The sequence below is a fragment of the Maylandia zebra genome, linkage group LG12, assembly GCF_041146795.1.
Source record: "Maylandia zebra isolate NMK-2024a linkage group LG12, Mzebra_GT3a, whole genome shotgun sequence".
Lineage (NCBI taxonomy): Eukaryota > Metazoa > Chordata > Actinopteri > Cichliformes > Cichlidae > Maylandia > Maylandia zebra.
The window spans coordinates 31,670,198-31,742,286 of NC_135178.1; the positions used below are offsets into that span (position 1 = coordinate 31,670,198).

At 39.4% G+C, this 72,089-nt stretch overlaps 1 long non-coding RNA gene across 3 annotated transcripts; it reads left to right on the forward strand.

The window, feature by feature from the left end:
• The first annotated feature begins 13,827 nt into the window (after positions 1-13,827).
• Positions 13,828-43,635, forward strand: LOC143421366 (uncharacterized). 3 transcript variants are annotated; one of them, XR_013101008.1, is made up of 4 exons: positions 13,828-13,906; positions 42,193-42,462; positions 42,617-42,652; positions 42,920-43,635. It is a non-coding gene; the product is annotated as an uncharacterized LOC143421366 (long non-coding RNA). The 3 variants fall into 3 exon arrangements; XR_013101007.1 differs by having other exon boundaries at positions 42,193-42,652; XR_013101006.1 differs by having other exon boundaries at positions 42,617-43,635.
• Positions 43,636-72,089: the final 28,454 nt, after the last annotated feature.

Below are 72,089 nucleotides of genomic sequence, written 5' to 3' on the forward strand. Positions count from 1 at the left end.
CCTTCTAAAACAACACGTTGAAGTTTCCACTTTAAAATGATTTCTTTTCAAACACACTCTATTCACAACATCAAACAGTTGGAGTTAGAAAGCTCCATTTTAAAGTTATCATGCCGCCGACTTTCATCACATTCTTCACACCACATTAGGCCACTGTTACAACTATATACTATAACAATATACGCTGTTTTTACATGGATAAGAAAACTGAGCAGTGTTATGGTTTCTGTTTAAGATAATGGCTCTACACATCATAGAGTCCTCGTTGTCACTTCTTCGTAAAATTGAACTGAAGTGAAAGCATTTATTGTAAATAGCCCAACCTTTTATAGATTGTAAGCTGCATTGGTGAGGCTCGGTAAGCTTCCCCAGACAGTGTGAATGCTAATGTGCAATCTTCAAGTTAAAAGACATCACACTGAGGCTCAGCTTTACTGCGTGTGGGCCAGCCAAGATTCATTTTCGAGGGGAAGGAAGACAAGATGATTGCATTGTAGTGCAGGTACAAACCAATTCTGTGCTTTGAAAACAAAATTCTGTCACTGACTTTTATTACTATGCAGGAATTCAGCCAGATCCCTGCACCTGTGGCAGTATTATTGCCTTGACTCAATATTGCCCCTCCGTCTCAACACATTCTCCTGCTTTTTCATATAGCGGAAGAACATTTGCAGTCACCAGCAAATAATAATTTGTAAGGCTTTGCTTTCTAAGCAAACAAAAGAAGCAACAGTCGCCTCTTCGCTTTTGCTGCTGATATCTCCCATAATGATGACTCTTTTCGCTCCATGCATCCTACCAAGTTCAACAACGAGCTAACCTTTTTCTACTGCAGCTGTTTCTATGACAACGCAAGCCCCTGCTGCAACTTTAAAGCGTGATAAACACAAAAGCCAGATAATGGATTTGATCGATCTCGTTACTCTCCATGGGAGTGATATCAAGACTGATAGGGATATTTCTGCTAACAGGCAAGATCAAAAGGTGATGTTTTGCTCTACTTACCAATTTGCTGCAGTTGATTATTTATGAACAGCCTGTTAGGGTTATCGCAGGATTTCTTTAAACTGTCATTTTGTTTTGAGTGTGAATACATCACGACGTTTAGCAGAATGTTTACAATAATATGCTAATATCCAAGTAGATTTATTTCTCGGGCAGAGATGCAGCCCTGCCTGTCCACGGTAGGAAAACATAACTGCATTAGTGCCAGCAGCAGTTATTGAATTGTGTGCTATATGAAGCTCTGGTCACTGGAAGAAAACCTTGGGCTTTTCACTGACTTGCTTTCTTCATTGCATTTGACAGGACAGTGTCCACATAAATCAATCCTGTTGCCAGCTCAAATACCTTTGAGAAAGTATTGTGTCATTGACCCTTGGGCTTCAGTGCCCCTTCGGTTAAAAACTGAAGAATATGTTGTCCACTTTACTGGTGCCGTAAGCTGTAAAATACGGATTGCTGTTGTAATCCAGACTCTGGGAAAAAAAAGTGCAACACGTGATGATGTGTGGCACAACGATGATGCACGCTCCTCAGTTTGAGTCTCTTGCCAATCACCCGAGTGGAGTGAAATTAATCACTCTCAGGGCTGTCAGTTGGCGTCAGCCAGGAGACATTTATCTTTGAACCCATGTCAGTAATTTGGCAATAACGGTTCCTTTGATTAATTCACTGCCTGAATCTCTGCCAGGAGAGCAGGAGTTCACAGACAGTGACAGATTGATGATGCTTGTATCCTGTAATTCTGTGGCCCTCAAACTTTACAGTGATTAGGCTTGCGTAAAAAAAAAAAAGACAATACAGATAAATGTCGTATACTAAACTACACTTATCATGATTTACTGTATATGAAACACTGCCTGAGTGCAGACACATCTTCTAAGGTGGGTTGTCAGTGTTGTTAGACAGTTTCAGCTGATTTCAGGCTAGTTATAGAGCAGTGCTGTGGATTGCTTTCCAGCACTGGCTGACTGTGTCCCCAGATCAGCTTTAGTCATGCTGCTTAAGCAAAAGTGTTGACACATCTCAAGCTAACAAAGTTCATTTGAGCATGCACCGAAAAAATTCCTCTAGGAAGGGAAGACACAATACTTTGTCAAACCTGAAAGAGAAAGTGCTCATTCAGCAGGTGTCGTTGCACATATTGCCACCATCTCTTGATTTGTCATTTGGACAAACTTGATGTTCACTTCAATGGCTCTCAAGGGGTTTGCCTGAGAGGTAAACAACGCTCTAAGGATATCTTATTCTTTTTCATTTGACAGCTCAGAATGCAATCCCAGGTTTCCCAGGCATTATTTATTTATTTATTTTCAGATTTCCACACAACCTTTCTTTAACAGGCTAAATGGAAATTAATGACTGTTATCTTCCACACTGTTAAATCTATTAGTGGGAAACACTGAGCATCACGTGTGTTATTATTTTAATTCATCTAAATGTCAAGATGAAAAATTGCCATCTTTACTGAATTTAATTGGTATTCTGAATTTAAAAAATGTTTTTAGTGTCAAATTGGAATTATTCATAAGAAAATAATACATAAAATACATAAAAAGTAAACCCTCCATGGACCACTTGTCAAAATGACTAATGCAATAAAGCCAGTGTTTTAGAACAAAACAGCTCTCAAAGAACAATGAGCCAAAGTTGTTTGGTAACTGGACAGACACATACCGATGAATGGAAGTCTTGTGGCAAAGACTGCAGGAAATAAAGCAGGTCTCGATTTAACAAGTACAGTAGCCGGCTATATCTGACTTGTTTGTCAGATAGAGACAGCTACTGTTTCCAAAGTGAGTTCATAGCTGCATTTTTGACAGTGTAGGTCGTGGGAAATTGTTACTTTGCCAGCTGGTGGTCTCATCTGGCTTATCAATTTCTCCCCTCTCCATGGATCTTTCTTCATCTCTCGCTTCTTGCAGTCATCTTTCCTCCAGAACATCTCAATAAAATGTGTGCTTATTTCTTTTGTCTCACCTGTTCATTTTCTGCTTGACTGTTTAGACAAATATAATCTTCTACCTATCCATCATTTACACGAACTCCTGCTGCGGGGTTGACTAGTGTGACTCCGTGTGTTTTCTAGGCCTGACAAATACTTGCCAGTTGATGGGGGGGGGGGGGGATTTTTTGAAGTCTTGAAACTATATAGTGTGTGGGTGATATATTTCACTCTATATTTCATTCAAGTGTAGGTTTCTGGCTGTAGCCATGGAAAGACAACCGCACTGTGACCCCTCCCTTGGTAATACCTTATTAAAGTTAAATTCTGTAATTTAATGTAATGGAATAGCTGTAATTGGATTAGTATACTTTACAGCCATTATGCTTATCTTCACAGCTTTCCCTGAAATCTCTTAAATGTTCTTCTTACTGATGTACGTTCTTACACTGGTTAGTCCCCTGGCAGAGCGATTGCAAGAGGTCTAGCAAGCATATCATCCTCACATTCAAGTGTAGATATGCAGTAACCATTAAAATCACAGATAGTGACCTTATATACTGTTCTGGAAAGGGAACCCTTTATAAAAAAGAAATGACAAAAAAAGAGGTTCTATTTCAAGACTGGTGACTTTTTCAAAATACATAAAGAGCTCTGAATGGCTGCACAGCTGCTAACTACTACTCCATCTTTGGCATGCCCCCTTGGCTGATTCCAGCTGCCTGCTGAAGGAATTAAGGAGATTTGGAGAGCCTGGGCAGATGTAACAGCTGAGTTGACGTTAGCCTGCATGGGACAACATACTGCTCAGATAGAGAGAAATGCTCTGCACTAGTAACCAGGAGGCTTAAGGATGTCGCTCGCTTCATTATGTCCCAGACAAGCTTTCTGACTTGCAAGCCAAAGTGTATTTTCTGCCCGCTGCCCACGTGGATTTTAAGGCATGGAGATAGAGGACTGGCGTGTGCAGGTGCGAAAACCCGCTAGACCTGCAAAATTTGACCACCTGAGATGACCTCAGGGAAACTAGCTGCCAGCTTAGCAGCATGTAAGTAGGATGCAAATTAGGTGAAGCTCTGGAAAAACAACTTCTCTTTCATGTTACTCATCCCAGAAATAAGCAACAAATTTAAACTGAAGAATTTAATCAACTGTTGGCAGGTTTCAGAACCAGGTTTTACGTTCTATTCACATGTGCTGCCTATCAGGATGCTGTGCAAATGGAATGACTATTTGGTCTCTGTAAGATATGTGATGGGCCCCTAGGCCTCAAGACCCATTTCCTGTTAGGTTGCTTGGCTTTGGGAATGATGCTGAACCCTGGATTGGTGTGACAGCTCACCTACATATAGTCTCTCTTTCTCCCTCTCTCAGTGTGATTGGTTGCTTGCTTTATTTTCTGTTTACTTATACACTGAGTGCATATCTAAATTTGTTTCATTTTTAATAACTAGACTTAATGAAAACGCTATATGCGGTATCCAAATTTTGTCCTGTCCTTTGATCTGTCTTGCTCTTTTATGGACAATTGTTCGATATTCCACGTACCGCACCCTACAAAGTTACTACAAATGCCATAGTAAGTAATTTATTGTGCCCAAAAGTTTTGCAACAAAGTCATAATAGGAAATGATAAATGAAGTCATCTCTCTTAGCAGTCTGTTTTTTTTGGTTTTTTTTTACCCATGACAGATTTGTTTATTTTCCTTCATTTGTGGCTGTGTGAGAACAACTTGTACTGCATCAGTATATGTGAACAGGAATATTAAATATTAATCAAGGTTAAGGGGCCCTATGTCTGAATGTGAGAATGCAAGAGAATTAAATTTGTTCCAGTTTATGAACTCAAAGTGTTTGCTCTCTGCTCTTTCAGCTCTTCTGGGATAGTGAACAAAATGATGCAAGCTCTCACCTGCTCTCCATAAAAATTTCAGTGATCAAGCACATCTTTAATAATTTCATCCCTGTGGACTTTCATATGTATGGAAAGCATACAAATTAGGAATGTTTCAAGGCTGGCTGGGAGCATAATTTTTATCACACAATTACACATATTCACTTAACCCCCTGTATCCCAAAGCAGTGATGTTTCCATGTGTCTTCTATTTGTATTATCTTTACTTATGATGCTAAATACACTATAATCAACAGGATTTATGAAGAGTTTATTGACTCTTCTGTATCTACATTATGTTCAATCCAGTTTATTTTCGCCACTTACAACTTTGTTATAGAACTGTAATGTTACATTTGTTGGAATTTCTGCTTTCATGTTGGTCAGATCTCTTTACCTTGATAAATAACATATAAATTAAAGTCACTTTGCCAAAAACTAATTGCAGCTTCTGCCTTGGGATAAAAATGATCTAACTGGCTTAGAGAGACTTGATAACATTCATGACAGATATGTTTGAGATATTCAACAAGTCATATTAAACAGTTCAAACACCTACAATTATTTTTTGGCATATAACGGAAATCACTTCATCACACAAAACTGGAATCTTCTGTTTCACCACAATGACCACAGCTAAAAATCACAAATAAAAAAACATATGTAACAATTAAATATATTGCAATATTTTATGTTTTTACGCGAGTCGCCTGTAGGCTTTCAGATCACTGGTATTATGATGCATTCAATGAGTCAGTGAAGCTCATCCTCGTTATTGAGGATTTCCAAAACTTTTCCATGGGTGTTAATGAAACACGGGTTAGAAAGACATGATGAAAACATAAATCTTAAATTGTCTTATATAATTTTAAACACATATTTGCAATATTTTAATTAAAAATGCTTTATCATTGACACTTTACAGGTGTTTTTAAACTATACGTTTGAGCTATTTAGAGTGTTTATCAGATTTTCCATTTCTTTCAGAGTTCTCAGAAATCTGAATGTTTGATCTTGTGTTCTATAGCAATTAACATTATAGACTGCAACAGCTGCAGTAGCCTGACTAATGACTGACCAGCAGATCTGTACGTCTCTTGTTCAAGTGGTTGTTTTTAAAAGTGAAATTACAAAAACAGTTGGTATAAAGATCTGCAGGTGGTGATGAATTCAACATTTTGTCACACAACAGTTAATGAGCTCTCTGCAAAAAGGATTGCATGTATAACAAACTATTTCCATCTGTGCTCGCTGTGCTACTGTTACTGATACTGATTGCATCTTGATTAAGCATTGATTGGCTTATTTCCCTGTTCCATACATGATTCAAATTCATCAGACCTCCAAAGCTGCTTAATGTTGCATCTAGCAGTAGATAACTTAAATCCACCTCTGAAGAAGGAATTACAACATCACTGACAAATCTCTTTACTACACCGCACCCTAAACCCGTCTCAAACTCTACAGGGATTGCCGACTCAAAAAGTCAAATGATGCGGTTTTCGCATTAGAGATATATAATCAAGTAATTAAAACAAAAATTGACTATATGATCATATGAATGTGATCATATAAATTTAATTAAAAATGCTTTAATAACAAATAAAAATATTCCTAGTTTAGCCTTCTGTATAGTAAACCTCATGAGAGGGATGCCTTCAAATATAGATGCTAGAATTTCTATTTTTATTTTAAAACAAAGTTTCAAGCAGTAAAAGAGAGTTTTTAAAGCATAGTCCTCTGCAGATATATTATGGTTGTTTTCTGCTATAGTAGCAGTAAAGACATACTTATTGCTACCTTCAAGGGATAGTTCGGGTCTCTAATAAGTTTGTTTGTTTTGCTGTGGACTGGAAGTCTTTTCTCTTGCTCTAAAACTCAGCTCAGTATTAATAACTCATTGTTAATAAATAAAATTAACGTATTAGGGCTATTTTCACAGTTTCTAGTTTCACTTGCCTTTCTAACAAGAACTTGAAGCACTTTAATATTCAGAAACTTAAGTGCTATTGAGCTGGAATCCAAGGACTTTTGCGATTGATCAGAATAGTGCTCTTAATTTTTGTTATCCGCCTAAAATTACCCATCAATTCCTTTGATGCACAAATTAAACAAACAGAACTGCAAAAGCTAATTAAAAATCAAATGCTGCATTTCAACATGAGACCTTGTATGATGAGATAAAGGCAAAAAAAAATCTGAGACTGCAGTTGTTGCATAATTATTGCTGGTGAGATCCCTGCAGGCTGAAATGTTTAATCATACAAACAAAACATCTGCTTTCCTTTCACATTCTTCTCTCGGCTCTAACACCTCTTGCTCTAACACTGTTTTATTTCATATATTCACAATTATTTTAGCCCACTTCACGGACCAGGCGATTACCACGGTATCGTGCCGGTGTCCCTGGATGCAGTGCTGACCTTAACTTCCATGTCTGGTGGATTAATCTGCCAGCAGGTCATGTTTCTGCCTTCCCTTTTGCTCCAGCTACACAGTGTTAACAGTGCATCAGACTGGGCAGCACTGTCACCATTTCTTTAGGCTATATTGTGATGATTCACATGAGTGAGCCATTGGGAAATGGCTCATGTTCCATGACCCTGTGAGGAGAAGAGCGAGTGGGTTGAAAGTGCAGGCTTTCTGAAAGACAGGTGCCCTAAAAGCCCACATAGCATCTCTAGATGTGTGAGGCAGATAAGTTTTAAAAACGATTTGACAGAGCCATCTTTATAATTGTCTTTAGGCTCCGCGTGTCTATAGTATGACTTGTAAAAATAGAATCTACTTAATATAAATAAAACAACAAGAGCTGTTAGGCTGTGTTTTCATGAGTAAAACCTCCAACAATGATCCAGTTCTCCATCTCTTGTTTGGATAGCCCTGTTAGGCATTCAGGTTGTTAAGAGCACTGTGAAAACATGAGAAACACTTAGTCCTTGTGAGCAAGGATATGCTGTTTACAAAATGCCTGTGCTTTTAAGGATGCTACGTGTTTTTCTTCCTTTGACTTAGAAAAGCTTTGGGGAAAAAAGGTCCAAGGAGCCAAGAGCAACACGCTGATCTTCTGCATTTAAATCCTTAAAAGGGCACCTTTGCTCAATGTGTTTATTACGCCTCTTTTTATGTTTGACTTTATGAACATATTCAACTCTTTTCTCCTGCTATGGCTCTAGTTGGCTGGGCAGGCAGCCACAACACAGCCAACGAATTCACAGTCAGGACCACATCACTAGGCTGGTATCCCTCCCACTGAGAGCCTGAGGTTTGCCATGAGCCTGACCCATCACACACTCAAGAAGAAGCGGCAGTGCCAAAGAGTTTATAGAAGTCCACATGGGAGATGCCTGAGGAGAAATTACCAGTCCTACTCCTCCTCTGTGCGTTTGTACATGCTGCCTATCTTCTCTTTCCCTGCACTCTCCTACACTGTACAGGCGTGGCTGGGGCCCCCACAGGGACCCATTTGCCTTCTATAAAGCCTATTGCTATGGAAATTGTGTGTAATTTCAGGGGCCGTTAACAGTGTGAGTGCGGGCGTGCATATAGAGCACTACTATCATCACACTGGAGCCGAAGATCACCCAGGGCAGAATCTCATATTTGTTGCTCCTTTGCTAGTCTTTGCCCCAGCCAACATGACATGCATCGCTTGATGCTAGCAGAATAAGGAATGGATAGACTGGGGAGTGGGCAGCTGGGGAAGGGAGATGAGAGGTGGATTGACTGAGAGGGAAATTTGAGGAAGAGACGGCAGTTCTGAGCATCTGTGTCACAGAGAAAAAGAGAGTGTTTAGAAACAGAGAAGATTGGAATATTATATGAGAGATGGAAGAATCAAAAGAAAGAGTGAAAGGGATAGTGGAATGGGATTTGAAGAGAGAGGAGCCTAAATCAATATTTATACTGTGAGGCGAGACAATTCTGAAGCAGTAATTAAATTGGCGTGTCATATTTCATTTCATTACTAGGCAAGCTTGCATGCAAATGATCCAAAAGGCCTCGTTTTCAAGTGGATTTCATTTCTTTTATGACAGCAAATAGAATTGTGCAGCCAGAGAAAAATAAAATACTAAAATACTACTTCAGTATTCATGAGCCTATTGTTGGGAACTTGGGGACCATTCAGCTGCAATTCAGTAGGGGGTGGGGGTGCAGTCACTGTAAAGCGTTTACACTAAAACGAGGGACTAGGTGGGGGAAGCAAATCAATTTGAATGATGATTAGTGAAATGAGGCAATGCTGTCGGTGATTGGAAACACGGTCTGATTCCCAACATCGCCTCCCCTCCTCCCTTCTCTGGAGTCAGGAAAAATGAATAAAACATATCAAAGTAAATGTTGCACTGAGGCACTGCTTGTGCAGATATTTTGGGTCAGACGCAGCCTCCTTTAATCATTCAGTAGCTACATACCCCTTGTCAATTAGACAAATATGATAGTTTACAATTTGAATTATCTACTTCCTGACTGAATTAGCTAGTTATCTTATCCGGGAAATTGGAAGCATGACTGCTGAAGGTGACCAGACTTCTATAAACCCCGGTACCAGTATTTACAGTATGTATTAGTTTCAGGTGCCTGCCTCCCTATTGCAGTGCTCTGCACTTTTGACAAATGGAATTTTGGGGGCAACAACAAAACACAGCTGTGCTCTGTGTAGCCAATTAAAAGTTTCCCTTCCACCTCTTTGCCTCTCAGTATTGGCTATTCTTTTTCAGTTTCAACTCTATGGTGCAAGAAAAGGGATCAAAAGATAGAAGAGGACATCCAAAGCACAGCATCAGTGATTTTTTTTAACTAACCAAAATTGCTTTTCTGTACCTTTTTCAATTCTTACCCCAGTCTATTCAGCCTCCCGTGAGGGGGGAAAAACAAAATCACCCTGACCTATGTGTACTTGCAGAGGCACTAAATGGCAAGGGATGGAAAGCCTCTGGAGTGGTGCCATGTTCAGAGCACAGGTTCTGCCAATGGCATCTGAAGTGCTGCCAATGGGAAACACAACATTAACGTCTATAGCGGTGGAAAGAGCAACAGCTGCTTATGTTGTGTATTCCTTTGCCAGCGCCCATAGGGGAAAAAAAGGATGGCAGATATGAAGGTGCTTGTGAAAACTTCTGGAATTTTTGTGTTTGTGTCTGCTCCCTTACATGCAAGAGGTGCATGTAGGAAACACAGTATTAACAGTCACAGAAAATAAAAATCCATAAGGCAGTGGTAGAGAATTTATTTACAATTTTGGAATAAGGACAAGCAAAAGACATGCATTTATGCATTTTTTTAAATCTTGAAATTAAATTTATTGGAGTATTACTGACAAACGGAATACTCTTTAAAACTATTACATGGTCATATTACTCCATGTGTTATATTAGTGGACTGTTATTACATTTAAAATATAATGAAACTTTTTGTACTGTATCTTGTCAAAGTACAGAAAAAAACTATATGGTTTAGTGATAGAAATACACACTATTCTAATACTAGATATTTCAATACAATACAATAATATTTAATCTGAAAACTTAATTAGATAACATTTTAAGAACAAGAAGATAGATGATAGACAATTTAGACACGTTTTTCGGCAGACAAGTTTAGAGAGCTAGAAAGTAACAGGAACCCTAATAACCAAGGCCAGTTGATGCTGGTGGAAGTTAACATACTCGAAAAATGAGGGAAAAAAGTTAATCCTTGTAACAACACCAATACCCTGAGGGATAATCACTCTGCTGGTGTTTCGACAAGCTGATAACACTTCATGCATGGCTTGTTGCTTTGTCAGGAGTGGCCAGCCGGAAGAATGACACATCTTCTCATTAATGTGAAGAACATATGTGAAAGCACACAGCTGCTAGACACGAGGTCAGGTGCGTGGTCGCCCTCGGCAAAACGCTCCGCTGTTTGTTAGTACAGCTGAGACTGAGCAAGAAGCTTGAGCACTCACTGTGACACTGCAGGGTGAAACACAGAAGTCTTAATTTCTCCATAAAAAGCTGTAAAGACATGCAGAAAAAAAAATTAATTAAAATAAATAAATAAATCATTAAATTTTTCTACTAGCCTCCTTTTTTGTACTCACGAAGGGCTGCTGCTTTACTGAGTGGCACACAAAAACAACTGACAGTCATTCATATTCATTTATTCGTGTGAGTGATCGTTGCTTAATGGCAATCGTATGTCTTTGAACAGTGGGAGGAAATAGTGTGAACATGAGCCACCATGACAACGAAACTCCTAAAAACCATAATTGTAATATTAGCATTTTTCACTCACATTCGGGCAGTCAAACTCTAGATGGCACTGGAGACCCAGTGGAGTGTTTCCCCCCTGTGTTTACGTGTGTGTGCATAGCATGTGTGCGTGTAAATGTGTGTGCATGAAAGCACGTCTGTGTCTGCATCTGTGAGTATGCCTCCCAGATTCAATTATTCATCATTTCCAGTGCAAATATGGTTTGGCTTTTCTATGTCTCTTCTTTTTTTTCTTTCTTCCAGTTTTGTTTATTATTTATTATGCCGAGACTCACAATGTTTGGGTAGAATAGAAAGCCGGATAGCAATAATGTCACTGCGTGGGTGTTATAATTATGTTCAGATGCAAATACAGGAAAAGGTACTGGCCGAGTGTTGCAGAGTACCCGGTGCTGGCTAGTCGGACACATTTGTTTGCCTTGCGTCGCACAGATAGCCAGCATCTGCAGACTGCATTACTCCACCAATAATCGGCAGACATGATTCTCAAATACCGCATCTGTGTCTATGTTGAAATCTGCCAATATATCACGCAGCATGTTCCCACACTACACCATGGTAGCGACTCATTTTGCTCTCTCCATTCATGTTTTTTCTTTCTGTGAAGGGGGTTTCGCATGTAAAGAATTATTCATAATGACATATTGACTTTGGAAAGAGGCTTCCTATCTATGTAAAATTCATGAGTCACTCAGCACCCATGGTAAATACATTTATTGATCGTCATGCCTTGCCATGGATCTTGAGGACACACTGAGCGATTTATGGTGCCTTCCAGCCACAACATGAAAAATGTTGTGGTTGTCCCACTGTTATGAAAATGACTTAGGTTTTTGAGCTGATATTCATAAACATTATACTAATATTTGCAGTGAGCTTTCCAAATTTCTTCAAAATTGTAGCAGGATGTAGGATAGGAGTAATTTAAAAAAAAAAAAAAAAAAAAAACGTTCACAGAGAAGAAAGATGCAAAACACTCAAGAGGTCTCAGCAAGCACCGTTCAGCAATGCTGGAATTTGCACATGAATCCACTGTAACATAATTTAGTCCATATTAAATTATTTTGTGAGTCTCTCACAAATGAAAATCCATCTTCATTAAATATTTAGAACGATTAAACATTTGAAATGTTGTGAACATGGCTGTTTCCTATGGTGAAAAAAAGGTTATATAAACAGGGTTATTAAATAAAAGCAGTCCAGCAATGATGAAAACATGCTTCACAATTGACACCCACGAGCCAACAGCAGGGTGTCCATTAATACTAATCTGTTAGCTTATGAAACTGAGGCTGAAACAGCATTAATAATTAAGCCAGTTATAGTCACAAAGTAACCCTGGATTCACCTTGAATGTTGTTGCTTAAGAATTTTGGAGGTTGGAGGATAGGTTCCCAGTCTAATACAGACAAACAGAAATTCACACTAATATTCACACCTATGACCAGCTTGCTATTGCAAGTTAACCTAACTGTGGGAGGAGTATCCGGAGAGATCCCACAGAAAGGCCCCAGTCAACCGGTGGGTAGCTCTGAGGCAACAGCGCTAACCACTGCACCACTGTGCTACACTTTATGGTTTTACTCTGATATTAATTCAAGTGTGCAACATCGAGTTTTCTGCTTGGTCAAAATTGAAGTTACAGTTACAGTCATGGAGACTGAAACCCAAACTTTCCCAAACATGACTTCTACTTGGGAAATTCTATGAAAATCAGTTGATTCAGTTTTATTTTGGTCCACCACATGGTTCTAATCTAAGCAATGATATTTAGATTCAGATATTTAGATATATAATCCCTACACATCACACCCGATACTAACCTTGATCTCCACATTTTTTCTCTCAGCTACCATGATGTTATGCTTTTTGGTTTTTAAGTGGGGAAATATCTTCAAATGCTCATAAAATAAATCTGCTAGCAAACTTTAAGGGTCAAGCACAGTGTTACTGTTGCAGCAGTTGAAAAATGGGGCCACTTCACTTGATTGCTTGGTGAATTGTTGGAACTGGGTGGTGTGAATGTGTGAGTGAATGATTGTCTGCCTTCCTGCTTTAGCTTTGTGAATGAAAGCCAACCTGTCCAAGGTGCGCTGCATCTCTTTGCCAATGTCAGCTGGGATACGTTCCATCTAAAACCCACATGCCTTCAAAATAAATGGATTTGGGAGATTTGCAATGATTTCTTCCAAAAATCCAAACACAAGAGCTATTTATTGGTTGACATGCTGTACAAAAAAGCTCATTTTATGCAAACCATACTGTGGTAGATAGGGTTAGGATGATTCAAAGCACCCCAATACTGGCTACTCTCTTTATTAATCAGCTTGTACATATACTTATTATGAACTTATTCTGGATATATGGATGTCATTTATAGCGAAAAGAGAAACACTTTCCTTAGTCCAAGCTCTGGATTTTGATTTGTTCACATTTAAAAGTTTCTATTTCTTGTAAAGTTTTTGTGCTATTTTGGAAACTCTTAAGGGCAACATAAAATACTTCTTTTGGAATCTGTCCTCAGGTGCCTGAAAAACTTGAGTTATCCCTTTTTATAAAATTCTTTAACAGGCTGTGTATAGACACATACACAAGCATGATAACTAAGTCGACTGCTGAATCGTCTGAAGAGATAAGGTGTCAAAGGTTCTAATCTGCCAACTCAAGGCAAAGTAAAGCAAACCCTTTGCTGTTTTTTTTTTTTCGATCGCTCATGCAACTCTCTGCTTGCTGGCAGGCAGATACATGACCCGGCCAAAGCCGTGGGGAAGGAGAGAGGCAGAGAAGATGGCAACCAGCCAAGGAAATGTAAGTTCCTGTTTTTTTTGGTCATGGTTGGCATTGCTACATGGAGGCTTGAGATAAGATGGGAGCCAGGATTTTTGCTTAAGACTAGAAGAGGGAGGGATTGCGAGAGACATATACTGGAGAGGCAGAGTTAAAGGAAAAGGGGAGGAGACAGAGGAAGATAAGAGAAGAAGAAACAGAAGAAGGGGAAGAGAGCCCATGCTTAAGCAACAAAACAAGACGGGAGAGATAGATTTAGAGGGAAGAGCAGATAAAGCGGAGGGATGGGACTGTTGGGATGTAGAAAGAGGCCGAGTGAGAGGAAAGAAAAAAATCCAAACGCAGAATGTTTAAGCTGACTGCTTTGTTCAAAAACAGAAGGATTTTGACGAAAGATGTGATCCCCCTGCACTTTCAGATCTTCTGCTATTTTCACTTACATCAAGTTCATATATTTGCACCTTACACTATCAGGTAATGATAAATATTTATCAAAAATAATTCCAGTTTTAGTAGAATTTGGAAAAAACAAAAATCGATATGTCTGGATGTATATCAGTTTATCAATCAAACCACCCTCCTTTAGAATTAATTTTTAAATAGACCAATGGAAATTAATGTGTATTTTCTTTACTAATGCATCTTGTTTATGGAATGACAATAAAGAAAATTAAGAGAGAGCTGAGGACAAGGTTCCACTCCTGGCAGACTCTATGAAGCCAGTGGGACAGATAATTGCAGTGACGATTAGATGCAATGTCTTACTGTGGAAGCTCCCAGTGAGGCTCTCTGGGAAGGAAGGTTTACTTTGAATGATGCTCATTAGAAAATCATGCAAAGAGAAAAAAATTCAAGCACTAACCAGATTTTTTTCCCCTTGGAAATCTCAGTTTTGTTCTCGGAATAACTAAATTCTAGAGAAAAAGTATTAAAGCCTCAGAGGTGGTTGGAATACAAAGAAGAGAACCATTGTATTGAGGTTTGAAATATGTCATCTTGTTGTCCTAAGAGAGTTCAGCCTGTATTGGTAACTGTGAGTGCTGTCTGCCAGAGACTGAAACAAGAGAAAAGAGTTTGTTCCTCCCTGTTATCATAGTTAATGGAGCAGCTCCAGGCTGTACATCGATGTGACAATGCAGATTAGAGTTTCAGCACTCTGGTTTTGAAGCTTTGGAGGAAAGTTTTTCTACAACTCTGCATGAACTTTCCAGGGCCAATAGAATAACACACATGAATTTTCAAAATGAGTCTCTCTTCCATTTCAGAAGGCTCCAGCGTGGGGTGAAAAAAAATCTTTATAATGTTATCTGGGTGTGCGAAGTAACAACGCTGCTGAAGAAGATTGAGAAATCCCTTGACAGTATTTTGCAGTTCCTCTGACAGTCATCAGTGTACCCTGAGACTATAGTAATGCTGTTGACATCCTATACTGACACTGTCACATGAGTTGCAGTGCTGACAGGAAATGTCATTTGCTCCTGCTGAGCCTCTCTTTGGGTCAGGGCATCTTTAGTATGTCTGTCACAAGAGGAAAATTACAGTGGCCAATTGGCATAGAAGATATACGTTTTCTGCACATGTTTGCTATTTTTTTTACTCACATCATGATTGTCCGGGGTTGCAGGATTGGAGCCTGAATGTTGACTCTGAGATTAAATAAAAGCCAACCCTTTATTATAGCTTGTACAAAATCCACAGAATGCAGAAGTCTATAGAAAAATTAAAACAGTATACAAAGCAGCCTTCAACACATTACGAGGAAAACAGTGGAAAAGGACAACAGATACTGGAACAAGGAACACAAGCAAACTATGGCTTTAACTACACTCAGACACAGAGGGCAATCAGGCACAGATGGAAACATATTGGTAACACAAGTGAACATAGTCCAGATAATGAGACATGGAAGGAAGTAAAGGTGAACACGAAACATAAGCGACAAGATAACTACGAAAATAAAACAGGAAACCCAGAACAAGAGAACATGTAACACAGACACGGAGACAGTAAGACATAGGGAACACAGAGGAGACACGATAAACTGAAACTCGAGGAATCAAATATAAATAAAACTATATCCACGAACAGAAACTAGGTTGTAAACGGTGGCAAAACCAAGATGAAGAAAACCTGAGAGTAACATCGTCACAAACAGGAAGTGTCTGCTAGGTGTAAAAGAATGCAAGCTCAAAAATCCAAAAACAATTAAAAAACAGAAAAGATAAAGGCCAAACTCAAAATGTTGGGCTGAAAACCCAGAACCACAATAATGATTAATGTCAAAATGATGACTTTAATAGGAGTGTTTTCACAGGTGAACAAGACACTCTGTCTGGACTGCCTTTTAAAAATCATATCTATCCTATTCAGTTTAATCAGTCTACTGTTATTTGCCTTTTCCTTTATTTGTATCCTCATATAATCTAATTTATTTTTAGATTATTGATAAGAGCAGTCAAAGCTAATAAAAATCAAAGTAATCAGCTAAGGCAACCAGGTCCACTTATTGAAATTGACTACTGTCTGTTGCGGCTGATTCTAATCTCGACTGTCAACAACAAATGCCCTGCCCGTCTCCATCTTGAGTGCTTAAATTAAGTGACTAAACCTTTCTGTGGCTGTAGTAACACGATGTTATCGTCCTCTTTCCTTTCAGATGGGATGAATGGAGCATAATCTTGTTTTTGCCTTATTAGGGGAAAAAAGTGTCAGTTTCTACTCCATAACTCCATATTTGTTACTCACAGAGCAAATAATATCACGGATTGAAACGTTGTTAACTTTGCCTGTGATTTATCATTTACTACACACTTGTCAGGCATTGTGCTGTCGTGTGTTTTTTTGTATGTCAGTGTGGACAAGCACAGATTGATGCTTAGGTAAGAGCCCCAGGCAAACTGAAGCTTCCATTGAACATCGTGTCATGTCTGCCCATCTTTCCTTCCCCACCTGTCTATCCATCCCGCGTCATCCTCATTTCTTCTTAATTTGCATAATTGCTGGAAAAAACTGTAAAATACTGCATTGTGTTGCATTATTATAAGTAATGTGATATCCAGTGGCGTGTCTAGAAAATTTTTGTTGGGGGGGCCAGGTAGGGGCACAGATTTGGAGAAGGGTGGCAGATGTAATTGGCAGATAATGTTTAAAAAAAAAATTCTACCAACCATTAACCATAATTCAATAATCCTATAAACCTAATAACCAAATGCACTTTTAACTCTTATTAGAATGAGATTTTAACCACTACGGTGCAAAGTTTTTAGATACTGCGTTGATAAAGTACAAGAGATACAATCAGTGCTTTGTCAGTGCTTACTCAGCATTCAAGGACAGCAATATTTGCATAGTATTTTTACTGACATATAGTGCACATATGTTTTGGGCAAAAACATTTTTGAATATTAAAATACGAACATTTGTAACAAACAATTGACAAATTATCCAGTTCCAATGCAAAACTTTATCTGCCTGTTAAAAAAAGAAGATAATCTTCTCACAAACTGGTGTTTGATTTTGAAACAGGAAAAAAGTGGGGAAACAACTGAAAAGACTAACATTTGAATAAAACCTGAAAGCAAGTAAATACTTTCTCTGCTGCCTTATGGTAAACTTTGGTAATATTGATAAAGAACAACACTGGCTGATGATAAAATACAGTCAGCTGGCATGGTGACACTGCCAGTATAACCTGCAGGGCTGGACTGGGACAGAAAATCGGGCATTTTGACTACAGACCGACCCAGCAGGTATTAAAGCCATAAAGCCTTTGAATGAAAACAAATGCTGTTGTGACAGTCCCATATGGAAAAGAAATAGTAAAAACTTATATGACTTAACTCATGAAAGTGGCCACTTTCATGAGTAAATCATATAAGGCTTACATGATTTACTCATGAAAGTGGCCACTTTCTCATTACTTTCATATATTGTTTTAGTAAGTATCCAAAACATACAAGTTTCATTATATAATTTTTCAAGGGATCTTATATCTGCTTTTACTCTTGTATGCTTTTCATACAAGTTTCACACAAGACAGATACAAACTTTATAAGATTTATATATATCTTTTCCATATGTACACTGTCTTGTTGGTATATGTATGATTTCTATACATTTTACGTCAGATAAAAACTTTGGTTGTAAGATTTAGATAATTATTTAATAAAAGTGAGACATTTTAAATGAGAATAAGAAAGAAAAGTATTTCTTTGTGCCCCCCTCTCCCTGTTAATGCCCTACCTGCCCCCCTGGCAACACTTTGCTAGACCCGCCCCTGCACAGTTACCAGCTGTCAGCTACATAAAAAAGGATCCTGGTGTTATTTGTCTCTCAGAAACAGTTCATAACTTCCCTTCAGCTCATTCATGTTAACTAAAAGGTAAACCTGTTTCTCCATCACCTGTTCAGCTCTGATGATTCAGTAAGGACATCTCCTGGTTTCATCTTCATGTTTCCCTCTCACCACATAACCAAACCATCCTGACCAGCAGCTTTCCAGCTGTGGTTCCAGCAAACATCAGCTGATACTAGAAATTAATATTAAATAAATTCTAACAACAGCTGATCAAGCTTAAACGTGCTGCTGTTGTTTAGCGCGACATCTGCTGGTTTCCTCTTTCTGGCGCAAAGTGAGCGATAAATAAACAAGAGAGAAAAGCCGATCAGCTGATCATTGATCAGTTTCATGATTGAAGTAGAAACAGGAGAGGGAGGGGAGAGAATGAGAGAAGAAGAGGCAGCTGTGCAGCAAAGACACAGAATAACTCCAGCTTTGTGTCTTTTTTTCATTATAGCTAAAGTCCGGGACAAACTGCGTCTCTTCTCAGCTCAACACCAAACGTGTAATATTTTCTCTGAATGAGGGACCATTCCATTTTTTAAGGAGCCGTTGGAAACTCTACTAACCTTATGAATAAAATAAAGTTCACTATCAGTAACATCATAGCAGAGGTGTGGACTCGAGTCACATGACTTGGACTGGAGTCAGACTCGAGTCATTAATTTTATGACTTTAGACTTGACTTGAAAAAATGTTCTAAGACTTGTGACTTGACTTGGACTTTTACACCAATGACCTGGGACTTGAATTGGACTTGAACCGGTTTACTTGAAAAGACTTGATATTTCACCCCAAATATAAAATTTAACATGCATATTATATAGAGATTGAAAATGTGACGTCATTCAGGGGTAAACCGCAAAGGATTCTGGGAACTCGTGGCAAGCGGTACTAGCGCACGCAGGCTTTCAATTAAAATCCGTCACACAGCGATAAAAAGAAACACAAAAATGTCAAGAAGCTGTTGTATTATTAACTGCAGTAGCCGGTCGCATGACAGCCACGGGAAGCCGACGGGTAAAGAGATCGGTTGTTATCGGATTACGTCGTTGAAGAGAAATTGTTCGAGCCATGTTTCCGAAGTAACAAAGAGGCGACGGATGGCCTGGATTGCAGCCATTCAAAGACCAAATATAACGTCCCAGAACACTCCAGCTCACAGGTTACTCTGCTCCAAGCATTTACACGAAGGTCAGTCTGCTGTTGTAGTTAATACGTCATTTTCACAACATAACTGGTGATATAGGTTACAAGCAAGTCTGGCGCTGAACAGAAATTGTCGCGCTATGCTCCTTTATTTATTGTGCATAAATAGTGAATTGTCCTGACACAATATTGTGTTTCGCTTCTGTTATTATGGTACATTGACAAAAACATATACTTTTATTCACAGGATAAAACAGTTGTTTTGTATCACTAATTGCCCAGTACGATTACAGCATACAGTATTATTGTCACTGCTACATTTCTGTGATGCTACCAGAAATTATTTCCACTACTAATTAATTACCGTTGAGCTCAAAGGTTATATTAATAAACGGTTAAGGAATGTGTATTTATGAAGACGATTTGTGAGACTGGTAAACTTACGTTTGTTCGTACGATGGTCTTTTGTTCTACACGGTGCATTTCAAGGTCCTGCACCCATCCGTCGGTAAACTGTACCTGGGCTTGTTGCAGTGACCTGAAGTTACTAAACTTCATGAGTGTGTGCACTCACTCCAAGAACCGTATGATTATAAATATGCATATAAATATGCTACAATGAGATAGCTGACTTCATCTAACTAGCAAATGTTGTCCAGGCTACGTTGGTGATACAGTTTTTTTAATATGTATGATATTTTTGTCATGCGATTTCAAAGCCGGTCCTACAACCGCATCCAAGAATAACATGCAGCTTATCTCAGAACTGTCGGTGAAAATTATTCTTGGAGCTAGGTTTAATTGAGCTGCATTTTAAAGAGGTGCAATTTCACAATTTGTGTATATTTTCTAAGTTCACTATTTTGTCATGTGTTGAGAAAAACACAGATTTTAAAATTACATGGTCTAATATTTACATTTAGCATATAACTGCAACATGCTTTTTTCTTTTTTTTTTTTAAAGACTCGAAAGGACTTGAAATTCAAAATTTCAGACTTGTGACTTGACTCGGACTTTTACACCAGTGACTTGAGACTCGACTCTGACTTGCCTGACATTACTTGAGACTTGACTTGAGACTTGAGGATAAAGACTTGAGACTTACTTGAGACTTGCAAAACAATGACTTGGTCCCACCTCTGCATCATAGCACCACCCAGCTGTATAAAAACTCCGTCAAGCTGGCTAGAACGCAGTACGAGTTATTGCAACTGACAGTAAAAAGTCAGCACAACAAAAATAAACTCCACCTAAACTTAGTTTATATCTGACCCAGATAGACTGCAGGTCATAACTTCTTACCTGAAGTTCAGTTCACCTGACACTCGGACCGGCGGCTGCCTCGGGTCTTTCCTCCTGCCTCCCCTTCCCTCATACACCTGCTGGCCTCTGTGGAAGCCCCGCCATAGCCACCACCAAACAACCGAGTTATTTTTACACATCGGCCTGCATCTGGCCGATCCACCACCTCTCATTGTTCATGCCATTACAAAAAAGTCACCGGGCATATGCCCGGTATGCCCGATGGCCAGTCCAGCTATGTTAACCTGCAACCAAATCTGCAGCTCCATACAGCAATGTTACGACTTAGATTATATCTTATAACTCATAACTCTTATGTTAGCTGCCCTCAGTAGCATACTGTCTGAAATATTCGATGGCTGCAATAATTCTTTAAGTGTTATTTTTTCCTTGGTATTCTAATTTCACCGAAGTTTACTAAACTCAACAAACTTGATATTACTTCTGCTTGGCTCTCCTACCTTTGCTAAAGTGATGCGCATAGCGCAGAAGCCGATGCTGCATTCAGTTACACTCGGATATCTGAGCTTCACCGTGAAAACATAATCGGACATTTGATATTTGATTGAATTTTATTGTTTTGCCTTTGGGGTGGCACCTGGGGTGGCCAGTCTGGTTGGGGGGGTGGCCTGTGCCCCCCCAGGCCACCCCGCTGGACACGCCACTGGTGATATCACTGTAACACACCCAGCCCTAATATCCTGCAAATACTGAATGTTATTCAGTTTAACATTATAATAGATGATTTAATTGATCACTGACTACAATTACATACACACAATAATGACTATTATCAACCCTGGAAAGCAATAGTATAATTAAGCTGTTAACATAATCCTCCACACTGACAGCTGCCTGTAATAATCCTGTGCATGTGAGTGAAGTGTGTAGCTTGTGAGAGAGCGGCAGGAATTCGAGTTTTGTGAAATAGAAAGGACACAAATGGGTTCTGATCCTGCCGCTATCAAATTTTACCCCCAAAATAATTACGGGGATGACTTGCAGGAGAACAAAGGCTTCTATTTTCTGTGACTTTCTATCAGAGCTGTTCTGACACCATGTCTACCTTCCTTACTTCTGGTTAACTGCCACCTGCACTGCATTTACACTTGTCCAAATTGAACCACAGCCACATTTTTTTGTTGCAACATCTGCAATATATGCCATGTGACTCTGCTAACCATCTGGACCTGCCTAGCAACATGGGAATGAACACCTGTACAACATCATGAAATTCAGCTCTCACAGTGTTTTTGCTGAGACTGTTAGAGAGCTATTAGCTTGATTCAACTCAAAGTTGGGCTAAAGTAGATTTCTTCACATTAAAACATGCATTTGTAATTTTGCATTAACACAACAAGAAATTAAAGAACACGTTTATCAAGCGTATGCACCATTCCTCATCTTATTATTCATTTGTAAGCTGTATGTGAACTGTAAAAGGAGCTACACAGTCCTGACTCAAATGACGATTATCCTCCAATTCTGTAACTCTACTCTGTTAGTGTCTTTGTTTTTTGGCTTGTCCTTACATTACCTTTTTGTGCACGCCAGCTGTCTTCTTATTACCTTCATTCTGATTCTTTGAAGTCCCTTGCATGAACACTCAGCACCTGGTTTAAGCTGCATGAGCAGGGGGCTAGGGGGCAAGGAGGTCTGCAGTCTGGAGGCCTGTCACGGACCTTTCTGGCAGTGTGGAGAGGGAGCAAAGTGAGTGAGTGCCATGCAGCTGCTTCCAGGATCACTGACTCTATGACTGTTGGCGTAGAGTGAACAGCCTGTTGTGGGAGTAGATTTCCTCTGTGTCTGGGGGTTTTCTCTGTCTCTGCTTTTCTTTCTTTCTTTTGTCTGAGCTGGGTAATGAGCACTGCTGGCGAGAGAGACAGTCAATGCAATTGTGTGCGTGCATGTGTCTCTCTGAGCGATTGGTGATTGCCTGAATATAAATTGGATGTGCTCATTCACCTAAATCAAGGCCACATGCTTGGACCCACAGTCAAGTGCTATGGGTGCAATGAAGCGTTGTACTGTATCTGCCACTCAGCTTAGGAAATAAAGCCAGCCACTTTCCCTGGCCTACATGAAATACTCGGGGTAACCTTCAAAGACTGTTGTTGTAAACTGACTTCATGACTGACCTGATTCTTAAAGGTTTTGTTATTTTCATGTGGACTTTATTTTTCTCATGAAAGGAAAGCTGGCATTTTTCTTACAGTTGGCCTAATTTCCTGCACATATACAATTAAATATAAGGTTATTCACGAGGTTTTATGATTTTGCTTGTAAGTGTAATTGTTGGTGCAGTTTTGTGCACTATATGTGTATGTGTGGGTGTGTGTGTGTGTGTGTCAGAGAGAGAGAGAAAGAGTGAAAGCCTGGGTTAACAAAGACAAAGCTAATTCAAAGAAAGCTTGGATATGCTGAGCTTGCTTTGTAGTACACACCTCAAGTGGGTTTCTAAGGCTTGACGAAGTCTAGGACTAAGCCCAAACCATCTGGGGCTGAGGGCAGGGCGTGCAAATGTAGGCCAAGAAAAAGAAAGCCACTTTCATTTTAAGTCAGCATTAATTTTGATCCCATGCTCATATTGGTACTGAGGTTTTTCACAGCACATTTTGAGCACATTGCTCAAGAGCTGTCCACCATATCAGACCTGATACAACCACTGATTGCTGTTTTAAGATGTGTATTCCCTGACTAGTTAGTTCCTGGAGGTTGTTGTTTCTCACGCTGTAAACTCTGATGTAAAGACAGTGATGCACCAAAAGCCTGATGATTACTTCGGCTTCTAGCAAATTGCACACTTGCTAACTACATGGCTGAGCGGTAGTAAAAGTTTATAAAGTGCAAAGAAAATTGGAAATGGAGAAGGGCTACCTTCAAAGAAAAAATGTGCGTCAGTATTGCAGTTAAAATGCTTCAAAATATGTGCACGTTTTACTCTGAAGTCACGGTTTGGATATTCAGTTTATTCAGTACAGAGTAGCTGGCCAGTAATTGTAGACAAGTCTGTCACTTCCTTTCTAACTATGAGAACTGCTTTTGACGACAGGTTGGGGAATACACATTGTTCCCCAGGTGGTTCCTGGATGGCTGCAGATTAATCTATTGGTCTATGTGACTGGGACCTTATTTACCAGATTTCTAACTGTCACTGTGATTTTCATATGTCTAAAAATGGTGGACAAGTTTATGTCACATGATTAATAGACATGTGTCTGCAAAGCCTCAGTAGTTTAACAACTGTATCTTGCTGCCCACATCCAGACATAAATATAACAAGCAAACTCCACCAAGGAAGCTCACAGTCTGGGGAGTATTTACTTTTGAGGGAATAGTGTTGTATTTTGTATATATTCATTTTGTTTTCTTTCTTAATTCATTGCAGAATTAAAATAAATGAAAAACATTCATTTTGAGTATAACAATTATGTATTTATTAATATAGTAGACATTAGCAATAATTTCACTATTTAGTAAATTTGTTTAAATGCTTAATAGTAAAGTGAAAAATGTTCAGAAGTTTATTTTGTATTCAGATATATTTACATCTTTATAACCTTCTACTGCAATGTACATAACAAAGTCATAATAAAGTGAAGCAATAGCAATAAGAAACATTGTTTTAAATAGCTCTGTCTGGCATTATTATCACTTTGATCTTCAGAATAATCTATTGACCTTAAAGGAGAGGTCAGAGGTCAAATAAAATTTTTAATCTTTATACTGTACTCTGTATATTTTCAACATATACACCACACTTGTAAGAATCATAGTTTTTAAATTTACATTTTTTGTCCATTTTAAAACCAATAAATTATTAAGTTGACCTTGAGAACCTCGTTGGACATATGCCAAAATTAAATGGATTGTTTATATCACTGCACTCTATAATCTTACAAAGTTTTATCAGAATTCTTTCAAAACTTTTTGAGCTACTGTGTTTACAGTCCCAATGACACGCACACACGCAAACGCTACTGAAAGCAAAACCTCCGTGGCAAAGGTAATAAATGCCTGTCAAGATCACTTCTCTTGGTAGTTCCTGATGTCTCCAGGAACATATGATGACACATAAACAAGCATATATTTCACAGGGTGAAAACAGCACTAACCCCGCTGTCCAGTGAAGTATGCATGGCTTTCCAGTCGACAGTCTCTGCCAACTTCCTGCTGACCCTCAATCGATCCATTTATTGGAGAAAATCTGATTTCACTCCTTTGCTAGTTTTAATATAAAACATGATGTGGAACTTGTCAGCAATTATGAAATACAGAAAAAGGGCCAGGAAACATTGCAAGACTAAGTAATTTGACACTGACTTTAAAATCATGTATTGAGAAGCTGTGTAACCATTTGCTCTTCTGTGTCAAACCGAATCAGCTTCTGTAAATGGCGATGGTATGGTTACTTTGAATAATACATTACTACATGTTCTGTTTACTAATAATGTGCAGTGACTACAAAGTGGTGCCAAAATGATAAAAGATAAGAAGATCTCCACAACAGCAGCACTGTAACCATTTTGCATAAAAATAGCATTTTATTTCTTATGTCTCCTCTGAACATTTCTTTTGAAATAAATCATGTCAGAAATATTAAAAGCCGTGTAGGAGTTTTTGCATATCTCAGCACATTTGAGCTTTTTGTGGCATGGTTAAATATTGGACTGAATGCATAATACAGGCACAAAGTGGGGAAAGATATGAATCCATCGTGTCTTTCTGTCCCTCCTTCAGTGTTTTATTTTTCATTCTTTATTTTTTTAACCTCTGGCCAACTGGTGTTGGCGCGATATGGCAGCCTCGCTTCTGTCAGTCTGCCCCAGGGCAGCTGTGGCCACAACTGTAGCTGCCTCCACCAGTGTATGAATGTGAGAGTGAATGAATAGTGGTATTGTAAAGCGCTTTGGGTGCCTTGAAAAGCGCTATATAAATCCAATCCATTATTATTATTATTATCATTAACTGATATATTATGTACCAGTGGAGCTGAAGAAAGACAATGATAATTCATGTATATTATCAGTTATAGTGTCATTTTAGGGTATATTTTAGCTTATATTTATTAAAAGCTTGAACTAATCAATGTCAAGACAGTGATCAGTGTTTAATAGTAACTTCTATTATGGAAAATGTATGAAATCTACACTGATCAGACTAAAACAAAGACTAAAAATACACAAACATATGTGGAAATGCTAAAACAATCTATTTAAGGTGTACACATCATCTACTCTGTACAAAAAAGACACTTATTCCACTTAATATATGCTCATTTAGCTTTTAAAATCAGATTTGTTTAAACTACATGCAAAGTGGCAAAATGTAAGGCAAAAAAGCCAACTACTGCTTAGTCATACATATATATTCATGTCACTGATGTAAAACAAATCACAATAATTACTTTAATCTTAATAATTTATTAATCACTAAGACATATAAGGTAAAACGACTCTTTGATACTTTATTACCTTTTTATTTAATAGTTCTGACTGATTGATCACAAGATAGGGAGCGTTCGGATGCAGCCACTGAAATACTGTCTCAGGTTCACGGCTTTGAAACAGCTCAAATGACACTCTGAACTTGTGTTCTGTCTTTCATTACTCTTTGCATTGTGGCCTGGTGTACCATTTTCAAAAGGGCAAAGAGAGAAGGAGTGAGAGCTGACCTATGCTGTAGGCCAGCTGCTTGTAAATAGACACACTGCTGTTGTCCTTCAGTAGAGAGACTTTCTCACTAGTGTAATTCATCTACGCTGTTCTCTGATTTACGAAGTGTCGCTTGCAGACAGTCAGGGTGGTGCCTTTATCTCTACCTTGTCTGGGTAAATGAATTCCAAATGGCACGCTGCCCAGTTATTTGTCAGTGCATTTGTTATCGCTGACAACCACAACCCCCCTTTAAACAAATATAAATCTGTGGAAAACAATTGCTGAGCAAGATGCAGCGTAACCTTTTGAAATATCACGCTGGCCATCAGTTTCCGTAGCAGATCATTTCCCCCCCTACACACGAAACATGAAAGTAATGGCTGCACGAGTTGTCTTAGGAACTATTCTCCGCTGCTTTGTTTTCTAAAGTCAGTAACTGGAATTATGACAGGATAAGTATGCTAGTATCGTTAGACCGCGGGAGCTGCTCAGGGGTCCAATGACAAGTAGTGTAGCTACAGCAATAACAGTAGTACATCTGAGATGCCGCTTCCACACAACACATGCAGACATGTGATGGAAGAACATTTGTTATGCAGAAGATTGAAGTTGAAACTAGTCTGTGGAAAAGCACATTTTATTTAGAGGCTGTGAAAAAGAGAAGAAATGACAAGTGAATTTTCATACGCACTCTTGAGTATAGTTACACGGGGGTTGGCAGGGGGATGAGCTGCCTGCATGTCTGTAATTGCTTGCTGGTTCATAGCGAGGACGTAATAAAGTGAAAAATGCTCGCAGGGTGTAAAACAAAACAAGAAAATCTCTTACAGCTAGCTGAGACTTCCACTGACAGACTAACACGAGTCTGATTCTTTACAAAAGAATCCCCAAACATTTCATAATTGATGCCAAAGCGATCCCATAAATTCAGAGATTGAATCTCACTGACTTGGCTAATACCTTCACTTTTTCTAGTTTTACAAAGGTTCCATACATTATTATAACATTTGCTGCAGCATCCTGGTTTACATTAAATACTGAAACTAGCATTGGAGACCATGAACCCATGAAGAAAGTGTTTACTGAGGTAATAAATTTGAGTGAGAAGTTGTCTGAGTTACTTTGCAAACCAAAGGAATCATAGCCTGCTTATCATTTACTTCACTTTTCAGACACAGTGGCTAATTCTATCTTTTATATATCATCTGTTGTATCATCGGCCCTCTCTCATTCATAAGTTAAGCTTTATTGCTAGTGGTATGAACATTTACAGTGGGGCAAAAAAGTATTTAGTCAGCCACCGATTGTGCAAGTTCCCCCACCTAAAATGATGACAGAGGTCAGTAATTTGCACCAGAGGTACACTTCAACTGTGAGAGACAGAATGTGAAAAAAAAATCCATGAATCCACATGGTAGGATTTGTAAAGAATTTATTCGTAAATCAGGGTGGAAAATAAGTATTTGGTCAATAACAAAAATACAACTCAATACTTTGTAACAAAACCTTTGTTGGCAATAACAGAGGTCAAACGTTTACTATAGGTCTTTACCAGGTTTGCACACACAGTAGCTGGTATTTTGGCCCATTCCTCCATGCAGATCTTCTCGAGAGCAGTGATGTTTTGGGGCTGTCGCCGAGCAACACGGACTTTCAACTCCCGCCACAGATTTTCTATGGGGTTGAGGTCTGGAGACTGGCTAGGCCACTCCAGGACTTTCAAATGCTTCTTACGGAGCCACTCCTTTGTTGCCCGGGCGGTGTGTTTTGGATCATTGTCATGTTGGAAGACCCAGCCTCGTTTCATCGTCAAAGTTCTCACTGATGGAAGGAGGTTTTGGCTCAAACTCTCACGATACATGGCCCCATTCATTCTGTCCTTTTCCCTTGGCAGAAAAACAGCCCCATAGCATGATGTTTCCACCCCCATGCTTCACAGTAGGTATGGTGTTCTTGGGATGCAACTCAGTATTCTCCTTCCTCCAAACACGACGAGTTGAGTTTATACCAAAAAGTTCTACTTTGGTTTCATCTGACCACATGACATTCTCCCAATCCTCTGCTGTATCATCCATGTGCTCTCTGGCAAACTTCAGACGGGCCTGGACATGCACTGGCTTCAGCAGCGGAACACGTCTGGATTTGATACCCTGCCGTTGTAGTGTGTTACTGATGGTGACCTTTGTTACTTTGGTCCCAGCTCTCTGCAGGTCATTCACCAGGTCCCCCCGTGTGGTTCTGGGATCTTTGCTCACCGTTCTCATGATCATTTTGACCCCACGGGATGAGATCTTGCGTGGAGCCCCAGATCGAGGGAGATTATCAGTGGTCTTGTATGTCTTCCATTTTCTGATGATTGCTCCCACAGTTGATTTCTTCACACCAAGCTGCTTGCCTATTGTAGATTCACTCTTCCCAGTCTGGTGCAGGTCTACAATACTTTTCCTGGTGTCCTTCGAAAGCTCTTTGGTCTTGGCCATGGCGGAGTTTGGAGTCTGACTGTTTGAGGCTGTGGACAGGTGTCTTTTATACAGATGATGAGTTCAAACAGGTGCCATTCATACAGGTAACGAGTGGGGGACAGAAAAGCTTCTTACAAAAGACGTTACAGGTCTGTGAGAGCCAGAGATTTTCCTTGTTTGAGGTGACCAAATACTTATTTTCCACCCTAATTTACGAATAAATTCTTTACAAATCCTACCATGTGAATTCATGGATTTTTTTTTCACATTCTGTCTCTCACAGTTGAAGTGTACCTCTGGTGCAAATTACTGACCTCTGTCATCATTTTAAGTGGGGGAACTTGCATAATCGGTGGCTGACTAAATACTTTTTTGCCCCACTGTAGATGCTGTGTTTGTCATCGTGGATTGTTATCTTGCTCAGATACCCCTGCATAACATGTTGTGTTTACTTGAAAATATCTAGATGAGTCATCCTGGAAAATAGTTATGGTTAAAATAGGCTGAGGTTAGAGGTTTAAGTTAATGTCAAGGTTAGTGTTCACCTCTGCACAAATATTAACAAACAGTAAGCAGAGACATGCCTTAAAATATTATGTGAAAAACAAAACAGAAAATGCAAAGTATTAACATGTAAGATGACTCGAACCTGGTGTGTTACTTTTGTGCCACACCATGATACAGAATATTTTTTTCTCACCAAGCTTCAGGTCTCTGTTAAAATTACTACATTCAGCCTCTGCAACACTGGAAAATCATGTAGAATAAAAGTCCTACTTGCAACGGATTTTCAATTTATTAGTGCCACTTTAGCGACCATTTGTTGTTGATCCGTCATCAAGAATGACAATATGCTGGATATTCTTGAAATGAGCAGCTGCAGGATTTAATAACAAATGCTGACAGGTCAGCACACCCCACGTTCTCACAAATATATCCAGGTAAATATAAACAGAGAGGAGATAAAGCAGCCTAAGCCCTTAAGAAGAACACTTCAGGGGGTGAGAGGAGGTGGAACTAATCTTACGGTGAGGGTGGGCTGGGGGAGCTGAGTGCAAGGGAACATCATTCATGGGTGGACACAGATGACACAGAGATGTGAGGACAGCAGAGGCCGTGAGACAGGTTTGCAGATAACAGTGCGGCGGCAGATGCCGCTATGTTTGCTTTTGCTATCATGCCACTCTTTAAAGCCATATGCTGCAGCGTTGTGCTTTCTTGGTTGTTGCATCATACCAAATCCTAGAGATGGAAGTTAGTGATCAAACACAACAACATCAATGGCACATTCACCCAAAGCTAGGACTGCCTTGATGTGCGGAGTATAAGCTGTAACATCTTATATAAGCAACAATTTTCTCCCCCCCATCCACTCATCATTATCAAAGATAGATTCTGTCTATTTAAAAATGCAAAAGAACAGAAAATAGCTCAGACTGATTGATGGGACCTCACTGAAACAGACACAATTAGACGTAATTAAATCTCGCAAAGCCTATGCTGTTTGCCAATTGCTCATTGGGAGATGACTCTGTTTGCCAAGGGGCTTTGGTAATGTTGCACAAAACTCTTAGTCAAACAAAAGAAAGCCCTAATCCCTCTCTTCTTATATAGTGGGCTATTCATCCGAATTCCATTTCTGACTCAAACAGATTTTATTTACAGCAAAACCAAATGGCAGAAACAAATTGACGGCAGAGCAGGGATGATAAATAATTCAGCAACTTCTTGATAGGCATTTATCAGTTTTTTTCAACAGCCCCCATTCTCCTTGGGTCATCTCCAGCCTTATTAGTGCTATTGTTGAATTTCAGGATTCATTCTGCCCCGTGAGGATACACCTTGACCTTGCCTAATGTGCAAAAAAACAGAGCTGACTTCCAGCATTTTTTGACCGGGGTATTTGGACATTCATGTATTCATCTCCAGAGGAGTCCAGATGCTGAGATACTGTTTTTTTCTTCTTCTTTTTTGTGAAAACGGCCTCATGCCGGGAACAGACAGTGACTGGCTGGCAGTGTTGGTCAAGTTACTTGAAAAAAGTAATCAGTAACTAATTACTGATTACTCCCCCAAAAAAGTAATCCCGTTACTTTACTGATTACTTATTTTCAAAAGTAATTAATTACTTAGTTACTTAGTTACTTAGTTACTTTTTAAAAACACGATTTACAACCTGAAGAGGTGATAAAGTGATAGATCTTTCAGCCCAATTCTACTTTTTCTACATAATCCATCATACAAAATGTAATCAAATGGAAAAGTCTCTTTTTTTAACTTGTTTTATCAGTTTTAATCTTTTAACTTTATGCATCAAGCAAAACATTTAATTATATGCAACATTCTCTGACTTGAATAAATTAGTTTAACATTTAAACCTATTTTCTACACATTCCAGCACATAAAATAAAATATTTTTTGTGTTTTCACTCACTCTTTCAAACAGATGCAAGTAAAACACAGCAGAAAATAAATAAAGTCAAAGACTCAGCGGTCCTTTTGCTCTATTTTCACCTGTAAAGCAGGAGCAGGGTAGGCGGAGGGTTACCCTGGTGCAGGTGTGCTGCGGTCAGTTGAAGAATCCGCGCGAGTGTCTCTGTGAGTTTCCCATCACGTCGTAGCTACTCGGTGCTTGCTCAGAAGTTTAGGGGTTTTTTTCGCTGTAAAAAGAAGTTTTCTTCCCACGCACGATGGACGCTAATGTTTTTGTCACTTTTTATGGAATCAAACTCAAAGTAAGGTCAGTACTTCCACACTTTAAACGCTGCACACTCATACTCTCTCCCGCACTCGATATATTATCCATTGTTGATCTGCACACAGCTGCTGTCACCAACGTCGCACTTGTTTACGTCACTGTCATGAGACATTCTCACAAAAAAAATCACGGTTTTAGTAACGCAGTAACGCAGCGTTCCTACGGGAAAGTAACGGTAATCTAATTACCGATTTTGCAATAGTAATCCCTTACTTTACTCGTTACTTGAAAAAAGTAATCAGATTACAGTAACGCGTTACTTGTAACGCGTTACTGCCCATCTCTGCTGGCTGGTGCTCAGTCTAATCCAAGGCAACTAAAAAGAGTAAACAAGCTGAGACATGGGGTACTTCTAGCAATACCACTCAAAATACAACAGGCGGCAAAGCTGAAACTAAGAGCTGAACTGAGAGGTTCAAAGCTTTTTTGAGGTCTCCTTAGGTCAAGCTTTTCTCTAAAACTGTGATGTTTTGCCTCAATATATCAAATGTTTACACTTTAGCTATGGTGCTGTAACCCAATGCTCTTCAACCCGAGGGATGTTCATGTGGCGGTGGGGAGCGGGGATGTGAGTTTTGAAATTGCTCACCGTCTTTTACTGCCATTAGTTCTACTTCATCCTTTGTTTCTTGTCAGTTTTCAGCAAAGCCTGTGTTCAATTATCCAATTACTCAACGGGTACCTTTACTCCACTGCTTCCATTTGTGCCTTTGTACTTTTTGTTTAGCATTCTAGCTGTTTCTTGTATCTCCTGTGTATGACCTTCAAAATTTTTGACTGTTGCTTTTACTGATCCATGTAAATTTCAGCATCATTGGAGTTTTGGACTGCTTTGAATCTGCCTTATTATCATGATATCTTGTGGACCAAGCTGTTAAGATTGAGAAAAATAAAATAATATAAATAGAAAATAATGAGTTTAAAGAGTGTGTGAAAACACTAGGTGTCAAATGAACAGAGAAGTCTTAAATTAACAAAAATAACCCTACGTAATGTAGTATTTGATGAAAACTATTTATTAAAAATATTGATTATAATGGATACCAAGTGACAGCTGTAACGTGTCTGGCTTGAAATAAAGGTAAAGACAAATAACTGCTATGATTTGCCTGCCTCACTGACAATTAAAATGTGGATTCTTATACCAGTGAGGTCATCCTTGTCTCCCATGCACTTGAGACTTGAGGCAATGATCTAAATCTCTTCTGTCAATGAAGATCAAACTCACTCTGAGAATATTTGTGGCTCTCTGGATTGGTTTTTAACCTCTGGTCCTGGAGAGGTGCATTTATTCCAAACAAACCCTCCAAGCTGTCTTCTCTGGCACTCCCGGAAACTGCCACCACTAATCAGAATGTAAGTACTGTGTGGATGGGCACACTTCCTACCGAGCCTGTTGATGCAGACCAAGTGGCCGGATGTGATATAGAGACGTGGACAAAGTCTGCCTACATGTCCTTGACTGTCAGCACGTGCTGTCTCTGTGAAATCACATTTTTCTTTGTGGCCACTATAAAAAAGCAAAAAAAAAAAAAAAAAAACCCAAACCCCCAGGTTTTTAATAGATGTAAATAAGGCAACATAGACAGAGGCAACACTGAACAATCTCCATATTTAAAACATGTCTGGTAATTATCCAGCTATCCCTCAGGCTATAATCAATCAAACAGGCTCATTGAATTGCAAGTGAACGCTAGACTTATTCCTCTTCCCCTGCAAGAATGCAATTCTTGTTTCATGTATTAAGGAAGACTATATTTACCATATGAAACTTAAACATTCACACTTAGCTCATTTCAAAGCTGGCCCAGAGTACCTCAGACCTGTTTAGAACGCAAACTATAGTTGATGCCAATTTTGTGGGAGAAAATTAAAGCAAGCCTTTCGCACAAATTAAAGTTAGGTTCCAATGTTGATTGTATTTTAACTTAACAAGGCCAAGGCTTTCAGATAGCCAGGCAATTTCATTAAGTCTGTTTTTGAACAGAATGGAAATGGAGGAGCCGGTCTTTAACACTCGGCCCTCATAATTGACTGAAATAGAGCTGAACGTTTAAGAATTGTCCCTTGGCCCCCACAGACCAAATATCGCTGTGCAATGCCTAGTAATTAAGAAACACTGATTGCCGTTTTAATGACTTCCTTCCAGTGCTCAATATATTGGCACTGAGCAAGGGACGCCGTGTCTCTCTCAGTGTGTGTGCGTGCATGAATGCGTGTGCAGGTCCGAGTATAAAACGGCTATTTTGACAGACTCTCTGGGGAGTCGAGGTGTCATTCTCAACCCATTATCAAACCGGATCCTTTTCATTCCCAGTGTCCACACCTCTCACTCACGGCACACACACACACAACCACACACACAGTGATCCACAGATGTAAAGTGAAACCATTTTACCAAGGCTATTACGATGACCGGTTATTGATAAAAACATTAAGAATGAACAAGTGTCTTACCGGCGTATGGTAATCACTCTCAGTCTTCTCAATTACTGTGCTTACTTTTATTTGACACAACTTGTGTAAAATCTGAAACCTGAAAATATGTGACTCTCCAACTTAGACACCCCTGGGTGCTGAGCCAGTGCAACTTTCAGATGCAACACCAGCGTGTCCGATAATTGCTGTCAGACTGGCAACATCACTTTTCTAAGGTAGCAGGAAACTAATAGTGTTACTCCTAGAAACTGAGAGAGGTAACCTAAATTCAGCACTTTGCTTTAGCTTTGTTGGGTATTTTTTCTTTTACATTCGGGCACTTAGTTTCAACAATTTGCAACAAAAGTTCTTTGTACTTGGTATTACACAAAATAGTCCAAGAAAGCCTCTTAGTTTAAAATAGCTGGGGTACAGAAGAAAAAAAAAAGAGGTATCAGCAAACAGACTTTGTTTGCAGTGCTGTCTACTGGCAAAACCAATGATGCCATGCATGAACAGAAAAAAGTGCAAACAATACAGAAAATCTGACTATACTCACCAAAAATCAGTCTACAGCATATCACAAAAAAAAAAATCACATAAATTCCATTTGTTTTTCAAAGAAATCAGTATGTTTAGATGTTTTAACTCAACAACACCATTTAATATAAACTGGACGAACATAGACACATTAAAAGCTAAAAGAAACGCCTGAATAACTGGAGTTTTGTTTGCAATTCACAGTTACAAGTCTTAGATCACAGTGGCACAAGAGAAATGCAGTAAAGTGTGCTACTAGCACAAACCCATCAGATTAAATGACCATAAAATGTACTGATGGGGGTGTTTATGCAGACAGAAATGTTATTTTCGCTTTGATTAATGCTTAAGATATGCAATCTGAGTTTCCCACCATTGTCAGGCACTTCTGTTGACATGTAACATATGAAAAATGTAAAGTACTTTCTCCCCTCTTGAGCTGACCCATCTGTGCGCTGGAATATTCAAATGTGACATTTTGGTTGCTAAATATAATGCTGTGCTGATGTTTAACCACGCTTTGCTAGAAATTGTGTTAATTGCCTCAAATCAATACCTTTCCAATGCCCTTGCAAGACTTTTTACCTTTTTACTCACTTTCCTCACACATTTGAAAAAGGATGTTTTTGCGATGAAATCATTAGACACCCACCGTGAATTCTAAAAGAAAAAAAAGATGATCTAAAAACACGCACATAGTCTGAGTGGAGACTTAATGGGGCTTTAAATAACTACTGTACTTCTTTGCTTTCCAACATCTGGTAACACAGAGGTGGAACATTGCACCTCTCTTGTTGTAACCGTGCTGTCAACAGAGCAGCTGCGCCTCAAACCTCACCAGTTTCAAGTGATATTTACTCATACTGCAGAAAACTGTGCCAACAGTCCTGAGACAGATTGTGTTCTTCTTTGCTTGGTACATTACATTAGCCTTGATGAGCGAGTTAGTGGGGAGCTTTAGTGGAGTAGGCACCGGTGGGATCAGGAGCAATTCGCAAGAATTATCAACCACTGTTTTACTTTCATTATCACACCTCTGTCGCTAGTGTATTGCGTGCTGCTCAGTGGTCCTGGCTTATTCAAATAAATATGCAGCTGAGGTAGATGATGCTGGAGCTCTGCTGAAAATTAACTGCCTCCCGTAGTCTGCAGTCTAACCTAATCACAGAGTATAATGCAGTGTGCCGTGTCGTTCGTCAACTCCCCAATGGGGGTCGTTCTTAGTGGAGAATAGTTTGGATTTCTAATACAGGGTTTAGGAGCGAGAGTGTATTATAGGCCTCAATATTTGAAATTATGTTAAACAGCTACAGAAAAAAGTGTTAAGATAAAATAGAATTAAATATTTGAGAGGTCAGAATATCTAAACATCTATCCATACTGTTGTATTAATCACTATTGCAAATGCTCACAAATAGGCAAGGCAAGGCAAGTTTATTTATATAGCACAATTCAACAACAAGGTGATTCAAAGTGCTTTATAGAGACATTAAAAAACAAAAACAATATCCATCCATCCATCCATCTTCATCCGCTTTATCCGAGGCCGGGTCGCGGGGGCAGCAGCCTAAGCAAAGAGGCCCAGACCTCCCTCTCCCCAGCCACCTCCTCCAGCTTATCCGGGGGAATGCCAAGGCGTTCCCAGGCCAGCCGAGAGATATAATCTCTCCAGCGTGTCCTGGGTCTGCCCCGGGGCCTCCTCCCGGTGGGACATGGCTGGAACACCTCACCCAGGAGGCGCCCAGGGGGCATCCTTGTCAGATGCCCGAACCACCTCAACTGGCTCCTTTCGATGTGGAGCAGCAGCTGCTCTACTCTGAGCCCCTCCCGGATGGCCGAACTTCTCACCCTATCTCTAAGGGAGAGGCCAGCCACCCTTCGGAGGAAGCTCATTTCTGCCGCTTGTATCCGCGATCTCGTTCTTTCGGTCACTACCCACAGCTCGTGGCCATAGGTGAGGGTAGGGACGTAGATCGACCAGTAAATTGAGAGCTTCGCTTTTACACTCAGCTCCCTCTTCACCACGATGGACCGGTGCAGCATCTGCATTACTGCAGCTGCAGCCCCAATCCGTCTGTCGATCTCCGGCTCCCTTCTCCCATCACTCGCAAACAAGACCCCGAGATACTTGAACTCCTCCACTTGGGGCAGGAACTCATCCCCGACCCGGAGTGGGCACTCCACCCTTTTCCGGCTGAGAACCATGGCCTCAGATTTGGAGGCCATGGTTCCCGCAGGCCCACCACCCGCAGGAGGCGCCATAGGGGTCGGGTGCATTGTGTGCCGGGTGGCGGCCAGGAGCAGAGGCCCTGGCGGACTGACCCCCGGCTGCCAAGACTGGCAATAGGGACATGGAATGTCACCTCTCTGGTGGGGAAGGAGCCTGAGTTAGTGCGTGAGGTTGGAGTTAGTGCTGGAAGGTGCTCCACCTGGAGACTCTGTTGTCCTGCTGGGAGACTTCAATGCTCACGTGGGTAACGACAGCGAGACCTGGAGGGGAGTGATTGGGAGGAACGGCCTCCCTGATCTGAACCCGAGCGGTGCTTTGTTATTGGACTTCTGTGCTAATCACAGTTTGGCCATAACGAACACCCTGTTCGAACATAAGAGTGTCCATAAGTGCACGTGGCACCAGGACGCTCTAGGCCGTAGGTCGATGATCGATTTTGTAATCGTATCACCAGACCTGCGACCATATGTTCTGGACACTCGGGTAAAGAGAGGGGCTGAGCTGTCAACTGATCACCACCTGGTGGTGAGTTGGATCAGGTGGCGGGGGAGAACGCTGGACAGACCTGGTGCACCTAAAGGCGTAGTGAGGGTGTGCTGGGAACGTCTAGCAGAGGCCCCAGTCCGCGAGATCTTCAACGCACAAAAACAATAAAAAGCATGATTTAAAATTGATAAAAAAACAGTAGATAAAATCAGTAGTTAAAATATAAGTTTTGAAATTTAATCTTAAAAGTGTGGATTTGGTGCTTTATTCAAATGCAGCTGAGAATAGGTGAGTCTTCAACCTGGATTTAAATAAACTGAGTGTTTCAGCTGATCTGAGGCTTTCTGGGAGTTTGTTCCAGATATAAGGAGCATAAAAGCTGAATGCAGCTTCTCCGTGTCTGGTTCTGACTCTGGGAACTGATAAAAGACCGGATCCAGATGACCTGAGAGATCTGGAAGGTTCATACTAGAAGACTAATGTTTCCTACTACTGAATTTAAACAGAAAATATAGTAAACGTAAACATTTGTTCAGGAAATGATTTAGACTTACTAAAAGCAAAGTAAATAAGAGAAGTCTGACAGTTCTGCAGAGGTCAGGGCTACTAAACCTGAGGATCTCTACTGTATGTAGATAATTTAACTCTGTGTGTGACAGCTCACCCATCTCAGTGGAAGAGGTAAATTGTGATTAATGGTTTGTCCCTGAACCATCTCCTCTGTGTAAGAAATAATGGACTAAATAATTAACAAAGTAACCACTGTTGTGACACATGCCTAAAGCACACACAGCAGCAGGAGGATCCTAGAAAGCTGTAGTGATTCTGTAACGTAGATCCTCAGTGGAAAGTGAAATAAAGTTGGAATGAAAATGGCACAGTTAAGATATTTCAAAAATGTGGAAAACAAGCAGGAAAACACACTGAGCAGTTACACAAAATGTTGTCTTTATTGCACAATAGCATTCTTGGGTTTCAAAAATGAACTTGCTTTAGAAGATTTATTCATTTATTATATTCTTAATAAATTAAGAAAGCTTTGAGAAGACTTCAGTCACTGAAGAAACGTGTGCTTGTTTTTTATGCAGTAAATGAATATATAACAAATACAGACGCCACATAATTTGAAAAGTCTACATTTTGAGTTTTTTTCTGAGACAGGCAGGTGTAACAAACAGTTTTCGAATTCAGTCAGAGATTTGGTCGCCGAGTCAGAACTATGATCAAACAGTAGGAGTTTGGGTACACAGATGAGGAGATGACTTACTTGCACCATTTCTTTTGTAGTCTTGCAGTAATATCATCATTAGTGTTAGAGGTTATTTGCCCCCGAGTCAAACAAAGGCAAACTCCTTAAGAACACTCTCTTCGCTTCACATAACAGCAAACTAAGATGACAGAACAACATACCCGACTGCTGGAGTGTTGCTTCCCTTAAGCAAAGTTTGCACTGAACTCCATTCATCTGAGTTGCATGCTTGAAAGGATTCCTTGCAATGAGATCTATTAGGACAGGTTAGCATCACAGTCAAAGTACTTTTCAGTCCCCTGGAGTGAGAGTCATTATGCTGTATCGCCACTAATTCAAGTATCCTCGATCAGTGCTAAGAAAGACGTTGCTTATTTTGGAGCAGCACATTCCTCGAGGCTAGCTCAAAGTGTAATTTGCCAGGATCTTAACAGGATTCTCCTCGGCTATCTGTGAATTCTCAGGGGAGCCAGACATCTTTTGAGCCTGATCTATTTCTTTATAATGTCTGCATTTTTCTTAGTGGCCATGACTCACTGGAATTAAACAAGACCAACCTCTGCAACACTTGTGCGCCATTTATCTGGGTCACACTGATAAGCTCAATCTGCTCTTCATTTCAGAATGGAGAAACTGGAAATTAGTTATGTGCTGTGAACACAGCAAATGAAAATATACAATGAATCCGACAGCTTATGCCGACTAGTGGTAAAGCGAGCACATGACAAATCATGAACACCTAGTCTTTGCTTTAGTTTTCTTACCGTTTTAAGATTCCATTCACTCCTGTAATGCACCACATGGAGGAAAAGCTCACAACTGCACTGGCTGATGTGAGTGCCCTTTGAGGGGAAGCCTCTAGAGGTATTCATTTTTCACACCAGCATTACGCTGCTACCTAATCCAATATTAGCAAATTGGATGACTAATGATTCATATTGGAAGTAATTGAAAATCAGTACTTTCTTGCACCTTTTTCTCAAAATCTAATTAGCAAACCTTTCATATCAAGAACTGAACAAATATCTCCCCCTCTCCCAACTCTCCCCCCAAAAAAGGAAAAAAAAAACCCTCAGTCTTAGTGGGCAGTTTTTAAATATTCCATCTTCTCCAACTTTGGAACACATATGCACTAAAAATCACACATTTTCAACACTGCATGCATCGGGACAACGTGAATACAAGCAGAGTGGGAGAAAGGATAAAAGGAAAGGGAGGATAAAGGGAGGTAAAGGAAGAGACGGAGAAAAGGAGAGCAAAGCAAGAACAAACACCAGGGTAGAGACTGCGGCACAAGATTCTCCTGAGGGAGCCACAGAGATGGGTTGGAAGACAAATCAGGGCCACAGAGGTGATTTTGCAGCTGCACTTCTTCTTTCTCTGCCTTACCTTGTTCTGCCATCTCTCCTTTAGAATGCTATATTCCAGCTAGACTGGTTGTGACTGGAATTACCAGAACCTGCTTGTTTATCTACACAATCACTATTCATGGCATACCTAGAACCCTGGGTGTGCGGCAACTTTATTCCTGTATATCTTGATGAAGGGCAGAGTCACTCAGCCTTGATGCATTTGTCACAAAGCTGATCGAACAATGACATCAAGCTGTGCTGGATAAATTGGAATCCTACTGGGTCTAAGCTGGAGACCAGCTCACACACTGTCTGGAAAAAAATACTCAACCTCACAACTAGGCTGATATCTCATTAAGTTATGTCCATCATGAACCTATTCTGAGAGCAATAGTTAGACTCACTTTCTACTAAAAATACACATTATTACCTCGGGGAATAGGGAATGTGGTGCCTCACAGAATTTTAAAAAAAAATGTAAAAATGTGCTTGAGAAGTGAATTTGATTAAAGGTGAACTCCTACTAGTTAATCTATCCTGATGCCACCACAAGAGGAATTAAATGGTTCACTCTAAGGTGTCCTCTCAGACTGCAGAGGATGATATGCTGCAGTTGTCAGTAATCAGAACAGAAGCTGGTGATGCAGGGGAAAAAAAGGGAATGGAGGGAAACAATAAGATGGAAGACGCTGTTAGAAAAAGCTTATTGACCTTGAGTAATGTTGATCAGGTCATTTTTAAAAACTGGCGTGGCGCACCTCAGACAGGAGTTTCTTAAATACGATGCTGCCGCCGCTAAGCTCACAGTAACAGTGTTTGTATAAATCTCAGTTTGGATGTCACCGTGAATCTTTGTGGGCGTGTCCCAACGTTGCTTTACGGCTGCTGAATTCTTAATTGCAACTTCTGCCCTCCTTTTTCGCAGGGTATGATACATGACTAGCAAGAAGCAGAGCTGAGGCGTCCGCATCAACAACAAAGGCGACATCGAGTCAAAGAAGTTGCATCATTTTGAAGCCTTTGTTTAAAAACCAGTCTGATCATATGTGCTGTGGTTTTTTTGTTTTTTTTTTACTGGGAGGGGGGGTTAAAGCGTGGGAGGGCCTTAGCTCCCAGCACAAGTTAAAAGGGTGAGGAAGGCATGGAAAAGACGAGAGAGCAGGCATAGCGAAGAAAAGGCTTTCACTGGTGCAGAATCAGGGAAGGACACCGGCCCTTAGGGAGATATGGTAGTGCCGCAATGACATTTTTAGGGCAGCTGCATGAGTTGCAGATGAGTATCAGATGTTATCCATTACTGCCTGGGAAACATTATTAAAAAACCAAAACATACAACAACAACAAAGGGCTATGTATAAATAAGAAGGAGAAAAACAAAGCAAAGATTTTTGAATAATAAAATACTGGATATAAATACACGCAAATAACTTGCTTTTACGAGGCTGTTTACTGTGTATCAGGATGTGGTATGCAGACCGCCCTGCAATGATGTTTATGATGCACATTTATGACTGAAAATACATTTGTTAATAAGAATCGGGCAGTATTTAAAAGTACATATTTATCACTTAATGTTAATGCAGTGTAAGATGTTTCTTTTTCTTGTCTCGTTGCTTTTATGACCCCCTCAATATTCCCGAGGCATGCTTTCTTGCATGAATAAACTATAGAGGTGAATGAGCAAAGATTTTCGTTGCACCGTGCTGTTAAAAGTTGAAAATGAATGCACTGCCAGAAAGCCTGTCTTGTTTATGTGATGCATGCTCTTTTACCCTCAAAATCACACTACCTCCTTTGCTGCTTTCACCTCTGTGCAGCATGAACTGATTTTGTACTCTCATCTGTGCTATCATTTATATGTTTTTCTGGACTGTGAGTCCTATTTCCACATTTTTATATGCACAAGTGCTTAGTGTTGACCTGCTAATCACTGGAAATTCAGGCGAACTTATCACAAAAATGGCATATGTGTGAGTTACACAGATTAATATTTTCCATCCCTCTGACTGAGGCGGCTCAAATAGTTTCATACTCAGCCACCAATACAGAGATTTGGCATAGGAGTATCAGTGTAATATTCATGCTCAAACATGAACTTTAATGAAGTCAAAAACATTGTGGGAGAGGGAAAAAAAGTACAGTTTCTGTTAAGAAAGGCAACTAATTCTCTCATCTTCTTCTGACATACTTTGACTTCAATCCCTTGCTTTGTCATTGCAATTTCACTAAATTTCTGACTTTGTTCCGCAGGCAACTGACTCAAACAACTACTTTTACTGTTCAGATGAGCAATAGTTGTGTGAAGTGAGATTGGGCTCCTCAGCATGACCATTTTTTGTCCCTTGGCTCTTGGACCCCTTGTAGGTCGCCAGGAAAAGCAGAAGATATGAGCACGGTGACGATGGACAGTTTTAATACACCAGCACATGCCCTTTGGGGAGTCAAGTGGTTGCCCCTGCAGATATTATGGGTGGCGAAATGAAGCACATCCATTTCCTACAGCCTGAAGGATGACATGTGGCAACTGGGGCCTCTGATGGGATTTAGTTGTTGCCCTTTTTGTTGTACAAATTCCCAGTGATTAACAGAACAAAATGAATGTGCGAATCCCAATCCCCTTCGTGCTCGTGAGCTGTGAGTATCAATTTCATCCTTACAGTCACTGTGACTTTGATTATTCTTGCTTACAGCACATCGGATGATACAATAACGAGAGAGTGCTGCTATTAAACTGAAATAATGGTTGCTATAGGAGAGTCGTTATGACTGCAACTGTTTGTCATTTCAGATTGCTGCTCAACAGAGAGGACTGCGAGTTGGGCAGGTAACTGATAAAAATGATTAGCTAGAGGACTGGCAGCAAACATCAGCGGAAATGCAGAGAGTGCACTTCACATTCATAATGTGATTTTCTCAAAACTGCTTCCCCGTCCAAAGGCTGATCCTTGTCAGGCTTAGAAGAAAAATGTGAACGCACACATGTTGCCATGCAAAAAACCCAATGCCACACACACTCACACACGCACGCATATAAAACTCGTTGGGACTGCATTTAGAGCATTTGGTTAAATACAGCCTTTTCCTATTGCAGCGGCTGTCTCCCCCAGGATAAGATGATGCATAATCAACGCCCTGCTGTGGTTCACAGCCATCACATTACAACTGCTCCTCCTGCGGCAGTGGTTTCCTTGCTCCAACACTCAAGAGGCAGAAGAAACAGTACACAGATGTATCCAATTAACACCTGCTCCAGTGGTTCACTGCCTTTATTTTGGTTTGCATATTCCATCTCGAAGCCTCGTCTGCAAATTGCCAACACCTCTTCTAGTTCTGCAGACTCACCGCTGAAGAGTTCTTGGATCTCAGCAGATTTGGGTTAGACATGGGAGGAAAGAGTGCTGTGTTGCATCATGGGTCCACGTGGGCTTTAGAATAAATACAGAAGGTGAATAGAGACCTTTATTGTGGACTCTCCTAGGTGTTAATTTTAGTATAATCTTTGTGATATAATGTTTTTTATTTGTAATATGCTGTTCCGACTACACTGAAATGTACCTGCATGTATTCGATGTGGTCCATTTTGAATCAAGCTACTTATTCGTAAAGATCAAACTTGTTTCTCACTGTTGTCTGCTTCTCTTTACATCAACCTTCTCCTTTAATAAGAGAAATCAATAACATTCACCTCATTAGTGCACTTCATAAAAACGGCATCACATTCTCAGTAGACTGTTTGCCTTCGCAGTTCTTGTTAGATTAAAAAAAATATTCTCACATCAAACTAAAAGAAGGCAATTTTTTCTTTGAATGCGTCTCAGGTGAACAGACAAGTAAGTAAATGATGCAGGCTTTGTAGCTACATCGGGGATCATTTGCATCACGTTGCCCCTCGTGCCCCGCTATGTCACAGTGGCTTTGGCGCATTGGTGGATGCAGTGCCTTTAATAACAGCAAACCTTTTAGCACAGCAGTCTTATGTAACTGTAACAAAGGGCTATGTTCCGCTTTTGTTGTTATCTTGGATCACTGACAATGTCAAGACACATCTTCTTAATGAAGTAGTGAAAAGCGCAGTTTTGTTGGTCTTTGGTTTTAACAAAAGACTCTGAAAGTGTGCACATCTGTTTGGTGTACAACTCTTATCTCAAAATTGCAGGGAAGGCCAAAGTTATGATATCGTGATTATTATAATTTTCAATATTTAATATGACCCCAAGTCAAAGTGGCACCATAAAGGCATTAGACTGAAAATACTGCTACATTAATGTTTAATGTGCCCATATTTTTTTGATCACTAAAGTAATCTATTCATCAATAATTAGCTAATTCAAATTTCAGGTTGTGAAAAACATGAATAAATATAAATGAGATCATCTATTCATCATTTTCAAAACCAAATTTAAAGCCCAATTCTCACAATTCATATTTTTTTCTTCCATAAAGCAAAGTTTCGGTTTCTCCACTCACTGGTTTGGCATTCATAGGTACTAAATTATAACACAAAAATACAATATTTAAGAAGTTGTAATCTGTGTTTTCTATTTTCTATTTTTCTATTGTAGAAAAAGGCATAGTTTCATTCTAGAGGTTTGGCATCTTGTGGTTTTATTCTCTCCTTTCATTTTGGCTTTCATTTTATTATTTGATAGTCATGATTTGAATGGAAGAAATGAAAAACAGCATCACTGAGAGCACAGAACTGTGAATTCACATGCTGCCTTTGCCCTGTCATTTTCCCTCATGCTGGTTTTCAATTAAGAACTGTCAATGACTCATATCAGCAGTAATCCCTTTAACATGCAGTTGACTGAATGTGCCCAGTCGATACCTTCATTCTTAGTCATCTTGGCTATTCTAAGGACAGCAGAAGTCTCTTGTGTTTACCTCTCACAGAAGATTGGCCTCTGATCTTCAAATCCCTTGTTTAGCTAAAGTGGCCCTCTCGGGACTGCGGCAAGCAGGGGATGAAGCGACACAGAGTGATGGAGCGACAGACAAATTCAGAGAGGGTAGCCGACCGAGAGAATTGTGAGGTTGTAAAGAAGAAGAATGATAGATAAATGAGTGATAGGGATGGGAAGATGAGAAAAAGAGATATTCAGAGAGAGAAATGGGAGAGGTAGGAGGGAGAAAACCTTTTAGGGTGAGGCAGTCTTTCCTCCCACCACTCCTTCCTCTCCTTCTCGTCTTGCAGGCCTGATTGAACCTCCGTGGTTGAACTCATCAGGTATTCACAAAGCCCCTTCTCTGACGCCCACCATCCCAGTGCTTTCTGTCATGGATGCAATGAGAGGCTTAGGTCCTTTGTGGATCACTATCCCTGTCATATTTTTTGATGACACCACCTTCCACTTTAGCTGGGGGTGGTTGGAATCAACTAGGAGGGAAAAAGAGGGGGCTTGGTTTTGATAGATGTTGTGTTTTTCCGTACCACAATGTGTATTCTTGTGGCAAGGTTAAGTCAGCTGGATTCACACCTGAGTTTTAGTGATGTGGGAAAACGACATTGGAGTGACAAAGATTTGAGGTTTGGTTGTGAGCAAACAAGCGAATGCACAGAGCGAGGTGCAGTGAGATTTGACAACATTTCTTCTTATTTTTCAAAAGGATGAATACTGTTTTTATTTGTATTTTACCTGCTTATCTGCTGAGATGCCAACTGTTATCTCAATTATTTCTCCCTGCCTCTCTCTACCTATATACTCCATGTGTTTAAGTGACAGTTGCTAACATGTGTCAATTTTATGCCTTACCGATTGTTAGGAAGATAGCAGAACCTACCTACATATCATTTCCAAATGAAAACCAAAGGGTGGGGCTATTATATATAGACACTGCTGCAACACAGCTAGTAGCAGTGGACAGTGAAGAAAAGCAATGGGGGGCAATCAATAATCTAGTAATAAGGGCTCAGAGCAGGATGGTCATGTGAGGGAAGGGAACTTGTAGCAAGCGGAAAGGGAGATGTGAACAAGAAAAGTGAGAGAGAAATGGATGTGATACCAGGTCATGCATGATATATGGTGGTTAAATGTGTGCATTCACACAGCTAAATGCATGAATTGTGCCAGTGACACACGAAAGCTGGACTATTGATCGTTGTTTTCCGTGTCACCTCGGAGAAGCTGGCAGCCACCACAGATGTACTATACAGCACAGTTGTTAGCTCTTCCATGCCCCGAGGTACAGCAACCCAAACACACAACCCTGACACCATGAAACCCTCCTGGGCTTTGCAGACTACTTCTTCCTGTCAAGCTTCTGCTTATCGACCTGAACAAAGAAGTCAGTGGCCTTATCTTAAATTGCCTTGAGTTTAATACCTGTGCACTCATCTTGCAAAACTACTCCTCTTGTACATCTACAAACCTATTTAAGGGTTGGTTAACCCAAATTATTTTGTTTACCCTGGTTTACAGCCAAAGAGAAACCTTATCAAAGCTTTATACAGAGCCAGTTATTGAGGCTAACTGCACTATCAAGTCTTTTATTTAGAGAAGGTCGTGCTCATGTGAAAGTGCCAAAAATTAAATGTAACTCAGTCTCTCTACTATTGAACACATCTACTTTCAAGATCTTCTGCTAAGGTAAACAAAAACACACAAACCTGTCTTAAATTGGTCCCTAGTTCAGCAGGTCATGAATCAATCTATGGTGAATTGGATTTCAGGCACTAATTAGGCTCTTGTTTCATCGAGCAGTGGAACACTGATGAGTCGATGACCTGCATCACATTTTTTTTAAAGCACAGTGGTAATGATGTCCCATTAACAACAGTACTCCCTAGAGTTAGGTAGACTATAGTGCAAAGGAGTCATTAAAATATTTAAAATGAAGCTTTAAAAATACCAATATTAAATCCTCAAGGAATACACACAGCCTTTGCACAAGGGTGTCACCACTGTAAGCACAACTGCATCTAACAAAACTAATGAATAAGCTTGCTTCACATAAGCTAATTATCACAATTTGGCCATTATATTTCTTCAGAGAAATGCTGAACAGTCTGTCATACATGGCTGTACTCAAACTGCTAATGGACACTGAACAGAAATAAAAAAAAATCTTTAAAAAAATCATCTTCATTTTTTTTTAGGGGGATTGCACATCTCTGTTGGTCAAGAGTCAAATGTCACACATCTGCTGAGAGACTTACTTTTCTATGGGCATTGCAAGTGTGGCAGTCACTCTACTGGAGTATGTTAATAACGGCAGTAATGACACTTGAGCATATGCATGCAGACAAATAGTGTGCCTCTGGAGGAAAATTTTCAAATTAATCAATTGATCTATGCTATCTTAGAGTCTTCTTAATGGTTCTCCAGGCCTCCCTGCAATATTTCTCTCAAGAAACTGTATGATAGTAGAGTGATAATTGTCTTTACATTACAATTGCCTCACATTATATTGGAGATTATGTATAGGAATTTCAGGAGCAGGGCCACGCCTCCAAACACGTTCCTTCTGGTTGTCATCTATATAGGTTCCCCCAGTTCTGCAAGCTGTTCATTCTCCGTTACGTGCCCCACCCTCCCTCCCTCCTTGTTCTCAATTCTTTAACTTCTTCACTCCTATTTAGTACATGCGGATCTGCCAGGCCCGGGAGCCGTCGCCAAGGCCTTCCCCAAACCGCAGCTCAGTTCATGTCCAAGCATTCACCTTTACCTACTAAAACACTGTCAAACTTAAAATGAAGACGTGGGCCCAGCTAGTGAAACATATTATATTGAAGACAGGACGCCATTTTCTTATTAAGGCATTTCATATTATGAATTGTTACTACGCTAGGTGCTGATGGTGGTCTAATGGTGTGGAAGATATTTTCTTGGCATACTTTGATCCCCTTAGTACCAACTGAGGGTCATCATTTTAGGCCACATAGGTCAAGGTCAGCCTACCTTGACCTTGACCAATGTGGCTGACCATGTCGATCCCTTTTTATCACTAAAGTGTACCCTTCTTCTGATGGCCTCTTCCATCAGGGCAACACAGCACATCACAAAGCCTGGTTCTGCTGGAGGTTTCTTCCTGTTAAAAGGGAGTTTTTCCTTCCCACTGATGTCAAAGCGCTTGCTCATAGGGGGTCATATGATTGTTGGGTTTTTCTCTGTATGTATCATTGTAGGGTCTACCTTACAATATAAAGCACCTTGAGGCAACTGTTGTTGTGATTTGTCACTGTATAAATACAATTAAACTGAATTAAAATGGCCTTTGTAGTCACTAGATCTCAACCCATCGTGACTACAAATCTGTAGCAACTGAATGATGCTATCATATCAATAAGGATATGAGGAATTTTTCCAACAGCATCTTGAATCAATGCCACAAAAAATTTATGCCATTCTCTAGGCAAAATGTCAGTTTTTGTAACAGTCTGTGAAGTAACAGTCTGTCATCTTTCCCTTAAAAATGCCGTAGCTTATTAATTAACATCAAATGCATTATTTGCCACAGAGCTTTTGTGACGGAGAACCTTAGTTGGACATGCTGTAGTCACTGTATCCTACACAAATTGTTTTTGCAAATAGCTGTTGAAAATCTGTTGCTTGAAAGAGTTTTAGGTCGTCACAGGGAGCACTGTCTCAGTAATGGACCCTAACTGACACAAAAACACCAGCTTGCCTTAATCAAATGAGGCAAACCCGCTGAGTGAAGCAAAGTTGGGTGCCAGTTCAAAAGATTAAGATTGGCTTTTTGAATGGACTGAATACAAAATTGTTTGTGTACCAGTTTGTCTAGGATTTTTACTAACAGAAGATGCAATCATTTAGCATAAAGCCAAAATTTTATATAACACAGTCTCTTACACTGTGTGTGCCTCCCACCAGTTGACAGCTTCACCTTATCTTCACTGAACAGTTTCAATAAAGCACAGATCTGTTGCCAATGAAAACCCTGCTTTAGTTTAAGTAATCATCATTCAAAGTTCTGTTTTATTCAGAGTTTAAAGAAGACAGATTGGCACAAAAGATACTTAATTTCAATTTCTTCTGAATACTCTGTACTTAGAAATCTCCTCAGAAAGCTATTCACTGGCAATAATCGAAGCTTTAACTGGAGTAATTCAAACTTGAGTGAAATTATTGGTGAGAAACTGCATTAATATTAGTGCATTCAAGAAGTAGTCATGAAGGATACTCAAAAAATATTGTTATTAGTTGTTGGATACTGACTTGCCAGTATATTCAACAATATTGTGAAGGCAAGCAAATGGCAGGGAAAAGCAAGGTCTATAAAAGATCCGAAAAAGGCTAACTTGAAAACTTGCATGTGGAAATACAAATCTAGGAAATCATAGAGAAACATGAATAAATATAGCAGAAGACTTCTTAACCGAGTGGGAACAGGCGTGGAGAAAACTGGAGGGAACATGACGTACAGTTAGGTCAATCATTTTTTGGACATAAACACACATTATTGTAGTTTTAGTACACCAAATTAAATAATTATGCTGTCCTCGCCCTGAGTTTCCGAGTTTTCACCAGGTATAGTGAGATAAGGATGCTTCTATAACCAGACTTATTTTCCTTTTTGTGCTGATTTATTGAAGAATGGCCTCTGACGTTGCAAATTAGCTTGTGGCACGCTTACTGCAAGCTAACAAGATAAAACGTTCATACTCACTTAAACATGCAAATTATCATACCAATATTTAAGCAAAACAAAGAGACAATTATTATTTTGTCATCACTCATACTCTCGTCCATAGCAACAACATTTTAAGGTCCATATCAGCATGAAACAATAATACTTCGGAATTACATTCAGCCATCTTGGATTTTCCGCTTCCTCTATTTTTTCTCTTTTTCCAAAGTAATCAAAACATTAATACAGAGCAGCCACTATAGGAAGCTCTAGGGCAGTTGACAAAACTGTATTATAGAGCTTAACTTATAAAAGGCAAACAATAATCAAATATATTATTGAATTGGAAACTTTCAATTTCATTTCAAGGAATTTTACAAAGACTTTGTATGAATTGTTTAGGAATTACAAGCATTGACATATATAGATAGTTCCCAATTTTCAAAGACTCCAGTTAATTAATTATTTAACAAGAACTGTCACATTTCTGAATGAAAATCATTTGCAGCCAATGACTGCCTGAAGTTTAGAACTCATTGACCTTACCAAATGCTCTCTGTCAAATGCTTCCCCCTTGCCAGGCCTTTACTGCAGCCACTTTCAGTTGTTGCTTGTTTTAGGGCCCTCTGGATTAGTTTTAAAGTTAATAACTGAAAAGCATGATCTATTGGGTTGAGATCAGGTGGTGACATGGCTATTGTTGAAAATCCCATTTATTTCCCTTGTGAAACTCTTGGGTTGCAGAATGTTTTGGGTCTCTATGTATTTACACTGTGAAGCACCATGCGATCACTTTTGCAGCGTTTGGCTAAACCTGAGCAGATAATTCCATCAGCTGTCCAATCATCAATTACCATTAGCAGACTGGTTGCACTGGCAGCCATGATTGCAAATACCACATCCTTGATCATGTGAATCATGACCTGTTCCTTGTCTTCTCCATACATTTGGTAAATGGTCTGATTCTTATATAGTGCTTTTCTACTCTATATGAGCACTCAAAGCATTTTCATACATGCCTCACTAACCCATTTATACAAGCACTTTGTACTACACTAAAGTGCTTTCTATCTAACGTTCACACACATTAATATTCAGACACATGCATCTGAGATCAACTTGGGGTTCAGTATCTTGCCTAAAGATACTTAGGCATGCAGACTGGACTGACTCCAACACCAGCCTTCCGATTAGTAGATGACCTGCTCTACATCCTGAGCTACAGCCACCACAAAGCATACAGCACCTGGTATTCCCAGGTGGTTTCCCATCAAAGTACTAACCAGGCCCAACCGTGCTTAGCTTCAGAGATCTAACAAGACAAGATGTGTTCAGAGTGGTATGGCATTTCTTCTTTCCATCAGTCTGGTACAAGGTAATTTTGGTTTTATCTGTCAAATTTTGGGTTTTTTTGTAACTGTGCAGGTGTTTTCTGACAAACTCCCAACAACCAATGGATTGCATTATGTTGTAAACTATATTTTTCCATTCATGACAATACAAGTGGGTGGTATAGTGGTCTAGGGGGCCAGATCCACCAGCCAGCTGGAACCTGTCTGTTTGTATTTTCACAGTGTGTGTTGTTAACACATACTCTATATTGCCAAAACACATCTTTTGGTTTAGCAGAGCTGGCCATGGCATTCATTCTTTTTTAAAGGGGGCATGAAATTCTACACATATAAAGGCTAACCACTGAGTCCTGCTCTCAAAAACTGGCATAGATGTAACACTGTCTGTGAAGCTGGATTTAAGAAATAAGTGCTTATAGTTAAAGTTTTAAAAACCTGTTTAGCGCCATCTTCTTTCAGTACGAAACGTGACATCATGTGGTTGGTTGGCTGGTTGGTTGCGGCTAATAGACTTACATTAGTTTATCTTAGCTAACTAGTGACAAAATCGATAAATGACTCAAACAGGAAAATCCAGCTTTTAACCGCAAAAAAAGATGATGGCCTCCGAGTTGCATTGATATCTCTTTGGGCCCACACTATAAAAGTAAAAATTAAATACTGTGATTCAACTTCAGATATTACATCTTTTTTGTGATGATGTAAGTAAGTAAGTAAAATGTATTTTACAGGAGCAAGGAAGGGAGTCTCATAAATGGCTCAAGAACCCTTTCAGGCAGATTTATTGAACAATAATTTGCCTTAAACTGTATCATTTGCATCATTTTTTTTTCTTTAAAAACAATAATTACCTGGTTGAAAATTCTTGCAATGAAATGAATGCTTTTTCCACTGAAATTTTTAACTACTGGGTATAAAATGTGTAACCATCTCATTTTCAGTGTTTGTGCAATGCTGATAGGTTTAGACATTGCACTTGTTTATTGGAAAAGAGCTGACAAAAAGGTGTGATGTGAAAATTCAGATTCAAAAGTTTAGACATTAAACTCAGATTTTTGGTATACACAGAACATCATTAGACTTTTATCAGATAAATTTTTGTGATGAACACACAAACACATCAGTCTGCACAATGAAGGATGAACATTTATTTTTATTCAAACTTAGATGAAATACATAACAAACAACAGTAAAAAAATATGCACAAATACTTTCTCTTTGGATTGCATAGTATAAATATTTTAATTAGATCAAATGTCACTGAGTTATGCAAGCAAGTAACTGACTATCATGTAAGACAGAAAATCTAATTACTGACAGGACATGAAATACTAAAGTGATAAAGTAAATATTCATATGTGCTGCAAAATGTGTTGCCAAGCTAATTATGGCTATAATTACACCCACTATTGTTTGTTATTATAACTGTAATTCACTGCAAGCATTTTGGGTGGTTTTGGGCATATTTTTTGGCATATTAGTATGCATCAGTGGCTTTTTTGTTAAGTTTTATTTCTAGAAGAATAGAAATAAGCAAGCCAATGTTCAAACATTTTTTTTTATTCCCTCACATCAGTCTCTTCATGATTTTATGTTCTTCTGCTTGTTTTTTTTTCTCTTTCTAATATTCACTGATGGACTTACATAGATTTAGAAATAAGAGTTACTCTTCCATTTAAGTCTCAGAAAAAAAATGACTGAAAGTACAATTGCTATATCTGATATTACATAAGGGTCTATAGTCTGGAGAACAGTTACACAAATTATTATTTCATAATAATTTCATATTATTTCAACACAATCACAGCTAATCTCCCTCTGAATCCTTTTTCTGGGCTTAATAGTGTGTCACATTGACTTTTCATTCCCACCCTGCTGTCTGGAGCTCCATCTGCAAGATGAGTCGCATCAAATCAAAACCCAACAAACGTCAAGCTCATAAATGAATGGAAGTATCATGAGTCATATTCTTTATTATCAGGAATGTATTACCTATTTCCACCTTTCACACATCTACATATCTCCTCTTCCACTGGCTCACTAACTGGTATTCAGTGGTTTCCTTCAGATACACAGGGAGACACAGACAGGGGTCATTCAATCATCAGGTGCAAACAAGTCTGCAGCTCCTTTTATTGCAAGCGCAGATTTGATGGCTATGTCCAATCTAAAGTGGCAGGACTGTTTGGGTTTATACCATGCTATTGATCAAGTGTAATTGTCTTCTAAGTCTTCAGGCATTGTTAACTCCCTTTCTCTGTCCGCTCATTAACTGTGGTCTTTCCTTTCTAGTTCATCTTCTGTCTTCAGATCACTTTTCTCCATTATAAGACACTGTTGTTGGGGGGGGGGGGGGGGGGTCACTTAATGTTTCCATTTACAGATGGCTGAGTTTAGAACAGCAGCAAATTCATTGGCATTGAAAGTAAATGAGAAAAATGGTTTCTTTGGAGGGTTCGTTCTCACAGAGACAGGTAGACGTAAGACCATCGCCCACACACAAATAATGATGCAGGAGCATTTTGGGACCAATCAAAATTACCATGAATCAAGACGAAACAAATTTGGTTTTCCATACATCACTTTGTAGACAATTACTGCCAATACTTTATAAAAAGCCACTTGTTACTGTTTTTGTTTTTGATCAGAGAGCTATTTTTTAAAAGTTTAAAATAACCCAAAACAACCAACATGATTCAAAAGACTCCAATTTTTCTTTTAATGCAATTGTCCATGGTTCTAGTTTGTGTCGTGCTTTTTACGGTTTCACTACTACTAGGAAATGTGCATAGGGAATGCACTGTTTTTATAGTGAGCTGTGGCTGCCAGGGGGACACCAACCAGTCTCTGGACCTCTGTTACTGAGGCCTAAAAACAGTGATATTGCTACCTTGTTTTGAAAATTATCCTGTAAAACAGAGAAAGCCTAGGACAAGTGGACTGACTCATGATGGTCCACAAAGTGACAACACAAACGTGTGGATCGATAAACAAAATTACAGCTGCAGGTTTTTGATACAGGTTACATCATGTTGATGTGCAATCCTTAAACCTCTCCTTTGTAGAGCCCTGTGCTTATTTGCTCACTCTAACCACCCAGTCTTTTCTATAACCTCTTAAGCCCCAATGCCCAACCGATCTCCTGCCTTTTGCGTGGGGGCATTGGGGCTTAAAAGGATAAGGTCAGGTTGTTTGTTCCTTTTATGATTTTTAGAATGGAATTACTACAAATTATATTCTAAAACTAATGTAACATGTTAAGTATGGAATCAAGGAAATTATCAGAGTCTGGACTGTTTTCTCTATTTTTTCTCTCCAGACAGATTGGTGAGCAGATCTTGTCTCTGATTCTGCCTCCCCATTTTGCCTTTGTGTTGTAGCACATAAAGCACTTAACTTTGGGACACACTGTCAAAATCTGCAATTAAGGTCCAGAAATACTTTAGCCATGACAGGAATCAACCAAACCGGGACCCAAATGCAGGACTTCCTGATAGGCAACACTGAATTAATTATTATTATTTTTCCATCTGTCCCGTTTGGTTCTTTTTCCATCAGAATTGTTGTCTAAAGGCAAAGAAAGATGCCCAACGGATTTACTTTACCAAATGGACAATCCCGGCCTTGCCATATTGGTCTATTTAATTCACCTTTGCTTTTATTGTTTATTTTATTTTATTTTCACTTGCTACACACGGGTAAGACATTACTGGGGTAAAGAAAAGGGAGAAAGAAAGAGGGAAAGAAAAACGGCGGGGAAGAGGAACGGTGATAAAGGGCAAAAACCAAAAGACAAAAAATACATATATCGATCACCTGGATCACCTGTTGAGAATGAAAAAAGAGAAAACAAGCAGAAGAAAAAGAGAGCAATATAATAAACAACATCATCGATGACCTCTGTGAATATAAAAGTAAATAGTAAATATTGAATATTATTGTGCAGCACGTAGGATCGACAGCACACAGTGTGCTTTGAGGTAGGAGCCAAAAAGGGTGTAGTTTGTGTGTGTGAGCACCCGTGTGTACACCTGTGAGCGTGAGCGCGCTTGTATTTAAAAGGTTCCTTCATGTAATGATCTGCTAGAGGGTGTGGGGAGCCACAGCCCCGTCCTCCAGGGCATGAAGCAGGTATGGAGGAGATCAAAACTCCAGACATCGAGAGGCCCTCATAGCACAAGAGACCAAGGAAGACCAGAGGGGCAGCTGCGCCACTATCCCAGAAAGAGCTGAGAAGAGCCCCACATGAGGGGTCACTCAGCAGCTGTGCCAGAGTGACCAAGCCCCAGGCTGAGAGGCCCCGACAAGCAGCCACCAGGAGTGAGCTGGTGCGTACCTGGACGCCCATCCCCGGACACAAAGAACCACCATTGTACCTGAGTGCGTCTGCCACTGGCAGGGGGAGTGGCCCCTCCCTGGGGCCAGCTACGCCACTGACCCCAATAGGCATCCTCATACTCTGCAACCAACCAGGGCAACCCAGTTCAGCAGCGCCGCCCGGCCCAGCCCACCCAACCCCACCACAGTCCACCCAACCCCACTACAGTCCACACTGAATTTATTGACAGTGAACAATGACGTGCAAAAACAGTTCCCAATAAAGCATTTGCCTTCGTGACACTCCGCGCAGTGAATTCTTGTCTTGATCCGTGGTGTGATAAACAATTCCTGATGCTGTATTTACAAATAGTGCTCAGCTCTCTCTACACTCTCCTCACAGGTTTCCTGGCTAAAAAAGACGTGATGATTAGTTAACTTCTCACAGACGAAAACCAAAGACAGGTTTACCTTAGTGAGCCAGAGTTTTACTGACTGTGTCACTCAACAATCTGACATTGACTGAAGCTCAGCTTCTCTGTTAAATAGTGAGTTCCTAACAAGGTTCATCAACAGCAGGTGAGTTTGATTGTTGTCAGGTGTGGCTGCTTTCAGGGCGGGAAAATGCTCCAAGTTGCACATAAACCGGAACACTGACACACACACACACACACACACACACACACACAAATGTACATAGAGGGAAAAAGGGACAGGGAGCGAACAATGAGATGAAAACAGAAATGAAAAGGCAGGCTGACTGGCGAAGGACCGGCGAGCACTGTTCAGTTTTAATAATATTGTACCAATTCACAACAACAATTGCCTCAATGTGCTTTATATTCTAAGATAAGGACCCTAGAATATTAGAATGATATTAGAAGAAACCCCAGCGATCACACTACCCCCTGTGAGCAACTTGGCGACAGTGGCAAGGAAAAATTCCCTTTCAACAGAACGAAACCTCTGGCAGAACCAACTCCACCGTCTGCTGCGACTGAATGGGTGTGAAGGGAAAGAGAAGAAAGCAGAGAGAGACACAGGACAAAATACAGTATTAGTTGTGTTACCATTTGATACTGCATTATTAATGACTGTTTTTATTTTATTTTTTATCACCGACTAAGTTTTTTGGAGAGTAATAAATACAAGTAAATGTTTAAAACCTGGGAAACATGTAGACTTTTTTAATATACACATATAAGACGACTGGTTTAAATAAGAGGCCATGCAGAGCAGCAAGCCACACACAGTGTTTGTCTACTTAAAAGCTGAACCTTATAATTTATTAACCAGCGAAGAAGTCTTTTGTGCATAGGAAATAAAGGCGAAATTGGGGCTCTGAGATTTTTCTCTCTTAAACTGATCCCTTCATGTAAACTCTGCGTCCACAGACACCCAGTTTTCCTTTGAGCATGTGCAGGATTTAGTACCAAAAGAAAGAAGTATTTGAGTTGCTGACATTAATAAAAAATGTTCATAGTAAAAAGGGAGTGATTGAAAAATTATTTCCTGGCAGGTGAGTTTAATCAATTTCAAAAGAAGTGGTAAAGAGGAAATACTTCAGAAAAAATGTTCAGTTAAGCTTGACCCAAATTCAGTTCTATTCAAGATTATTTATAAAGAACCAGCTCAAAGCAACAGTCATCTCTGGCCACTTTTATTGTAAGATCTATCAATTTGAACCCAACGATTCCCTATGAGCAAGCACCATTTACAAAGCTGAATCAGAGCCAAGTAATTCACAGAATGCAATGAATTTAAAAGGGGTTTCTCTCAGTGACTCTCGGGCAAGATATAACAACTCACTGAAGTACAAAAAAAAACATTTTGGCAAAAAGGACTTATTGGATTTATTCATGAAAATGTTTCAGTTTTCCTTTTCCCACCATGTATCGCCACATATTCAGCATTCAGTGAGAAGTTCAGGACACTGAAGCCTTTACAGTACAAAGCGCCTTAGAACTCAACTAATTTGATTTCCTACAGAAGACGAGGTAGCATCCTCTCACCTCCGTGTCAGCCTTCAAGGTGACAAATATTTGCAAATGTTTTCAGGAGAGGAATGAAATTATTAGGAGTTTGACACAAACAAGCTGTGAGCACCTCATGGCATCTTGTCACCTTGAATTGATAGGGTAAACATGTTAACAAAAAGCTGCTTATTTACACATCCAGGAAACACATAATCAGTGATTTGAAGCTGTGTTTTTGTCCACTTGCTCAGTGTAAGTCAAGCTGTCTCTCATTCCCTCAGCTCTCTTTTAGTTCTTACTCATTCAAGAGAATAATATGTTTTTCTAAAGCTGTTAAATGCCGCAGTATGCTCACCAGCTAATTGTTGACTTTGTCTGTCATGCCATTTGTTGTTGGGCAGGTAGTGAACAGTGGGCGTATCATAGGCTTTTTGCTGAAAACAGCTGCCTGCTGAAGCCTAAAGTGACACTGCTGTGAGCAATGAGAGTAAACCAAAACAGTAAGGTTGCAGCTGGCAAAACTAAAAGACTTCAACAAAACACAGGCTAAAACTTTGTCACAAATTTTCATTTGTTTCTTAGAACTATAATTGGATTGCAATTCTGTGTTGGCGGGTAATTCTTTTTTGTCTTTCCACTGGGGAAAACCTGTGATGGTTTTGTGGTATGGTAGCAAAACTCTAATCTGATTGTCTCCGTCTTCAGTAAACATTTTCACTTTTAAATTCATTGTGCTCCGCCCTCATCTGGGACCAATATGTTTTAATTTACATGTAAATGAAGTTATATAATTGACCACAATACAGTTAATTTCGAATAGGCTGTCTTTGTTTTGACAAAATCAGCAAAAATAACAAACAAAAAACAATCTTGGGGAATAGGAGCTAACTGAAACTACGAATCAAGTTTGAATAAATGGTGTGTTTAACTGCACTGTATTGTGCCCTGTACAAAGTAAAACTTTAATTATTATTATTTAATATTGATATTATTGGCATAACAAAATCTAGAAATAAGTTATTTCAGTTAAAGTGATACTCCACTGATTTAAAGGAGACATCTTTTATTTATTTATTTAAATTATTATTTTTTTTGCATGTCATAATGTAAACGACAGAGTTCGCACCTCTTAATTCCCCTCTTTTATTCCTTATACTATGTAGTAACTCATTCTCTGTAGTATGTTAATGCTGTCCTACATTTCTTTCACAAGCTGCTGGTGTTTTGCGATAAAGAGACTCAGCTGTATGGGGGGTGCTTGGCTTTTTCTAGTCTGCTGACTAACCAGAATGTTGTTCTGTTAGCTAACCTCGAGTAAATGGCAAGCATTCTCCTGCGCCTTTTTTTGTTGCTTACTCTCTCACTGAGAATAATCCGCTATTATACATTTATAAAACTAAACGCTCTGTGCCAAAAAGAGGCTCTCAGAGACTGCTGTCATCATATCCCCACTTGATATGAGTTAAGTTACCAAAATTTGCTATTTTCACTGTAAAAATGGGTTACTGATTGGTCAGAAATTTAGAATAGACTTTATTTCACTACATCTGATTTGTTGAAAAATGTTACGAGCTATTAGTCAGTCCGGACTAAATGCCCAATTTATAGTTTGCTTAACACAAATGGTGCTTTGACAGATTTGTGAAGTTTCTGTTCTTTTTCTTCTTCTCCTCATTCATCTTACATCTCACCCTATCACTTGTATACTCCTCTGTCACCAACCCTTTACATGTCGCTCCAGTCATCTCTCATTCGATATATTCACTTCCCTGCTCTGCAAATGTGCAAACCATCTCAGCCTTGCCGCTCTATATCTGTCTTCAAACAGACCCAGTGAAAATCTTAACATCTTCAACTCTGCCACTTCCAGTACAGCCTCCTGTATGGTGTGCATTTTAGGACATCCTCGGGTTTCAGGGAACCGCCAGACATCAGGTCAAATTTGCTCAGATGTCAAACCACAGACAAAAATGCATCACGGTCTCAGGAAAATTGGCATCAGACAACACAGTCTCTGAGAGAAGCTTCCTGCCAGCTGAATTGTTTTCCAAATACGTCATTAATGTGAAACAGTGGCAGAACATGGCTATGTCCAAATGCAGGACCTGCATGCTACTAAGGCTGCATTTGACCCGATGCCGTTTCTTCTGAGACTTAGTCTGATATCCTTTTTTCTGAGACCACATCGTCTAATGCTGTTTTTTTCTGAGACCTTTTAGTCTGAGGCCATTTAATGAGAAGTCTGATGGATTTTTCAATGAAATGTGATGCTTTTTTGTCTGTGGTCTGACGTCTGAGGTTGTTTGATCTCATGTCTGACTATGTTTTTTTTGAGACGTGAAGATGTCGTAAAATGTACGCCGTACTCCTGTCTTTTTGTCAGTCCCAACGACTCTAAACCATTCATCGCAGCAGGGCTAAAGATTTTAAAACAGCCACTCGGTGATGGAACCAACAGCAGCTGCCAGCTCTCAGGACACACACAGAACAAAATCCAGACACCTTGATCCAAAATATGGCCAGGGCTGTTAAACTGCCATTGTATGAACATTCCTTTTCATTCTTGCTGCTTCTCTTCTGTCACCACTAACTCTGGTCCTCGTCTCCGCCCATTCCACCCTGTCTGTATTCTCTTGCTCACTTCTCTTGTTCACCGTCCACTTCTTTGGATGGTTGAGCCCAACTTGTACACCTTCACCTCCTCTACTCCCTGCATCCTCGCTGTTGCGTCTGCATCTCACATTTCACACTCATGTATTGTGTCTACCTTCTAATGACTTTTTATTTTTCTTCTCTCCAGAGCATACCTCCACTTCTCCAAGCTTTCTTTGAACTGCTCCCTGCTCTCATTACACATCACAGTGCCATCTACAAACATCAAAGTTCACAGAAACACCTGCTTAAAGTCATGTGTCAACCTGTCGTAATCCAACCCCCACCTTAAAACCATCCATTAGTCTTGCTGCCCTAATACATGTCCTGCATCACCCTCAAATACCGCTGCCACTCCTGACTTCAACATGCAGCACCACCATTCCTCTCTTAGCACCCTGTCGTATGCTTTCTCTTGATCCACACAAAGAGAGCAACTCTTTCTGACCTTTATATTTCTTCATCCACACTCTCAATATCCTCCATATTGTTTTTTCTTGGCACAAAGCTATATTCCTGCTTGCTGATTATAACGTCTCTTCTTAACCTAGCGTCAGTAACTCTTTTTCATATCATGGCTCTTCCATTTTATCACCTTGTAGTTCTTACAGTTTTGCACAACTGTTCTTGACAGCTGGTGCCAGCGCCTTTCTTTTCCATTCCTCAGGCATCTTTAAATCCACTGCCCTATCTAATAGACTTCTCCATATCTCCACAGGAATGCCATCAGGACCAACCATATTTCCACCCTTCAGCTCTTCATAGTTCCCCAGATTTCTCTGTTTTCTTTTTATTACTGAAGGGTCTTCATCTTACAATATTAAGAGCCTTGAGGCAATTGTTGTGAATTGATTTTATATACAGTAAATACAACTGAGCTGAACTGAACTTCCACATGATCAATCCTCTGTACTTCCTGAGGGGAGGAAGACGGGGCAAAAAAAACATACTGTGGAAGATAGTTGTTTACTTGTCTTTATTTCAAAAGTTATCCTGAGGGCTACCATCTGATGCTGGCTAGTTACATTCTTTACACCACCCTCTAGTCTCCTATTACCTTCATTTTGCACCTGCAACCCTAGACTGGTTGTTAAAGGTTAAATAAAGGATAAACATAAAATTAAATTATAATCACAGAGTGAAAAGGGAGGCTGAGGAAGTGTATAGTTTAATGCCGGATATAACAAATTGCCGCTATATGCAGTGTCCCTAATTTTCTCAGACATGACAAAGAAGATAGCAACATTAAGATAGCAATAGCAAAAAGTTGAGTTCAATGCTGGTGGGTGACGTCACAGTAGTTATTTCTATCTTTTATATGTAGTCTGCTTTTAACCCAGGTAAAGTAAAGCTGAAGTCATAAATAGTGAGTGCTCACAGGGACGAACCAATAGACATGTCAGGGAAAAGAGGGACCCAGGCGCGGTTCTTGCTCACAGAAACACAGTGCGTTTATTTACAGTGAAACAGACAAGTCCAACAATCCATTCAAAAGTGCAATTTTCCAATCGTGCTCGTCCCTTGCTCCCAGTGCGTTCCGTGTAGTAACTCCCTTAGTGTGTGTGCTCCCCAACTCGCTTCTCCGCTCGCCCCTCCAGTTCGGAGTAATAATCCCACGTCGACTGTCGCCGTGAGTCCAGGTTAAATACCCCTTTCTAGCCTGGAGGAATGATTACCAACCACTGGTCAGGTAATCAGCTGCAGGTGGGCCGGCAACAGCGAAGAGGGACTCCCAATGACGACAGTCGCCAGGACACGCCTCTCCCACGGCGCGCACTTCCGTAAACAACCCCGAGGGCCAGGGAGGGAGAAGCAAACACATATACAGAAAACATAAACACAAGCAGGGTCGTCCGGAAAGGGCCGTCCAACCGTGACAAGACAAGCAGTCAAACAAATGGTGTATGATTGGACAATCTCCATTTTCCCAATTTATTAGTAGAGAGATGCTATTATAAAGGAAAATGCTCTGCCAAACCACTGCAGGCAGTTTATTGAGGACCAAATGACAGATTTAAAGTAGATTTCAAGTTAGGGTTTACATAAATGTGTATTTATGTAATTGTTCTACTGACTGTCAAATGCTCAGAAAATGAACATTTTTGCAGTTTCAGGGTTAGGGTTGCAGTTTGCTTAAATATGATTTCATGAACCACTTTATGTTGAATAGTCTAAATTTTCACTTATATGCTTGTGACCATTTCTTTAGCTTTTTATTGTCCTAAGAAATAAGGATTAATTTGGCTGCAAATCATTTGAATTCAGCTGGTGGAAGCTGCTGTCCATTTCAGGCACTCAGAAGTGACTGCTGATTGAGTATAGAAACTGACCCCTGATTACTTGATTTGCTGTGCTTTGCTGTGAAAAGCAATCTCTTCATTACTCCAAAATTGTCAGCAACATCGAAGGAGCTTTGCAGACTTTTCATTTAAACAGGAAAATACTCTGATCTCTGTAATTCTAGTTTAATAAGGTAAAATTAAAATAAAAAAACTATGGCAAATATCTTCTTCCACTGCTAGGAGAAAAATTCATTTTCACATTACTCACGTATCAACTCTTTCTTTGTCATTAAAGACAGTTCAAACATTTCTTTTGTCTTTGTCTATCTTGTGTTCTTTGTCAGGAAAGCAAACAGTTATTGTGTAGGCTTGATAAATATTCATCCCAGCCAAAATTATATTTTTCGAGTTTGATTCTCTTCCAATGCACATCTCTACACAGATCTAAAAAAAGTTGGGATCAACTGCATAATTGTCTGTTTTCAGAACTGCTCAGGTGAAGCTTTGAATTTTCTGTCTCAGCCTGTCAGGTTCCACAGAGGCTGGCTTAGTGTTAAAACACGGCAGCAGCATGAAGTTGTGAGCTTTTACTTGCCATTGAACCATTCTCTGAAACGACTGCTGCTCTCAGCAGGGGGACAGAGGTAAAAAGAGGTGAAGGGAACAGTAACAGCTTTCAGTTTCATTTTGAACTATGAGCCTTGTAAACAATCCCCTAAGCATGTAGTGTGACATTTGCACACCACTGAGATACATGCAGGGCAAAAAAGTGCCCTGTGTTGACCTCTTGCTTATCTCTTCTAGACTATAATGGAATTAAAAGTCCTTTTTTGACATCCAAATATATATACTTTTTGTTGTGATTTTGCTGCCTGTGGCAATGACAATGACACAATGGCAATATTATATCTGCAGGGGTTTTGATAGGCTTAATGATTAGTGACCATGAGTAAATGTTGCCAGTTTCCTATCCCAAATACTTTCATTAACTCCAGTCTCTTCAAAAGGGACTGGCAGCATTTTCTAAGAACTTAATGAGAGTGTGTCACATGAGGTTTAAATCTGAAACCCAGAAAAAAATACTGTTTTATGGGATATTTTTAAGGAACATTATATTATCCCTTCATTAGGCATTTTTGTTGGGATTCATTCTAATTACCTTACTTACAGTATTTGTTGCAGTTGCCTAGCCATAGCAGTTGAGAAAATGTGACTTTAATGTTTGTGTCATTATAGGAAACTATAACTCAGGGGGTGATCAGTTATTTAAGCTGCGTTGTGTTTCACCAAAAGAGGCTCATTAAGCTAGTAAACGACATCATGCCTTTTTTAACTTATCTGTAAAAATCCTGACAGAGGCAAAACTGCCCAGAAATGTGTGTTCTTCTCACAAAGTTTTTATGCTGTGAAAGTCATTTTGGTTTCCTTGTCTATGAATAACATACAGTCCCAGAGCTTACAATGGTTTCCATTTAGCAATGTGACTTCCTCTACACCTCGGCACAGCGCACTTTACTGTGTCACCAAGACCATTTAAAGTAACACCAAATCGTACTCATGAGCATTGTTGGGAGCTGAGTTTTCTTCTGCACCTTCAGGGAATGAAAACTGCAATGCAAAAAGAGCTGTCTGCCCGCATCTGTACAACTGTCACTGAGCTACAGGGAGAGGTGGAAAAGAGAACAAACGTCAGAGGTTACCAAACAGAAAGGTCAAAATGAATTTTTTTCACAATAGAGCCAAATGGTGTTGGCATTGTATGCCATGGGGAGTTCAGTTTGACTAAATTAAAGGTCTGTCATAACATGAGGACAAAAGCTCTTGCAAGTATGAAGATATATTCATATCTTGCAGTGGTGAACTTCCACAATGCACATCCATGATTGGAAGTGGGAAGTGACAAAGTAAAAATACTTCATCACAGGGCTTAAGTAGAATTTTCAGGATCTGAACTTCACTTGATTATTTCTCTTTCTGCTAGTATTTCTCTTTTTTACTTCTTGGATTTCCAAAACAGCCTTGTTAGTATTGAATTTGAGACATATTATTTCAAGCCGTTCTGCGCCTTCCAGACATCAAAATGATTTAAACAAAACTTGTGAACAATAAGTCTTAAAAGATAATCTCATTCATGTATCCATCAGTGCTAATTTATGCATTATTTAATCTACTATACTCAGAAGTTGAACTAGCCCAGAATGATGTGGAATGCCGGTTTTGACCTGGATCTCAATAAGTTGAAGTTATGGTACATCAGTATCTAGCTAGTGCTATACAAGAGATGAGAGCATTAAAGGACTAACGCTTACGCTTTTTAAAGTTATAGGTAATTTTAAATGCAATGTTAATAATAGCTCAACAAATACCAGCAAACACACAAATTATTCCAGTGGCATCTGCAACTGTGGAGTTTGGACTGTTATTATTATATACTTATTGTTAGCTAAGTATAAAACTGGTTTAGTCCCCTCTGGAAGGAAATAATGTCAGGTAATTTAACTCTGAGAAAAATGTAAGAAAGAGGCCAAAAGAGTAGGAAAGAAGATTATGTAGAAAGGTAAGGACTTATTGACATTTAAAAGGCCTACATGTGATGTCCTGAGTCAATTTACAGTTTTTAATATATATCAGATCTATACATGCTGCTACAAAAAAACTGTATACTAGTTTTGTGTTATAGAGGATATAATAAGATATAAGACATTTTAGTGCACTTTAGTTGCAGTGCTGTGTAAGGTTTCCAGTAATGCTCAAACCTGGACTGATGGTTGGTGTTAGACAGTAATAGACATAAATTAAAATCTAAACCGATGATTAGGAATGGGAATCGAGATCCGGTTTCTAATACTTCAGTTTCTTGAAATTATTAGTCTCCTTGCCTATCCATTCTACTTGCAGGATCCAATTGCACATGCGCTACAATCAGCTGATTTCAGTTCAGGTGCTGGAGGATAAAAATAGTGGTGCAGTCTACAGTGTGGATAATGACATTACTTTTATTTTTATTGCACAAAAGGACGAGAGTGCAATGGTAAAATGCAAGCTGCATCCAAGACAAAAAAAAAGCAATAAACACAGCTGCATTATGATACCAACAAAACTGCTCTTTTCAAGCATCTGCACGGGCAGCATGCTAATGGTAAGCTAGCCAAGAACTCAGAGTGAATTTAAAGTTGAGCGAATGCTGACCACAGCCCAGCAGCCAGACCCTGAGCTTCAACAAGTAACAATTGAATGAGCAGTCAGGCTGCATCTTCCATTTCTACCTGTTCATGTTTCTAAAGTAGAACCACAGTAACGATTGCTTCAAAGTCTCTTTGTGCTGTCTGTTTTGTGTTCAAGAGAAAGATCATACGTGTGTCATCATTGTGTTGGTATGTGGGACTGTAACCTCAGGTTTATATAATTAACTGGTAATTATGAAACAATGTGTTTCAAGTCCTTTTTACAGAGAAACGAGAAAGTAATGTAAGGACTAGCCTTAGTAGCTGTTATTTCTTTGATAAGATGCCTAGCAATGGTGGTGACTGTTCAAGCTAAGCCTGTGAGAATCAATAAGCGACTTGATGAGGAATTGAATCAATAGGTAATATCAATAATAGATTTAAAATTAAATTCTTAATAACTTCAACGGTATAGGTGTTAGAAATCTTGTTTAATTTAGCTGGGCTAATTCACAAACAGGAGTGAATCTCAGAATAATAGCTGCACAGTTCAGCTAACCACAGCCTGTACACCGAGAAAAGCTGCTGGATTACATAAGAGAAATGAATGTGACATATCTCTAATTCTCTCCACACGGCACTGCTCCACCTGATATTACGCTTCCCCCACCAACTAAATCCCACTTTTATGCCCGACGATAGTTTTCTATTTAGGTCTCCATGCATAATCACCCATCTACAATGCAGGCTGGAATTTTAAAACTACGCTGACATTAAACAAAGAAATTTAAGGCAGTGATGGGTTTGGATGTCATCTCAGTACCAACAAAATCAACAAGTAGACTTTTAGTTTTTTTGTCTACCTCTGGAGTCACAGGCTACTTTAGTAAGAACCACCTCTTTGAGGGCCAAAGATGAGCAGCAATGACAGGCACTTTTCCTGTAATGCAGCAGTCTGCAGGCCTTGATTTGTAGAAGTCTGTGTGGCAATTTTGCTAGAGTGGATGGCAGGTTCAGGCAGGGCACATCCAGGTGATATGGACTGTCAGGCAAGCAGAGATTGGCAGGAAGCAGGTCTTGGTCCTTGAAATGTTGATGTTTATTTAGAGTCTCAATTCTTACTTTGTTTAACTATGCTAGGTTTTAAAATCAGATGTGAAAATTTAACATGTTCACAAATAATAAACTAAATAAAAATAAGCTAAATGTTTTCAGATACCAAAAACAACTTAGACTAAAAGGAAAGTATTCTAATTTAAAAAACTAAAACAACAACAACAACAGTCAACGAAAACTCAAATTAACCCAGTTACGAATTTTAGCTGATTGAATCTGAAACTCGGGTTGCTACATCACAATAGGCTTTATTTATAAAAATGAATAGCCACTGTGATTGTCATGCCAGCCACTGGTTTGTGAAGTCCTCATTTCAAGACTTTGAATTACACATTATCTCCTTTTTTCTTCTTTTTAAACCAAATATCATAGCAAGAGTCCTGCTCAAATGTCTGTGATTAGCTAATAACAGCTCATACCATAAAGCATACATTATTTATTTTACTTTCAAATGGGAAATTTGTGGCGTACTTAACCTTCAACATGAATTGCCATGAGATACAACAATTAACAATAGACTGTAAAAACAACTTTATAAGAGGGAAGGGACTGGACAAGAACTAAGAAAGCAAAGACATTGGATTGTTGGGGTCAGTGCTTTTCATCACATTGGTCTGCCTAAACCACAGCTCAGTGCTCGAGGTGTGGTTTAAGGCTTTCATGTAATTTTGGATTCCACATCTTATGTTCTTTATTTAAGAAATGAACTCTTTTCTACATAGAGTATAATTCAGTTCTTTTCATCATTACGGAAGAAATAGAAAGGAAAAATGAACTACAACATGAAATTAACTGCGCGTTCTTGTGATTAAAACACAAAACATTCAAATATTTACATTTCACAAGAAAACTAAATGGTTCATTCAATATCACGTTTGATTAACCAGAGAGTCAGCATTGAATTAGCTATTTAACTTGAGGAATATTCTTAGTCAGTTTAATGTTTTTCAAAAGAATCACAGCTATATAAAAACCATTGTCCAAAGGTAACTAAGTAATTTTACCATGTGTCAAATTATATATAATGAATAATATTTCAGAAACTCTGAGATTCACATACTAAATTAACAAATGTGTAACATATTGTTTATTGAAATAAGTGCAGTGTAATCTTGTTGTATTCAGTGGGAGAAACATTTCACAATCATCATGAAGGAACTGCCCTCCCAGCCCATTGTTCCTTCAGTGGGCTGGTTTCAGTCACTATGCAAATGTACTGTTTATAAGATTGGGGAAACCTGCAGTCAGCTGAGACTGAAGAAGTCACTTGGATGAGTGACGAAATGTTTCTCCCACTGAAAATGCTACGTCCAGATGAACAGAATCAATCTTTGGATATTTATGATGACAGATAGCTCCTGTGATGGAGGTTTGCAGTCCCACAGATGAATGAAAAAGGTGATCAAGTCATGAAGTAGAAGAATTTGAAATTAAAGCACAGTCTAATTTTTCTGCTCTCATTGCTGATCATCTGAAGTGTCCCAAATTCTGTTGCAATTCAAACTAAGGATGTATGGCTTTATGAGCAGAGGGTAAACTTGGAAGATGAACGTGTTTCATATTAACATATGTTGTTATATGTTTGCTACACTTATTAAGAAAACCATCTGGCAAAAGCTAAAGGTGGACAGGCTGGGTACAAGGGTGGCTGGCCGTGTGATTACTTTTCTCAGCAAGTTGTGTAAAAGTTTAGAATTTCAAATTGATCAGATGACCATTACTAACTCTAGGAACATATCATGTCTTTGTTTTTGTCAACTTCTTTGTACTTTTTTGGGTTGATATCAGCTTTACTCCTTTATTCATTTGTTTGGTAAATGCTGGAAGTTGAAGGGAAGAATGTTAGCTTTCACCAAATGAGGAAAAAAAGACCTTGTATGCTTTATAACATTACACAACTTGCATGTAATCGAGATACAGCTACAGTTTTAGTTAGAGCTGAAGGGTGTGAAATGTCTGAGCTTGGGATATGTGGAAACCTGTGTCATTAAAGCTGCTGCTGGATGGTCATTAAATCCTTCTCTTTCTTGTAGAGCTGCCCGTTTGTTAAAATGGATTATATTGTCTTCTGCTCTTCTATTTTTCTTTACTTAAAACTACCTGACCTAACTGAAGTGATTAGTCAAAACAAAGTACTATAATTGATTATCTATGAATGATTAGTAAAGTAACATAATTACCTTTTTACATATTAACACATTTAGAATTATTATTTGCATTATCAGTTAAACTGTCTAACAGTGCTAAACACAGTGCTTGTCACCTATTGACACCTCTACTCACAACCTTGCACTGTGGTTTTCTCAGTGGTGAAAAGCTCGCATTGTGAAATTGCCTCTTCCTCGGGGAGCTATTCAATCACTCCAGGCTCCAGCCCACAACAAAACGGGCCATCCACTGAGGGAGAAAACTAATGTGAAATTCTGCCCATTTGCCATGGAGGCCAAGGAAAGAAAAATCTCCCTTTCAGAGACAATAAATGGGCTGCTTCTTGGGTTATGGGTGCTCCAATGAGTTGATTAACTTCACAAGGACAAAAGGAAACTTTCTGCTGACCAATTTCTGTGATTGGTGGCAAGCCAAATGACATGTTAGAGGAGCGATGGGTTTTAAGGCACCACTCATCTCTTCAAACGAGACTTGTGAATTAAATCAAATTGAGTACATGCATAGGAATAACTGACTACCACTTTGGGAGGCCATGTACACAGACAACTCGACTTAGTGTCTTCATTAGATGGGCTGTCTGAAAAACATAGCTGATTGGCTCTGTGTGCTCTTGCATAGTGGCCCTGTTATTAATTATGAATACACTTGCTGGTGAGACCACACTATGACCGACCGGCCAGAGCTGAGATAATGACAAGTGAGGTCAAAATATAAAACTCTACCTGTCCACATTTGTATTCTGGTCACTGCCTTTAGGCCAGGCTTGCAAGCATAAGGTCAGGATAATAAATGTACAGAGCTGTGAAATATTTCTTCCACAACCGGTGCTTGTAGACTTCTTTTTTTTCCATGTCTTTGTTTTAATAAGGATTACTATCTATATCAACTGAGGACATCTTTTTAACTCGTATTTCTTGGATTGGTAAAAAGCAAGAGTTAATTGGCAGTAATAAAAATGACATCAAAATCTAACTGAAAAGAATCTTATCAGGTGAAAATGTATGAATGAGAGCATGCAGAAGACCTCAGTCCAACCTAATCTTCCAGCAATTTCAGAAGACATGCAAACCTTTGTAATCCAGTGCTGCCTTTCATATGGCCTTTGACTGAAGGTTTTATAAGCCTGACAAACAAAACAACTGTTTTGCTTAAGATTCATACCTGTTAGCCCCCCCACCAAAAAACCCCCAAAATGAATAAATCCATGGGTCAAATGATAGTCAACAGGTAATTGATAAGCATTACTGAGATTAAAAACATAATCAATTTCAAGTCCTACTTGCATATTGGATGCTTTTTAATTTGGATTGACCAAGAAGCAGTGGAGGTAAGTTGCAGCTGTGATCTTAAATACAAAGTTAAGAATGACTCAGAGTCTGGCTTTTTCTCGCTGTGCCAGTTAATGGAAAAAGCCCAATTAGCCTGACCTTATATGCATGCAAATGGCAGTGAAGCATTTTGTTCATTGAAGGAAACAGAGTTGTTTTTAACTGGTTTTAAGAACTGACACCAAGACAGGCCTCTGCTAAGATTATTAATTTTATTGCAAAGACAATTAAATGGTTTTAGTGCTTTTATCTTCTCCGTCCTTTGAACAAAGTTCTATTTCACATGCCCTTGAGCACTTGTCTTCAGTTCATTTATAGTATATACATAATGATCCAATTAATCTAACCTCTTTTATATGAATTCAACAATACCTTTGACCTAACTATGTCCATACTGAATCTACTGTTTGGTGCCATATAAGTTTGTTGACATGAAAGACTGTTGGTGGTCATTAGAAGGCTTTTTCATCTACTCAGCTTCCTCACTTCCACCATTTTTGTCAGTGAGCCATGACCCAAGGGTAGTAATGACTGTTCAGTTTGCTGCTGGCTGTCTGCTCATGTCTTAACAGATGGCAGGGGAGTGATGGTTCCACCGCTTCTTTGGGACCAGTGACTAAGTTCCTCCAAAGGCTGAGATTTTGTCCTTCTCATGTGGGAGAATGTCAACATTGGGAGTCTGTTACGAAAAATGCCAGTGTCATTGTCCTCCTACCCTCTCACCGTGTGTCCTATGACTGCGGCGGACTCAAAAAGAGCTGTATTTTTGAAAACGGTTTCTATTCTGCTTGATGTCCAAGCTGCACTAGCATGAAAATGGTGAAGTAAAGGGGTGTACAACTCCTCTTACTTTCAAGACCAGTTTGTTAAAGTTGGAAACCTTTAGTAATTTGCTTCCTCTTTGTAGCATCCCAGCTCAAATGTGTGCTTTTTATTGATCCTCAGCTCTAAGAGGGCGTGATAATACTGATAATTTGGACTCTGCTGAATCTCATTATTTGTACTTTGCACCACAAAGGGAAGGGTCAAGTGACAGATTGATTAAGAACAGCAACGTCTAACTTCAATTACTTGACATTTTCTCAACTTCAGCAGGGAGCGGAAGATTTCTCTTTGGTCTTTCTCTGGGTAAATAATCGGATCAGATAATAATCGGATTGGTAAGATTACTTTTTGATTAGCCAGCTGTTCAACACCAACATCTGATTCCAGAATGAAGCCTCTACAAACTGTGCCCATCAGTAAATCAGGCTTACACATACAGTCAGCTATTGCTGGCTGGTAAATGAAAGGATGAACCCTTGCAAGTTGTAACTCTAAAGTCTTAGACCTATGGAGAGGTGAAAACTCAGAAGCAGTCAATAATTTTTAGAGTTCCTTTTGTCCGTTTATTCAAGGCTTAGTGGGTACAGTGAAATACAACAAAATACCAGGCTACATTCAAGCAACAGCGATGCAACACAGTGTAGATGTTACTGCACAAATCAACCGAAAAACTCTGAATGACCCTTTTATATAGCCTGTTCGCTTTGAAAGCATTAGTGTTGCAATAAAATTATCAAGTAATGACAGCTTGGAGTTGAACTAAAAAAATAAAATATTCTACAATCTTTACAATAGATTTTGTATGAAAAAAATGGGGCGTCACTCTGAATGTAATGCCAAGCATTCATTTGTGAAGTTCCTGTTTTGAAACCTCAACTTACATATTCATCATCTTCTTCTTTTCTTTTTATTTTCAAAACAGACATCATGCTCAAATGCCAGTGATTGGCTAATAATAGCGCATCCAATAAAGTATACCTTAACCATTTTTTCTTTATATAGGACCCAAACTATGTGGAGCGTTTTCTCTATAACATGAAACATATTAAAAAGTATTTACTAAATAATTATTGAAACTGAAACCATGATCTTCTATGGCTTGTGAAACTTTCAAGAGTTTATGTAAGTCATAAATCAAGTGAACTCTGGGCTATTTTCTTATAGATGGTCTACAATCAAACCTTTTTTCCAATAAGAGGAATCACCCTCTGCTAGTCATTATAGTAGAAACAATGCATGTCTAAGCTTCCATACTAGGTACAAGATGCTATATTCAGGTTTTTCCACTACATGAAAACATATCAAGAGAAGAGATAGCTATGCATTTATTTTTTGATGAGATGACAAGAGCAAGCCGCATCCAGAACAGAAGCGACTACTACTAACTGGCTCTTTGCAAGCATCTGAAGGGACAGCATGCCAATACAAAATTACAGAGGGATGTTAAAGTGTGGCTCCAAACCCCAGCCTAGCTGCAATGGGCCTAATATTT